Source organism: Miscanthus floridulus, chromosome 8 (genome assembly GCF_019320115.1).
Source record: "Miscanthus floridulus cultivar M001 chromosome 8, ASM1932011v1, whole genome shotgun sequence".
Classification (NCBI taxonomy): domain Eukaryota; kingdom Viridiplantae; phylum Streptophyta; class Magnoliopsida; order Poales; family Poaceae; genus Miscanthus; species Miscanthus floridulus.
The window spans coordinates 50,866,141-50,938,229 of NC_089587.1; the positions used below are offsets into that span (position 1 = coordinate 50,866,141).

A 72,089-nucleotide genomic window follows, 5' to 3' on the forward strand; every position below is an offset into this window, starting at 1 on the left:
AGCACGCCGCACTAACCTCACAAGGACTGAGGGGACAGCAGTCACCACGGTCCGGTCAAACGCCATCTATGTGCCACATCGCACCAACGAGACAGCACCACACAGCAGTGGCAACGGGTATGAAACCCACCGTCTGAATACAGACCGACAAAACGCGCGTACGATCCCACCCACTACGCGATGGGATCCATGACAAGGGTCTCGACTTAGAGACCTTCCTAGCTAGCGGAGTGCCCCGATCCCAACGATCGAGGTCGTGGCCCTCAGCCCCACGAAGCGACCAGGTGAACAACGACCTAGGGTGGCCGCTTACTACGGGTACGACGCCCTAGGAAACTTGGAGACAACGGCAAAGACCATGACGGATGTCGCGTCGCACAGGACAACTAACGAATCATCACCGTGGCTATAGTGCTGCCACGGCCAGCACAATAGCACCACATCAGCCCCTGCCACAACGTGGCCACAAGACCATGACGATAGCCACGCCCGGGTGAGCATCAGAAGACGACGTAGCTTGCAAGCCAAGTTAGCTAGGACTTCCCTCAGGCTCTCGACCCTTCGATCGGGGGAACCTCTTCTTTGTAACAAGCCCAGGCCCCAAACTCTATATAAGGGTAGCCAGGGCTCCAATCGACACATTCTTCATCCTCTACCATTCCATCCATGGCAGTAGGCCTCCTAGAGCTTCTCTTCGGGCTGCCCCTCGTCTAGCATAGGTTCACCACCTCTTTCACCATTCTTGCACCCCCCATTGTAAGAACATCAGAGCATTCAAGCGAGGAACACGCACTTGATCTCTCTGAGACTAGACGTAGGGCTCCAGCCTGAACCAGTACAAATCCTTATGTCTATTGAATGCTACCATCGTTTTACTATAGCAGCCTGGCAATCATATAAATTTACTAGTCTGGTTTACGAAACACCGATAGTTGGCGTACCAGGTAGGGGACAGTCGTGCACTCTCATTTAATTGAGGAAGGAAGCGATGGCTCCTCGCACTGCCGGTGGACTCGCTAGTGGAATGACCCACGGCGGTCACATTCACCGTGAAAACTATGGGTTCATCAGTGCTAAAGGGCTAGCGCCCGCATCCGCCTTCAGCCACAGTCTAGACTTCCACCTTGGGAATCTGGGTCCCACGGCTCGCGGTGGACACACTCCCGGAACTACTCTCGGGGGCTGCATCCTAGAGTTCACCTACCCAGAGGGGCTAGTACCCTCACTCGTCATAAGTTGTAGCCAAGTTTCTCATCCGATAAACCAAAGGACCATGGCTCATGATGAATTCGCTCGAGGAATGGCCTTGACTGACCACATCCTTCTAGGGAACCATGCGGTTAACCACACCAAAGGGCCAACGCCCGTGTCCACCCTTGGCCATGGCCCAGACCCCCACCTCAGGAATCTAGGTCCCGCGGCCTATGATGGGCGCACTCTCAGAACTGCCTAGGGCCCTCTCTCACCAAAGGGCTGCTGAAAGGTCATAATGGCTAGAGGGGGGTGAATAGCCTAATAAAAATTTCTACAACAACACTTAACCAAATGGTTAGACAATTATGAGGCGAAGCGAGTGTTGCACTAGCCTACTTAAAATGCAAGCCACCTACCATAATTCTAGTTTAGATAGTGTCTATTCACACAATAGCAAAGACACTATCCTATGTTAGTGTGCTCTCAAAGACTAACTAAAGAGCCACACCAACCAAGTAAGCAAGCTCTCACAACTAGCTACACTAAAGAGCTTGTCAACTAGTTTGCGGTAAAGTAAAGAGAGTGGCTAGGATAGTTATACCGCCGTGTAGATGAAGAACCAATCAATCACAAAGATGAATAACAATGAAGACCAATCACCTCGGAATCAATGATGAAGACAATGATTTTTTACCGAGGTTCACTTGCTTGCCGGCAAGCTAGTCCTCGTTGTGGCGATTCACTCACTTGGAGGTTCACGCGCTAATTGGCTTCACACGCCAAACCCTCAATAGGGTGCCGCACAACCAACACAAGATGAGGATCACACAAGCCACGAGCAATCCACTAGAGTACCTTTTGGCGCTCCGCCGGGGAAAGGTCAAGAACCCCTCACAATCACCACGATCGGAGTCGGAGACAATCACCACCTCCGCTCGACGATCCTCGCTGCTCTAAGCCGTCTAGGTGGCGGCAACCACCAAGAGTAACAAGCGAAATCCGCAGCGAAACACGATCACTAAGTGCCTCTAGATGCAATCACTCAAGCAATGCACTTGGATCACTCCCAATCTCACTATGATGATGAATCAATGATGTAGATGAGTGGGAGGGCTTTGGCTTAGCTCACAAGGTTGCTATGTCAATGAAAATAGCCAAAGATCTAAGCCACAGCCGGCCATGGGGCTATAAATAGAGCCCCAATCAAATAGAGCCGTTATACCCCTTCACTGGGCAAAACGCGCTCTGACCGGACGCTCCGGTCATACTGACCGGACGCTGGTCTTCAGCGTCCGGTCACCCGATGGACGCCGCGTGTCATCACCTTCAAACGCTGTTCGTCAGATTCCAACGGCTACGAAGCTGACCGGACGCTCCGGTCAAAACTGACCGGACGCTGAAGCCTCAGCGTCCGATCGTTTCCAGTAAGCTCCCCGAGGCATGTTTTTCCGACCGGACGCGTCCGGTCCACCTTGACCGGACGTAGCCAGCGTCCGGTGCTCAACCCTAGCCTACTGTGTCGTCTGACAGCTCGACCGGACACAGCCTTTCAGCGTCCGGTCGCTGAGTGACCCAGCGTCCAGTCAGTAGACCGACGCCAGCATCATTTCGATCAACTCCATTTCAACTCTAACTTCTTCACCCTTGCTCAAATGTGCCAATCACCAAGAATTTTGCATCCGGCGCAATAGAAAATAGACATTTCATTTTCCCGAAAGCGCCGAATCCCGCCTCGCAAGCTCGGCGGGAGGGAGAGAGGGACCCAAACCCATCTCAACCCTACAACCACCTTGTGCACATGTGTTAGCATATTTTCATAAATATTATCAAGGGTGTTAGCACTCCACTAGATCCTAAATGCATATGCAATAAGTTAGAGCATCTAGTGGCACTTTGATAACCGTATTCCGATACGAGTTTCACCCCTCTTAATAGTACGGCTATCAAACCTAAATGTGATCACACTCTCTAAGTGTCTTGATCACCAAAACAAAATAGCTCCTACAAGTTATACCTTTGCCTTGAGCTTTTTGTTTTTTTCTTTCTTCTCTTCAAGTTTAAGCCCTTGATCATCTCCATGCTATCACCATTGTCATGTTATGATCTTCATTAGCTTCTTCTACTTGAAGTGTGCTACCTATGTCATGATCACTTGATAAACTAGGTTAGCACTTAGGGTTTCATCAATTCACCAAAACCAAACTAGAGCTTTCAGCTGCATCCTAGAGTTCACCTACATAGGGGGCCTAGGGCCCTCTCTCACCACTGGCCATGGCCAGGCCTTCCACCCTAAAAACCAAACAGCCATGGCTCATGGCAATCTCACCCAAGGAATGGCCCGCGGTGGCCACATCCTTCTCGGGAACCACGAGATCGTCTGAACCGATGGGGCAATGCCCGTCTTCCGCTCATACCCTATCCATACTCATCGTGCGGCAAAACTGGACCCTACGATGGAATCATGCCCCGGGTAGCATCACTACCAGCGAAACACAATGAACTAGGGCATGCACGAATGATGGAATTACCCCCACCACATGGCATCGCCATCAGTAGTCAAGCGGCTAACCAGCATCGTGACACACAAGGTCAAGCCCAAAACTAGGATTCTATCCTACAAAAGCAGATACACCGCCCATCGCGCCTTAGTAAGCATCCAACTGTTACCTGGGGGCGTGCATCTGAGGAAGCGGGATCCCTAAGCGCGCATGCGCCGCAACGAGCGGACCAAACCACGCTGCGCTCAAAGCCAACTCCCGTAGTAACAGGTCGTGATAGCCCCCTGTTGGGAGCAACAACCACACACAAAGATAGAAATGCGGCGACCACAGTGTCGTCGCACTAGGAGGACTCAGACACCAGTATGCACGAGCCCACCCGGCCGAAAGCTACAACGAGCCAGACGCATAGAAGCCATCCTTGGGGGCTCATGGGCCTAGCAAGGATATCGAGCTGGCATGGAACAGCCCAAGGCTGCCTAAGGGGTCGACCCTCGCCAACTACGATTGCTCAGAACAGTGGAGAAGCGACCTCATCAGCTCGTGGCCCAAATGTCGCGGCAACTCCATCGCGAGTAGGCGCTCGGGGGCTCGCTGTACCCCGAGCAATGGCAATCAATCCCATGATAGTTTTTGGCTAGTTACATCCACTTTGACCTTAACCTCTCTGCCTAAACACGTCCACCTACACATGTAGGCTTGCCCCCAGCTCTAGAAACTTGCAACTAGCCCATGGAGCGAGCCACGGAATAGTGTGCTCGAGTGCCCCATCCTAGAGCTACTCAGATCCCTGAGTGACCTGATCTAGTTCGCGCCAATAGCCAAACATGAGTCACTCGTGGAGGCCACACACAAAGGGCACACACGCATGCCCCATGATGAAGCACTACTTGTCACCGTCCCAGTGACCCCTTTCCTGAGCATCTTCTGATCGCTCCCCATGTCATGATGAGCCGGTAACCCGTGTCCTGACCTCTCGCTCGGGACGCCCTGGCTGACCCAATGGAATAGTTCCAGGCAAGGCTAGGTTCCCACGCATGAGCTTGAGAAGAAATGGGAAACTCGTTCGCTTAGGACCAGGGGCGCGAAAGGAAGGACTCATGTCGTTTCCTCGCTTTCTTCCCGCATCGCACCAGATTAGCGATCATCCTTCGCCTTTCTGTCGCTCCAACGGATCACGCACATTTTAGTCCCGTGGGCCAACCCCAAGGTTAAGATACGCATCCATGGGCATAGATCTAAGGGGATGAAGCACATTCCAATTTGAATGGAAAGTAAGTGAAAGAACGATAGAATGACAAGCGAATACGCCAATCACACTTCATTCACATAAAACCCAAGCAAGTTCTTTACAAAAAGGACACACAAACAACTCAGGACCCTTACACAAGGGTCATCACATACCAAAGGCTCAGAACCAGCACCGTACGACAGGCACTTTGTTCTTGCTCCACAAGCGGCGGTACCACTCACATCAGAGATGTCGCCGCACAACCTCCCCAATGCGCGACCTGGGGCAACGTCGAGGATGGCGCCGCCTTAGCGCAGACACCTTGACATCACAATACACCACTAGGTCATGCGTGATAGGGGACTACATGAAGCTAAACTACCTTAACCAAAATAGGGCAAGGCTTTGCACGCACAGGAGCAAGAAAAAGAAGACGCCCGTACAACCCAAAGGAAAACGAAGAAGGGCGCGATGCCACTAAACCTATTTTACCAACATTTAGGTCACAAAAATAGGGTCACGCTAAACCAAACCTCATGGGTTGATCCCTGGGCAGGGCTACGCACCCACGACATTCGAACGACCAGACCAACGACTGTCACGGATAGACAACAACACACAGGAGAATCAAATTCTAGGACACGAATTGAAAGAAACATCTTCACTTAAAAAATCTCCAAGAACCCTGGGCACACCTTAGGGCTCTCTGCCATCACCACGGATGACCTCCTCTGCATGCACGGCAGCGACGATGGTGTTCATAGCGGTAGTGAAATCATTAACCAGCTCAGCCCGCTCTTCCGGCCGGACGCACTCCGGGAACCCAGGCACCACCCGATAGAGGTTCACCCTGGTCTATAGTTGCATGGCGGCGAGGGCGATGTTGGCCCCTTGTCATATCCCTGCCACCACCGCCCATTCATGATCCTCTGCCATGATGAACCCCCAGAGGTGAGCTGCCTCCTCCTCGTGGTGGGAAACCGCCAGTCGCTCCTCCAACGCTAGTAACAAGATAGCACAAAGATCAGCAGCTCCATATGTCCATCTAAGCATCGAGACGAAGGAAACCCTTACCTACAATGCAGGTCTAGGCGACGGCGGTCGCCGCCTATGTGGTGGCAAACTTGCCTTCTGAGGCGGCGACAGCGACCTTAGTGGCGTCAAGGTCGAGCTCCAGCCGCCTCGCCTCGTGGGCGGCCATGAAAAAGCACCGGTGAGCTTCGTTTGCCTCGCGGATGAGGTGGTGAAACTCTCGACGGATGCCTAGAGACGACAAAGATGAGCTCGATCCCATCCCCAGCGGGGCCCTAGCCGGAGCAACGCCAGCAGCACCGATGACCCTTCCCGACGTGGCATGAGAGATGGCCCTAAGGATCACTCGTGGTCAACTCAGGTTAACACCAAAACTCAAAACATTGCTTAAATGCTTATCCCTGTTCGCCCAGCAGACCTCGGAGACGCGGTGGTGGACCACTGGCCTCTGGCGACCCCTCCCACAGATGATTATCATGATCCATCAACCCAAAGAGGAAGGAAAACTACGAGCACCCGAAGGCAAAAAGAAAGAAGCAGCAGGCACGCACTGGAAAGCGAATGTTCCCCTCTGTCGTACCGGTCCTCCCGATTTATAGCTCCAGCAACCAGCCACAGGGGACACCTCAGGCGCATGCATACTCAACTTTATTTACTAACCACCTTCTCGTAGCATAGGGGAGGCAGAGGTGGCCGGGCGAAAGATTGAGCAGTGGGCGCCAGCACGGCAACATATCCCAAGTAAGCCTCGAACCTTTCGCCTTCACTATCTTTCGATTCACGCGCCCATGGTTTATGGCGCACGACCATTTACAAAAGGGCACCGCCAAGACGCGACATGGCCAGGGGAGGTTGACAACACCCCAGATTCATGCACCGAGCGACCCTCCGCATCCACAACCCCACATCGTGCTTAGGAAACCTTCTCTTGGGTTGGCCCTTAGAAGGGCTCGAGGCCACAAAAGGGATTGGGGCAGTGAGGGATGGGCGCCCGTGGCTCTAATTGGTGGTGCGGAGCCACATGACCATCTCTCCTTGTGTTCGAGTCATCCTCTTCGAAGTGTCCTGGGTTGACCCCCTCCGTGGGGGAGACATCTTGCCCTCTGGCCGCTGCGGAGGCGGTTGGGGACCAACAGTATTGATAGTCGACAATTTATGGGACATCTCATGTGAGGCACATCCGAACTCCACGTCGATTGGGGAGGATAGCAGGTCTCGCTCAGATTACCCATAGACCCCGACAAGGCGCACCACTCCGACCACGTGGTTACGGTGGACATGCCTCTTCTCGCGTGGGACGAAACCAGACCCGCCTGTTACAAGGCAACATGGCCTCTCAAGGTCGGCAAGGACGCTAGGGGAAAATGGAGTTGGGTCCCCGTGACCCCAAAAGAGGTCAGGGCCAAGCCTCGACCAACTCTGCCCTGCGTCCTAGGTCTCAGACCTAAGGCCTACTCTAGAGACTCACAAACCATCAAGGTTTCACGACCTCTCTGGGAGAGATCGATGAAGCAAAGAGGCCGGGGTGACATGCAATGTGAAGCCCGAAGCGTGATCGTGGCTCGGTCATGCAGAAAAAACAAAAAGGTCCAAGACCTATGAGCCGACGTGCGATGGCAAAAGGCCTCGTGGTCGTACAAAAAGGGGGTTGGGGACACGGTTCCTGGCATCAAATGATTTATCCGGCTACCTTGGACAAAGGCATAGCCCCAAGGGTGCGCATCAAGGGAAGCCCAAAACTTAGGGAAAACCTCTTCCCGCTTAGCACCCACCGATACAAGAACAGGCGCACTGCCCATAGGGTGCTAAGACCAAGTGTCACCATGGTGACACCATGACACAATCTGGAGGAAAGCGCCACAGGTGCTAGAGGTGGCGAGGAACTCCTCGACAACCTTCGGACAAGGACATGCGAGAGAGGTCAGTGTTGCCGAGGCTAGAGACCAACGCCGGTCCGCTTTGGGAAATAGGAGGGAAGCGACAAAGCACCCCCGAATTCCTAGAAACACTGATTGTGGCCGTGGGGACTAGTGTTTTAGTGACCCCAAACCTAGAGGGTCTGGAGGCTGCTGGAAACCACTGGGCCCAGAAAAGCGGTCTGGTTACCTCTCTCGTACCCTCTGACTCGCAAATTCCCTTCTAACACCAGGTGTTGGGGGGAGCGATCCCTGGGGGTTGAATGACCAGAACCACACGGTTCACCTCGAAAATCTCTCTCTTTTCTTTCCTTCAAACTCATGCCCCTCGAAGGGGCTGGGGAAGCAACTCACTAAAATGGCTACAAAATGACCAAACAAAAGGAAGGCCCCTATTTATAGGTCCGAAGGCGGACCCAACGGCCTTAAAATCTCCAAGCCGCGTGGCAAACCGTGGAGAGTCATAGCCAACGTCAGATACTCACGCGAGGTCAGGAAAAATCAAAAACTTCCCAAAGGCATGAACGACACAACGTCGATGAGAACGCTAGGCCCCGCCTGGATCACAAACCCTAGTACACAGCCCACTGACGCGACAAGGCACGACAGTCATGTACCACGATGATGGGATGTCCTGACAGGACAAATCATAACAGCCACCCATCGCATTGAATGCGTCAGCCCTCAAGGGGTCGAGCAACAAAGCTCGAGTGGGCCATGACCACGAGCCCATGTTCCATACAAGCACGCACATCAGCGCTTTCACGATCACTTCGTGATCACAAAAAGGCTCAGGGGCAACTATCGGGGTTATGACCCTAGGGTGTCTCAAGGCGCCGATTAGTTGGTAGGTTACGCGGCCCGCAACTCATCGGGTTAACAATGGCCCAAACGACCGAGGCCCAGCTAGGACGAGCACGCCAAGCCAACGCCTAGGCCAAGGTCGACCGCGACCCTTTCTCCTGCCTTAACCACACGGAAGACGTTTGACCTCTCCCCCGTCACAACCCCTGGGTAGGACGGGGAGAGATCGAGCATGGCTCAGTACCCTTGCTCTGACAAGAGCAAGCACGATGCACTGACCTCACAAAGGACCGAGGGGACGGCAGTCACCACGATCCGATTAGACGCCATCCATGTGCCACGCAGCACCAACGAGACAGCATCGCACAGCAGTGGCAACGAGTACGAAACCCACCGTCCGGATACGGACCAACAGAACGCGTGTACGATCCCACCCACAACAGAATGGGATCCATGACAATGGTCTCGACTTAGAGACCTTCCTGGCTGGCGCTGTGCCCCTATCCCAACGATCGGAGTCGTGGCCCTCCGCCCCACGAAGCGACCAGGTGAACAACGACCTAGGGCGGCCGCTTACTACGGGTACGACACCCCGGGAAACCTGGATACAACAGCAAAGACCATGACGGATGCCGCGTTGCACAGGACAGCTGACGAATCATCACCGTGGCTACAGTGTTGCCATGCCAGCACAGTAGCACCACGTCAGACCCTGCCGCGACGTGGCCACGAGACCATGACGATAGCCACGCTCGGGTGAGCATTAGAAGACGGTGTAGCTTACAAACCAAGTTAGCTAGGACCTCCCTCAGGCTCTCGACCCTTCGGTTGGGAGAACCTTCTCTTTGTAACGAGCCAGGCACCAAACTCTATATAAGGACAGCCAGGACTCCGATCGACATATTTTTCATCCTCTACCATTCCATCCATAGTAGTAGGGCTCTTGGAGCTTCTGTTCGGGCTGCTCCTCGTCTAGCATAGGTTCTACAACCTCTTTCACCATCCTTGCACCCCCATTGTAAGAACTTCAGAGCATTCAAGCGAGGAACACGCACTCGATCTTCTCTGAGACTGGACGTAGGGCTCCGGCCTGAACCAGTATAAATCCTTGTTTTTATTGGATGCTACCATCGTCTTTCTAGAGTAGCGCGACAATCGTATAAATTTACTAATCCGATTTACGAAACACCGACACTCGTGGACCGAGGAGGAGCAGGAGGAGGAGGGAGTAATAATACCCAAATGTCGGGCAATTATTTTTCCTTTCTTCTTGGTATCCATGTCATCTCAGACTGTGTGTGACGTGGGAAGTTAGGAACATAATGACGCCATCAATGGATCAAAGCAGGAGCAGTATAAAGAGGCGAGAGCGATGCAAGGTGGGGAACGAGAGATCGGCCTGGACGGAAGCGGAGAAAGAAAAAAAAAAGAACTTTATTTGCTAGTACTGTACTAGATTATTTCTCCTGATAATTATTAGTAGGACAATATAACACAAAAAGAATCCAAGAACTAAAACAAACTGATCAAACACGAGATGAATTCTAATCTAAGAATGATAAATAAAAGTACTAAACACATAAAGAGCAAAAGAGGGAGCACAAAAGACGAGTCCCGCACCGCACTAGATGAAGATTGCTACTCCGTATGCTGTACAAAACTAATAAAGATACAAGAAGCACAGCTTTGTGCCGCCTGCCATGGAGAGGCATAGTTGGACTCACCTTTTCGCGACCTTGAGCCGTCAATGAACTCACCGTCGTCACAGCTCCGACTCCTAGAGTAGTACGTCCGCCTACGGCCTGTCATGCTGTCCAGGGAAGACTTGAAAATTCCGAGTCTTCTTCGTCTTCCACTCTCGGGGCCCACTGGATTTGGACAACAGAATAATAGGGGGAGCAACGGGCCCACGTGATTGCACCCTGCTTGATGTATGATTATATGCACTGTTTTCCATTCATGGTCACATCATTGGTTTTTATGGTTTAATTTGGCCCTTTTCTTTTTTGGTAATATTTTATAGTTTGGCCTTGTATGCATGCTCGCGCTCCCAAACCAAAGGGAGCAAACTAGCAATTTGAAATATTTTGATGTCAACCTTTAAGTACCTTTTAACCTTTTTTTATACAAAATATGCTTTCGTAGCGAGAGAACTTTTTAGCTATTTTTATGAACCGTTAAAGTCTTGATATAAAATACCTCGATTCAAAACATGGAAGAGTTTTGTACCTTTTGTAGTAGTTTGTAACGTATTTTCCTCATAAATTATAAGATATTTTGGCTTTTCTTTCTAAATACATTGCTTTCATTATGTATCAAGGTATAACATATATTTAAATGCATAGCAAAAGCTATGAATCTAGAAAAGCCAAAACGTCTTACAATTTGGAATTGTGAGATTAACCTGCGAATCAAACACGTTGTAAACGTAGATGAAGATAAACAAGTGACTCAAATTCAATTCTTGGAGTAATCGATTTGTCTATCTAAGCAAAAAGAATACTTAAGCTATACTGTACGTGTCATTATACAAGCCTTAGCATTTCATCTATTTCTATTTTGTATATGGCATCATATATACTCAAAAAAAGACATGCAACATCGCGAAAAATGAGCTTCAAAAAAGACAGTACAACATTGTGAAAATGAGCTTCAAAACCTATCTGATGTGGTCTCGCGATCCATAGGTTATCTACTCTTTGTCTTCTATTTTTCATTGGATTTGTGATTTTTCGCTTCTTTGACTTGACTCGTGCCTCTAGTAGGGTTAATATTTTAGGCCAAAGTTAGGGATGAGTAGACTGTTACTGTCACATGACTATAACTCGTATTGGTCTACACTAAGCTCCATCCTGCTTGTAATAGTAGCTGAAAAACGTGAAACCGGAGCCCATTGTCCACCGAACTGGGGACCGGCAATCTAGAATCAGCCAGGATCTGGCCTAGGGCTACGTGCTGGTTCACAGCTCAGGCTCGCGGGTAAATAACCATTTCTTTAACCAACTTGCTCCTTGTTCTGTAACACCCGTGCCCGCCGGCGCCGTCGGCGTGAGCACTACAAATGGCACAGATCAGGAAGGAACGCCGGCGAGGTAAGCCCCTGCCTTAGCGTGTTCGTGTTTACTTTTTCTTCGATGCGTTTCTCTTACGGAGTTCTGGCATTTGTATGCCGGTAACAGGACACTGGCCTATGGCCCACATGACAGACACGGAGTATAAAGCAAACAATGAAAAATACGCCAAGCCTAATAAGAAGACGTCTTGTGCCTTACTGTGTCACCTGTGACACTTCCCCCCGCCGAAAATGAAGCTTGTCCCCAAGCTGGAGCACCAGGAAAGCGTTCCCTGAGAACATGATAATCTTCCCATGTTGCAGTAGATGGATGCAGACCAGTCCAACTAATCTTGACTTGAGGAATGGCTGCGTTCCCTTTCTTGACCAGCCGCCTGTCAATGATCTTGTCTGGCACAGCTGCTGCAGCTGCCAAGTCTGTAGTGACTGGTAGTGTGTCAAACACCGGAGTGCAGTCTGGCACAAAGGGCTTTAGCTGGGAAATGTGGAAGACTGGGTGAATCATATGGCCCTTTGGTAAGTCCAATTTATATGCAACTGAACCCATGCGTCCTAGAACTGTATAAGGACCAAAATATTTGTATGCCAGCTTGGGAAAAGGGCGGTTGGCCGCTGTAGATTGAGTGTAGGGCTGTAATTTCAACAATATCTGATCACCAATAGTGAAATGACAGTCAGTTCGTTTCCTATCAACCAGCAACTTCATTCTATTCTGAGCTCTTGCCAGATTTTTGCTTGATGGATTGCAAATGAAGTTCCCTGTTTTGAATGACCTCAGCTACTGATGGAGAAGTATTTTGTGGTAGCTGAGGTACTGCACCTACATTTGGTTCATACCCATAAAGGGCCTTGAAAGGGGAGCAACCTAGTGAACTGTGATAGGAGGAGTTATACCACAATTCAGCTAGGGACAACCAAGATTTCTAGGCCTTGGAAGAGTCTTTCACTGAACATCGGAGAAACATTTCCAAACATTGATTTACTCTCTCTGTTTGTCCATCCGTTTGAGGATGATAGGCTGTGCTCAAGGCTAAATTGACTTTGTACAACTTGAACAGTTGTGTCCAGAAGTGGCTGACAAACACTATGTCTCAATCACTGACAATAGAGTTTGGTAAGCCATGCAACTTGATTACATTATCCAGGAATACCTGAGCAATAGTGCTGGTAGTGTAGGGATGCTTAACTAGAATAAAATGGGCATACTTAGTCAGCCTATCCACCACCACTAAAATGACACTGTAGCCATCAGATTTGGGTAAACCTTCTATAAAATCCATAGAAACATCTCTCCAATCTCCTTCTAGCACAGGCAAAGGTTGCAACAGACCAGCTGGATGTTGTAAGGAATGTTTAGCATGCTGACAGACTAAACATTTCTTGATATAACTCTCGACATCCTGTCTCATACCCTTCCAAGCAAAATGCTTCTTTAATTTAAAGTAGGTAGGAGTAATACCTGAATGGCCTTCCAAAGGACTTGAATGAAAAGCAGCAATGATCTTTGTTTGTAAAGATGAATTCTGGCCAATCCAAATGTTGTCATTGTGTCTAATGAGACCCTGCTCTAGACTAAAACCATGACCATCAGGGCTGGACACAGCTAATTGCTTCATCAGTAGCTGAGCTTTGGGATCTGTGGTGTAGGAATTCAAGACCTCTTGAATCCAAACAGGCTGAACAATTGAGACTGCTTGAATAGCCAGGGGATGAGCTACCCTGTATAAAGCATCTGCAGCCACATTTTCTTTGCCTTTCTTAAACACAATCTTAAAGTGGAGACCCATGAGCCTAGTCATAGCTTTCCTCTGTAGTTCAGAGTGTAGGTTCTGTTCATTGAGAAAGCTTAAAGACTTGTGGTCTATGAGAATAGTGAATTCTTGTCTTTGTAAGTATGGTCTCCATTTCTCAACTGCCATAATTAAGGCCAAGAACTCCTTCTCATAAAAGGAAAGTGATTTGTGTTTCTCCCCAAGAGCCTTACTAAGATAAGCAATGGGCTGTCCCTGCTGCATCAAAACTGCTACAATACCATCATTACAAGTGTAGGATCTATAGGTAGATAAAAGAGGCCTAGAGGGGGGGTGAATAGGCCTATAAAAATTCAACTCAAAACTCTGTTAGAACTAAGGGTGGCACTGGCGCTCTACGAAAATAAATCTAACACAACTGAGATTTTACAGAGATGAACCTGACCCCACTAGCTGCTTAATCCTGCAATATAAAGACAAGATCTAGTTCGAAGACTGAATACTACAAAAACTCCACACGAGAGTAGATCGAGCAACTAAACCCTAACAACAGCTAGCAATGAGCTAAAACAGCAAGTAAACAAGATGGAGCATGCGAGACACAAGATTTATCCTGTAGTTCAGCTCACCACAAAGGTTTGCCTAAGTCCACGTTGTTGAGGAAGCCACAAAAGGCTTGAGCTTGCCATAAAGGCTTGCCTTACCCTCGTTCTCAAATCAAGAGAGCGAACTCTTGAGGTGAGAGGTGATTTCTTAGCTTTTGAATGAGGTTACAAACCTCCCAAGGCTGCCACACGGGTTGGCAAGCAAAAGGGCGATGTCTAGCCGGCTAGGAGCAAGCTCCAAGAGTAACAAAACCTAGAACCGCCGGCCAAACGTGAACCAAATGCTCTTAGACTTTGGGAATCAGTGGATCTACTCTCCAATCAAGTTTTGCTGCCTTTTCTCTTAAGTTTTGATGGTTAGAATCAATGATTTGCTTGAGGGATGGAGGAGCAACAATGGAGGAGAGAGGTGAGCTTTTGGTTCTGTCTTGTTTCGAGTAGAATGACTGAGTGAAGAAGATGACCGTTGTGGGCCGGGCCTAAAGGGTATAAGTACCCCTCGAGCCCAACGGTTAGTTAAGGGCGGCACTACCGCCCTAGCTAAAACAGGTAAGATGATATGAAATTTGGCTGGCTGTTTTGACTAGGTGAGAGGATGTAAATCTGTGAATTTGAGCATCTAGTTCAACAGTTGACCAACTGTCCTAAAATCCCTCTTAATAGTATGGCTTTCCCTAAACTCAATTTCAAAACATAAAAGAATTTAAACTTCCTTTGAGCTAGGTCTGGCCACCTTTTGTACTTAGGACACCTGTAACCTATACATCATCCTCATTTTTTGATTCCCTGCTTGTCATCTCGATAAATCTCATTAGTCCTCTAATTTAGTGGCCATCAATGCCAAAACCCACAATAGGGCTTGATTACACTTACAATCTCTTCCTTTTTTGGTAATTGATGACAACCCAATTAGAGCTTACACATGATATAAAATCTAAACTGAGATTTTCGAACCATGGGTATAGGAGCCTCCCCCTAAATATGTGAATAGAGATTTGAATTCTCAATTTGGCATGAAGGGCCACAATTCACATTTTAGATGTGATGAGAACCTCCCCCTACATCCATGCCTGCTATGGGGTGTTGAACAAGGTGTCACATGAATAAACGTGATTCATATGACAGGTTATATTAGTTCAAGCACACAAGACACTGGCTGATATAGCACAAGGCAGCACTGCTGGCCACAGAGGGTGGCACTGCCGTCCTGACTATATCAGTCAGGTAGCAATCAGATTCCTACAACAGATCATATGAATATAAAACAATCTAAACTCATAATATAACAAGCTAAAACAGTAACCATGAATACATGTCCATATCCGAAGCAAATTAAGTCACAAAGTAGGTTATTTCATAAAATAGAGTTTTGAGCGACTGTCAAACTCACAACCTAACAACTACTCTCATCGGATCTGAACATAAGGCGTGGCGGCAGATAACTCATGGCATCGAAAAACTGTTGACCCCTCTAATTTTCTCCCCCTTTGGCATCAAGTACCAAAAAGAAGAAGAAAAAGAAGAAAAGTCACTCATCATTGTCGGAGTCGACGCGGGCACGTCCAACGATGTGGGTGTGAGAAGTGAAGCGTGTAGAACATCACGGAGGTGCTACCCCAGCTAAAGTAGAAGGGCCTGGCTAATCTATCAAAGGACGTGGTCTCCTAGAATATGTGCAAAACAAGGCTGCTTGAACCTATGGATCAGCCTCTGTAGGGTGAATCTCTGCACCAAGGTCCTGCTGCCTTGGGAGCTCCTCAAAATGTTGCCCCTATGGATACCCATAGTACTGACTGAATGGCTCATGAGTGCCCATACTGCTGATCATCTAGTTGTTCATCATGGTGCTCATGTGGCTGATCCTGCTCCTCATCAGAAGAAGAAAGGCGAGGCAAGTTAGGAAACTGAGGTGGTGACTGCATTGATGGAAGTGGTGGTAGCCCTACCATCTCCCTAGTATGCCTCACTGTTTCCCTATTTCCATTCTATCCTCATAAACAGTCTGTGAGGCATATGCACAATGAGCAAAGATTGCCTTCATCCATGCACTCATCTTCCCCTACTTTGACTTCTTCTTTTGTTTCTTAGCCCTAGACGGCTCAGGAATATCTCTATGTGCAGCTCTAGAAGAGTGAAAGCCTGCTGCCCCACTATCTCCAAGTCCTCCAAAACTAGTGTGCTGAGTAGCTGAGCCAAGTTCCCCTAAGCCACCATGGGTCTTTTTGATCTTGTAAGCAGTGTGCTCATAGTCCTTAGGGAACCACATGCCAGTCACTCTCTCAATCATAAACATAAGGTAAGGAGCATAGGGAAAAGATCTCCTCCCATCATCCATGGCATATGCTAGCTCAACCCAAATGAACCTTGGAACATTAAACTTCTCACTCCTGGAAAACCTAGACAACACATTAGTGATATAGCCATTTAAATTTGTTGCATTATCTTTGGGTTAAGAGTGATCCTGAAAAGATTGTTCATGATGTAATAGAAGCTCTTGAGCTTGGTTCTTGACCAATCAGGAACTATAAGATTTTGATCCTCCCACATGAAGCTTACTTCCATTGGCTCAAGACGACGCTCATTATGAATCCTCTCATATCCCCTGTGGATGTGTCCAAAATCAAGAATACGACAGAAAGTGACAAAATCAATGCGATAATGTTGCCCATCAGTCATCCAATGAAGCTCATCCACCTCCATGTTCCAATAGTAAATGGCATGGAACTGTACAAGAATCTTCCTGTTCCAATCATACCTGAAACTCATGATATCTATCATCTCAAAGCAGTCACAGGTCTTGATGGCTACAACAAATCCATGATCATCTCTGCTCTCCAAGTCACCAAAATCAATATACTGCATCTTGCTGATCTTGCCCTTTGACTTGGATAGGATGGCTATGGCATAAAAATTAGATTGGAAAGCATTCCAAAATCTATAATCAATGTCATTAGATCTATTAGAGGAGTAAGGATCAATCTCTCTAGCTTCACCAGTCTTCTTCTAACTCATAGAATAATCAATGACCTTATGATTGTCACTATTTTGGGGAGGATTGAGGTTGAACACATCAGTGTTATCTCTCATGTAGCTACTATCAAACTCTGAAATGTGCAGAGGAGAATCAGGCCACACACGAATGGTCATTCCCATCTTCTGAATTCTTTCTTCTTCAGTAAGGTCTTCATCAAGATTTCTATCACTGGGAGTATAGGTTGCCCGTCCCCTGCCTCTCTTGACCTTTTGCTTAGTTGACATCACCTTTCTTTTTCCTTGGTCCATCTATGCAATTAAATGAGACTTGATGAGAAACTATAAAAGATGATGAGTTAGAAACAGCTGCAAGCAGGTTTTAATAAGAAAATGAATTTTAAAAATGACACAGGAAGCTTTGCTGGATTTGGAATTAGCATGGTAGGGTGGCACTGCCGCCCCCTGAGGCCGGCACTGTCGCCCTCAGTTGCTTCACTAGGTCTTTTTCACCTTTCTCATTCTGGATAAATCCTACTTCCAACAGTATCTATCCATCATCATAATTTCATAATCACAGTCTAAACGAAAAATATATGAAACCCTAGCTATGGATTTGAAAGATTGAATATGAAAAACATTAGAAACAATTTTGATAAATGAATCCAATCTACTCTAAACTTCATTGATTTTATGAGATTGAGTATAGCAGTTAGAATATGCTAGAGGTGCCATTAATGGTCCCATGAGCAACATTGCCGCTCTCCCCAAAATCATCCAACCGGTGAAATTCAAAATCAATCCGATTCAACCATCAAAAACCTTTCTAAACCCTTCATACTCCCCCTAGAAACAGGAATCTATGACCAAAAGCTTCACATTGCATAGATCAAATGGGGTTAGGGTTTCACCTTGCTTCCAAACATTGGAGTGGAGGGAGAAGAGGAGAAAGGGCTCGGCCAGGAGCTTCCTGCAGGGACCAGCGATGAGGAGTCTCGGCCAGCTGCAGGGGCGGCACTACCGGGGTGGCAGGTCGTAAGGAATGGCAGTGGCACGTGCTTGAGAGAGAGGAAGAGAGGAGCATGGGCGTCGGCGTCGGCTGGGAGAGAAGGGAAGAGTTGAGTCGGGGGCTAGAGGAATAAATAGATAGAAGAAAACGGGCCCCGCGACCCAGCCAAAATTGACAGAAAATGACCTAGTTTTCAGAGGGTGGCACTGCCGCCTTGTCAATTTTGTAGGGATTACTCTAAAACTCTATGACCTTCTTTACCTTAGATATGGATATATATTCTCTAAATATCATGACCAGTAAGCGATCAACAATACAGACAATGGTCATGATACTTAGTTGGCCTTTTGAAATGGTTTTGAAACACAATATAGTACCCTTTTAAATCATTTTCCTATGTTGCTAGATTATCAAACAGAGGTGTGCCATATTTCAAACCATATTACGAGAATCAAGTATATTTAGCTCACTACGCAAAGCACAAAACCTTGACTCATCGAGAGGCTTAGTGAAGATATCGGCTAGTTGTTTTTCGGTGCTCACATAACGAAATTCACTATCTCCTTTGATTTCGTGGTCTCTCAAGAAGTGATGTCGGATGTCTATATGCTTGGTTCTTGAGTGGCTTACGGGATTGATTGCAAGCTTTATGGCACTTTCATTATCACATAAGAGCATGCACCGGCTGCAACATACTTGGCCTCGGCAGTGGAAAGGGCTACATAATTTTGCTTCTTTGAGCTCCAAGACATTAGAGACCATCCAAGGAATTAACACGTCCCCGAAGTACTTTTTCTATCTACCTTGCAACCGGCATAATCGGAATCCAAATAGCCAAGTAGATTGAACTTAGAGCCCTTGGGATACCACAAGCCAAGGTTAGGAGTGTGTACTAAATATCTTAAGATTCTTTTAACAGCCACTAAATAGCACTCTTTCGGGTTGGCTTGAAATCTAGCACACATGCACACACTAAGCATTATGTTTGGCCTAGATGCACATAAGTAAAGTAGAGAGCCGATCATGGAGCGATATACCTTGATGTCCATGACTTTCCCTTCTTCATTTAGATCAAGATGTCCATTGGTTGGCATGTGAGTTTTGATAGGCTTGGCATTCACCATGTCTAACTTTTTAAGCATATCATGGGTGTACTTGGTTTGGCTAATGAATGTCCCTTTCTTTATTTGCTTGATTTGAAATCCAAGGAAGAACTTTAGCTCACCCATCATGGACATCTCAAATCTCTTAGTCATGATCCTACTAAACTCATCACAATACACATGGTTAGTACTACCAAATATTATGTCATCGACATATATTTGGCACACAAATATATCATTTCCAACTTTGTGAGTAAAGAGTGTAGGATCAGCTTTGCCTATTTCAAAGTCTTATTTGAGCAAGAATTCCTTAAGGCATTCATACCATACTCTTGGTGCTTGCTTAAGCCCATAGAGCGCCTTTTAGAGTTTATAGACGTGGTTGGGGAACTTGGGATCTTCAAACCCCGGTGGCTGCTCCACATATACCAACTCTTGTATTGGGCCATTGAGGAATGCACTCTTGACATCCATTTGGTACAACTTGAAGTCATGATGGGCAGCAAAGGCTAGAAGCATTCGAATAGCTTCAAGTCTTGCCACCGGTGCATATGTTTCTTCAAAGTCCAAGCCCTCTACTTGAGTGAAGCCTTGGGCCACCAATCTTGCATTGTTCCTTGTCACCACGCCATTTTCATCTTGCTTATTGCGGAAGACCCATTTGGTACCAATAACATTGGTATTGGGCCTTTCCACCAAGTTCCACACTTGATTTCTCTCAAAGTTGTTGAGCTCTTCTTGCATGGCCATGACCCAATCTGGATCTCCAAGTGCTTGTTCTACCTTGAGAGGTTCCAAAGAGGAAACAAACGAGTGATATTGGCAAAAATTTGCTAAATGTGAATGAGTTGTTACCCCCTTTCGAATGCTCCCAAGGATGTTGTCAACGGGGTGATCCCATTGTATAGTTTGACGTAGCCTTGGATGCTCAACACCTCCTTGTTCTTCTTCTGGACTTTTAGCTTCTTCTTGTTCAAAAATAGGCTCCAAGTTGAGTCCTTGAAGTGATGGAGTAGGAGTTGAAGGAGCTGCTGCTGAGGTGGATGGAGTGGCACTACCACCCTGCTAAAATTCAGTAGGTGAGCACTGCTCTTGTCGATGGAGTACGTCAGCGAAAATTTGTGCAGGAACATCCTGGGGATCCTCATCATCAGTGGCTCGATCTTCTTGTGGCCTAATGTCGCCTATAGCCATTTACTTGATTGCTTCACATGGTGGATCCTCCTTTCCTACAACACTTGAATTAACTTGCTCCACTTGAGAGCCATTAGATTCATCAAATGTCACATCTACCATGACTTCAACTCTACCCATGGTTTTGTTGAAGACACGATAGGCATGCCCATTTGATCTATAACCGAGAAGAATGCCTTCATTAACTTTAGGTGCAAATTTAGAGGTTTTGGGTCTTTTGTTAAGTATAAAACACGTACACCAAAACACTCTAAAGTATGACACATTTGGTTTGTTACCGGTTAGAAGCTCATATGAAGTCTTCTTGAATTTCTTATGTAAGTAGAGGTGGTTGATTGCATGGCAAGCGGTGTTGACAGCGTCACTCCAAAAGAGGTCCGACGTCTTGTACTCATCTAGCATTGTCCTTGCCATATCAAGAAGTGTACGGTTCTTCCTCTCTACTACACCATTTTGTTGAGGGGTGTAAGGAGTTAAAAACTCATGTTTGATGCCCTCATCATCAAGAAACTCTTCAACTAGAGTGTTCTTGAATTCGGTCCCATTGTCACTTCTTATCGTCTTGATAGGAAGACCGAACTTCCTTTGTGCCCTTCTCACAAATATCTTGGCTTTCTCTTGTAGCTGGGACTTATCATAAATAAAGAACACCCAAGTGAAACAGGAATAATCATCAATAATAACTAGACCATATTTGTTACCCCTGATGCTTAGGTAGGTGACCGGTCCAAAGAGATTTATGTGAATCAACTCCAACGGTTGTGTGGTGGTCATGATGCTCTTTGGTGGGTGAGATACACCTACTTGCTTTCTGGCTTGGCAAGCACTACAAATCCTGTCTTTCTCAAATTGAACATTGGTTAGTCCAAGGATGCGATTGTCTTTTAGGAGTTTGGCCAAGTTCCTCATCCCAACATGAGCTAGTCGGCGATGCCATAGCCAACCCATGCTAGATTTTGCCACTAAACAGGTCTCAAGCTTAGCTTTTCCTTTGCTGAAATCAACTAGGTAAAGCTTGTTCTTGAGGCGACCCATAAAGACAATGGAGGAATCCTCCCTCTTAGAGACTTCCACACCCTTATCAGTGAAGAGACAATTGTAACCCATCTCACACAATTGAGAGACGGACAACAGATTGTACTTCAAGGAATCAACATATAAGACATTTGTAATTGAATGATTAAGTGTAATAGCTACTTTACCAAGTCCAATCACACCCCCTTTTGAATTATCACCAAATATGATATTCTCATCTAAATTTGTAGTTGGGGAGTATGATAAGAACATACTCCTTTCTCCGGTCATATAATTTTGTACAGCCACTATCAAGCACCCAACTTGACCTACCGGAGGAGTATGCCTGCAACACAAGTTTAGTTCCTAGTTTTAGGTCCCCAAATATTATTGGGGCCTTGCATGTTAGTCACAAGAACTTCAGGAACCCAAATGAAAGCATTATGATAAACATTTTGACCATTGCCAACAAACTTGGCAAACACTTCCCCCTTGTTATTGTGCTGAAAGACAAAGTTAGAATTCAAACATTGTGAAGGTGCTTTTGCCTTTGGTTGATAGGCATATCTATTTGGAGTGACCCAGATAGATTTCTTTGGTTTCTGGATAACCTGCTCAGGATGAGACACCTTCTTCTTGGGCTTGACATGAGCAGAGGAGAAGAAGGTGGTCTTCCCTTTTTTGTGGGGGCGGCACTACCGCCCATAGGCTACGGTGCTGCTCTAGGCTGGCCTTGTGCCACCATCTGTATAGACCTATCTATACCTTCCTGCCCTTTGCTCATTAACTGAACACACTCATATCCATTGATTACCTTTCTCCCATTGGTTTTACCTCCATGAGTGTGCCTAAGCCCATCTTTGATGCATGGATTTCTTCCATCTTTGTATTGCGGCCTCTTTGGTTTTTGAACTTTGCCACCAGTAGGTTTCTTGCCTTCCATGTACCTTTTTTCTAACATATCATTGAGTCTAGCAATCTCCTTTTTCATAACCTCCAAGTTTGCAAGGTTAGTGGAATAAATATTTAAGTCAATATTATAACACTTTCCACATCCTTGACTAGTGGAGAGAATAGAAGTGTCATTTGTGTTAGAGGGGAGTGGGGTGCTCTCACATAGAAGATTATATTACTTCTCAAGTTTGTTGTGCTTTTCAACTAAGACACAATACTTATCATTGAGTGCAATATTTGCCTTCTTTGTGAGAGCATGTTCTCTTTGTTCTTCGGCCAAGGCCTTGTTCAAAGAGTTCACCTCACTTCTCTCTAACTCAAAAGCTTTCTTGCAGCCAATATACATCTTTTTGGTTTCCTCTAGATATTCATCTCTATCAGCTAGCTCGGCTTTGACATTTTCTAATTCCTCCATTAGATTTATGATGAAGAGCTTGGTCTTAGGATTCAACTTTTTAGTCAATTTAGCATATTTCTCAACATCACTAGTATTATCATCACTAGAATCACTAAGTTCACTACTAGAGATGTCACTAGGAGGTGGAGGAGATTTAGCTCTTCGTTTTACCTTCTCACCCTTTGCCATAAGACAAACGTGAGTGGAGCGGTGGTCATCATCATCGGACATGTTGTTGAAGAGCCTTGGTGTAGAGGATGGCTTTTGAATGGCCATGGTTGCAACCTTCACATCCTCATCACTTGACCCCTTAGTTGAGTCCCACTCATGCTCAATGTGTGCCTCTCCTATTTGCTTATATCTCTTTTTGTGTTCATGCTTGCCTTTATTGTTGTCCCTCTTGTATTTGTTTTCTTTCTTGTCATAGGGACACTTAGCAATGAAGTGCTCCGTGCTGCCACAATTGTAGCAAGTCCTATTCTTCTTGTTTGGGAACCTTCTTTGCACTATTTTATAACCATTCTTTTTCAACCCCTTATGATAGCACTTCATGAACAAAGCCATGTCATCAATCTTCATGTAATCAGCCCCATCATCTTCATCTTCACTTGAGGATGAACTTGGATCATCATTTTGTGGAGTTGACTTGATTTCCTTGGGTTGACTTGTTGATGCTTGCTTGTTGCCCTTTACCTTGTTGGAGGTGCCTTGATTGCTTGATTTATTGGCCTTGAGAGCTACTTCCTTGATTTTCATGCCTTCTAACTTGGCTTGCAACTCACCAAGTCTTCTCCTTTCATTGGCTTCTTCCTTTTGCATGTCAAATGTCAACAATCTTCCAAGCACATCATTTAGTGTGAAGTGCTCAAACTTCTTCTTATCTCTAATCAAGGTAACTACGGTCTCATTTCTTGGTGAGTAGGCTTCCAACATAACTTTCACCACTTTGTGATCATCAAGCTCATCACATCCATACCCTCTAATCTTGCCCACCAAGGTCATCAATCTATCAAACATCTCTTGTGGTCCCTCTCCATCAACAATCACGAACCTATTGAGCTTAGCCATCAACAAATCAATCTTTGCTTTCCTCACTTTATCAACACCTTCATGTGCTAGATGCAAAGTGTCCCAAATATGTTTTGCAACATTGACATTCATCACTCGGTTGTACTCATTTCCATCCAAGGCACTAAGAAGAATACTTGTGGCTTGGCCATTGAGATGGACAGCAGCTAGCTCCTCATTTATTGGCGCTTCGGGATCTTCCTATGGCTGCAATCCGTTCACCACAATCTCCCAAAGACTGGGGTGAAGTCCTACAAGATAGGCACTCATCAAGTGCTTCCACTTGGCAAAGTTTGTCCCATCAAAATGAGGCAACTTGCCCGCGGGTACATTGATGAAGGATATTTTGTTATGGTTAGACAAGTAAGAATAATTAAAGGATACGACGGCATATTTCTTCTTCTTGTTGTTGCTACCCTTGTCATCGCTATCCTTCTTCTTGTCCTTGCTCTTCACTTTCTTACTATCTTTTGAAGCATGGTATGACACATCATCATCTCCATCATCTGAGCTACTAGAGAGCTCACTAGAGGATGCATCATACTCATTTTTCTCTTGCTCTTGAGCTCTTGCTACCCTTCTCTTGGCTCTTGCCTCTCTTGTGATTCTTCTCTCTTCTTTTCTCTTCTTCTTATCGTTAAGTCGTTGCTCTTCCTTCTTCTTTTCTCTAGCTTCTCTTGTTGCGATCTTGGCGGCTTTTCTTTCTTTTCTTGCCTTTCTTCTTTTGGCATTGGTGGTCTTGGGTTCTTTGATGGTGGCATCACTTGCTATCGACATGGACAACTCGTTGCTGCTGCCGACATCTTTGATGTGCACACCACTTGCGTCCACATCGTGAATGGTCCTCGAACCTCCTCCTTCCATACTTCACGCGGTGAAGCATATACGAAGCAACCTTGCTCCGATACTACTTGTAGGATCTACAGGTAGATAAAGGAGGCCTAGAGGAGGGGTGAATAGGCCTATAAAAATTTAACTCAAAACTCTGTTAGAATAGAGGGTGGCACTGTCGGCCTTACAGGGTGGCACTACCGCTCTACAAAAATAAATTTAACACAGCTGAGATTTTACAGAGATGAACCTGACCCCACTAGCTGCTTAATCCTACAATATAAAGGCAAGATCCAGTTCGAAGACTAAATACTATAGAAACTCCACATGAGAGTGGATCGAGCAACTAAACCCTAACAACAGCTAGCAATGAGCTAAAACAGCAAGTAAACAAGATAGAGCATGCGAGACATAAGATTTATCCTGTGGTTCAGCTCACCATAAAGGTTTGCCTAAGTCCACGTTGTTGAGGAAGCCACAAAAGGCTTGAGCTTGCCACAAAGGCTTGCCTTACCCTCATTCTCAAATCAAGAGAGCAAACTCTTGAGGTGAGAGGTGATTTCTTAGCTTTTGAATGAGGTTACAAACCTACCAAAGCTGCCACATGGGTTGGCAAGCACAAGGGCGATGCCTAGCCGACTAGGAGCAAGCTCCAAGAGTAACAAACCCTAGAACCGCTGGCCAAATATGAACCAAATGCTCTTAGACTTTGGGAATCAGTGGATCTACTCTCTAATCGAGTTTTGCTGCCTTTTCTCTCAAGTTTTGATGGTTGGAATCAAGGATTTACTTGAGGGGTGGAGGAGCAACAATAGAGGAGAGAGGTGAGCTTTTGGTTCTATCTTGTTTCGAGTAGAATGACTGAGTAAAGAAGATGACTGTTGTAGGCCGAGCCTGAAGGGTATAAGTACCCCTCGAGCCCAACGGCCAGTTAAGGGCGGCACTACCACCCTAGCCAAAACAGGTAAGATGATATGAAATTTGGCTAGCTGTTTTGACTAGGTGAAAGGATGTAGATCTGTGAATTTGAGCATCTGGTTCAACAGTTGACCAACTATCCTAAAATCTCTCTTAATAGTACGACTTTCCCTAAACTCAATTTCAAAACATAAAAGAATTTAAACTTCCTTTGAGCTAGGTCTGGCCACCTTTTGTACTTAGGACACCTGCAACCTATACATCATCCTCATTTTTTGATTCCCTGCTTGTCATCTTGATAAATCTCATTAGTCCTCTAATTTGGTGTCCATCAATGCCAAAACCCACAATAGGGCTTGATTGCACTTACAACAAGCATCAGTTTCTAGAGTAAATGGTTGTGTGAAATCTAGAAGGCCCAAGACAGGAGTTCTGGTCATGGCCATTTTGACCTCATCAAAGGCCTACTGAGCTGTTTCAGACCAGGCAAACTGCTTACATTTGAGCAACTGTGTAAGAGGTTTAGTAAGCAGTCCATAATGTTTAACAAACCTCCTATAATATCCAGTGAGTCCTAGAAAAGCTCTCAGCTCAGTGACTGTAGTAGGTACTGGCCAATGTAGCATAGTAGTGATCTTGTTTTTATCAGTGGCCACACCTTGAGAAGAGATTATGTGACCCAAATATTCTAGACTATCTTGAGCAAAAGTACATTTAGAAGATTTCAAGTACAACTAATGCTGTCTAAGGGTGGCCAACACTTGCTCAAGATGACTAGCATGATCTTCTAAAGTGGTGCTATATATCAATATATCATCTAGAAAGACCAACACAAATTTTTTGAGAAAAGGCTAAAGGATTTGATTCATGATACACTGGAAAGTGGCAGGTGCATTAGTGAGTCCAAAAGGCATCACCTTAAACTAGTAGTGGCCGTGATGTGTCTTAAATGCTGTCTTGTGCTCATCCTCTGGAAGCATTCTGACCTAATGGTAACCAGACCTCATATCCAATTTTGTGAAGAATTTGGCACCACCCAACTCATCCAGTATCTCCTCTATTATAGGCATTGGAAACCTATTTTTTATAGTGAAGGCATTGAGTTTCCTATAATCTACACAAAACCTCCATGTTCCATCTTTCTTCTTAACAAGTAGGACGGGAGAAGCAAAGGGGCTGTGGCTGTGGCAAATTAATCTAGCTTGGAGTAACTGTTGAACCTGCCTTTCTATCTCTGATTTATGGTGGGGAGAGTAATGATATGGTTTTGAATTTACAGGAATGGAACCAGGAAGCAAAGGAATTGAGTGATCATAAGACCTTTGTGGTGGTAAGGTCTGTGGATCAGAGAAAACATCCTCATACTGTGTCAACACCTGTTGTATAGATGATGGAAGGATAGTGGAATTGGTAGGCTGGATCTGGTGTTGTGGGATCTAGTCCACTAAGACAAAGGCCCAAACATCATTGTCTTTGGTGGAATTATAGACTTTAGTTGCAAATATAGCTGTTAGCTGCAGAGGTGGTGGATTGATGCCTTGCAATTTCACTGGCCGTCCATTCACCTTGAATTCAAGAGTTTTAAGTTGCCAATCACACTGCATTGGACTATGGCGCTGCAACCAATCAAAACCCAGAATAGCGTCATAGGGGTGCATATCTAGTACTGTCATATCAGCAACCAATGTATGACCCTGACAATACCATTCCAATTGCTTGACCATTTGATCAGCCACTATCCACTCCCTATTTGCAAGTTTTACTTTGTGAGGGGACATTGGCACAGTTGGTAGGCCAGCTAGTTGGGTGAACTGGGCACTTACAAAGCTATGAGAATTGCCACTGTCTAATAGAGTAAGCATAATCTTGTTCTTGACCCTAGTTTTCAGTTTAATACTGCTGCTTGTATTAGTGCTGGTCAATGCATTGAGGGACAATTGATAAAATTGGTCTGGTAAAGCATCCTTGATTGCTAATTGATTGAGAACATCATCACTGAGTTCTCTATCTAAGTCATTGACCACTAGAGCATTGCTGTGTGGTTTGGCTCTCTTGGGATAGACCTCAATATGTCCTGGTTCAAATTTCTCCCCACAAGTGTAGCACAATCCATTAGCTTTTCTGTAGTCCCTCAGCTATCTATCCCTCCATAGAGTACCAGAAACTAGTTGTGGCTTGGTCTTAGTTCTATGGTGTGGGGTTGGCTTGGGAAGAATAGGAGCCTTCTGGTACTTGTTTTTTCCTCTATCAAGCACCTTTTGCTGAATCCTGGCTATAATAGCAGCTCTGTGTACAGTTGTTGGTACCTGAGGCTCAACCACTGCCCTAATGTCATCTTTGAGACCACTGACATAGTGGGAGGTGAAGAAAGATCATCATAATGATAGCTATGCATAGTAATATCAAACTGCAATTGCTCAAACTTAGTAGTATAGTCTTCCACAGTGCCTGACTGCTTGAGATCAATCAACTCAGTGAGGGCATTTCTATAATCATCAGCTCCAAATTGCTATTCCACAGCCAAGCAAAAGGTGACCCAAGAGATCTTAGTATGTGTATGTTTATAGGCTTGGTACCACTTGGCAGCATTGCCCTCTAGATGCATGGTGACAGAAGACACCCAAAGTCTCTCAGGCACATTATAGATAGAGAAGTAATTGCAGCAATTGTCAATCCAGATTTTGGGATGAAGGCCATCAAACTTGGGAAAAAGCATTTTAGGCAGAGCATGATGAGGTACCCCTTCTCCCTTGTCTTGCTCTAGTTTGGATCTGTGATACTTAGACTGCTCAGGTTTCTGAATGTTCTTGTCCTTGGCAAACATGTTCTGGAAGTGCTCTTCTTCATCATCGTACACCAGGGACGATGAACCATGACTGGTAGAGCTTTTCTCCTCCTCAAACTGCCGCAGGGTCAGTTGAGCTACTACCTGGCCATTAGCTCTAACTTGCTGAGCAATGAACTGTTGATCTGCAGAACACTTGTCAACCTTTGCGTTGTTTAACTCAATTTGAGTTTTCATCTCTTGTTGGACGATACCCATATCCGTCATACGATTGAACAAGAGATCGAAATGATCCATCACCTGGTCCCACTTGGATTGGTCATCATCAGCGCTCTTCGACATCTGATCCAACAGAATTTAGGTCTGCTTGGATGGTTTAGGATGGGAAGGCTTAGACGGAGCCGTGACTGAAACTAGTGGAACAACAGGTTTGGTTCACACCTCCCCTATTGACTGCTCCACACAACAACTAATCACCGCCGCCTGGAAGTGAGGCTCGACCGAGGAATTTTACACGGAAACAAGTGTCCCGCAACCCAAGTCGATGGACACTTCCCCTCCGAACGCCACCACACCGCAATTGAACCAGTTGGCTATGGAATTTTACACGAGAACAAGCGCCTCGCAACCCTCACCACTAATTCAAGCGTGCTAGAAGGAAATGGAGTGAGAAGTTGGAGAAAGTCTCACAAAGGGTTCACGCCACCGAACCAAGTTGTTGATGTAGTCCCCCAGTCGAGAATTGTGCCGTAGAGGATGGAACCGCCGACGAACGGGTGGTGATGGCGCCCGCTCGCAGTCGATTGTGGACGAAGAGAAACCTGTTGCAGTGCCGCGACACAGATGGAGGGCAGGAACTGCAGCGGATCCAGGTATCTATGGAGGAGGTGGGGTGGGTGGATGGAAAATTTGTGGATGGATTAGACGAACTCGACGCCGCTAGCTGACCCGATTCAACCAAAGGAGGGATTTACGGGACCTCTCGCCCACACCACAAGGATGCGGGGTGGAGATCAACCCACCGACCGGAATTACGAATCGAAGATCGAAGCTGAGCGGAATCGAGAGCGGAGGCCGAGGATAAACCGTCTCTGATACCGCTGTAACACCTGTGGCCGCCGGTGTCAAGCTGTCGACGTGAGCACTACAAATAGCACAGATCAGGGAGGAACGCCGGCGAGGTAAGCTCCTGCCTTAGCATGTTCGTGTTTACTTTTTTTCGATGTGTTTCTTTTACAGAGTTCTGGCATTTGTATACCGGTTACATGACACTGGCCTATGGCCCACGTGACAGAAAAGCAAACAATGAAAAATACGTCTAATAAGAAGACGTCTCGTGCCCTGCTGTGTCCCCTGTGACATGTTCTGACTTCAGAGTTCAACCGTTCAGTTTAGCGGGAGAGAGAATTTATAAACGGAAGGGAAAGTCAGATGGCTGGATGATTTGCCGACTTACCACACAAAGCTCATCTAGTACCTGTACCTCTGTTCTTCGTTTCTCTCTCTTTGTGTGGCCGACTGGCCGTGTCTCCCCAATCCTCACCGGCGAGGGAACGCGCCGCGGGTTCTTGGGCGCCGGCATTGAGGCCGGCAGAGCGCCAGTATCAGGTGAGTTGTCAGTTCTTGGTTCTTGGGGTCGGGTGCTGAGGATCTAAGCTTCTTTTCTTGGTTCTTGGGCTTCTAGGCTCCAAAGATCAAGCTGCTTTGCCCTCCCCCAATCCTCCCCGCAAACCCCCCCCCCCCCCCCCCCCCCCCCCCCCCTCTAGGCTCCAAAGATCAAGCTGCTTTGCCCTCCCCCCCTCCTTTTGGTGTTAAAAGACGCTCTTTTGTTGCGGCGCCGCCAACGAGACTGTAGCGATGTGCGTCGGCATTCGCCCTTTCGGGCGCTGCTGGGTTTGGCGACTTCCGTAAATGAGGTTTCAGGTGATCTATTGATCTGGATTGGTTGTCTCATTCGAGCGGATTGCTTGATGATCTTATTTATAAATTCTTGGGAATGTTTGAGGTGGAGTCCGTACGGTGGCTTGCCTCTGCAAAAATAAACGTCAGGGGGACATCTTTCTGAAATTTCTTCACTAACTTTTATTACATTGCCCTTGTGTGTGCAACCCTGTTGCACTGATTAGCTAAATTCTTGATTGGCGCCTCCGCGCCTAGTCTAGTTTAGGTGGGTTGGATCTGTGAATGCAGTTTGACATCGGTAGATTGGTTACTACTTTCACTTTCTTTGTTTATGTAATACTTCTTCCATTTTGCATCCCAAAGGAAGCGAAATGCATTGTCTTTGTATAAAGGAGGAAAGTACCGTGCGAATGGCTGGGTATCTACGGTGGGTGGATAGGAATGTTGTTACTTCACCGTTTTGACTAGGAATTGTCAAATATGGACTATCTAATTTAGTTTTATTTCGCAATCAAACACTAACATAAAGGAAGTGGAAATTTTTCATACTGTTTTTTTATGAGTTTAAGGGCCCATGCCCCGGCCTTTCAATTAACATCAAAAGACCAACAGAGTCGTTTACAGTGCAAGGATTGCCAAATTTGTCCACCTGGACTTTACAGTTCATCCAGAAAGAAGCAGGAAAAGCTACCAACGCTAAGATAGCACAGGACCAAAGAAACTAAGCGCCTAGAGCAAAGCTTCATCCACAGCCTTCCACCAGAATTTTTCATACTGTCATGAGAGGAACACAGAAAGTTCATGAAAATATCAACTTTTGGTGAAAATAAGAATGCACTATTTTGTTTTCTGTAAAATCAAGTCGACCTTATCCATTTTCTCAGTGTAAAACTGGTGGTGTGCGAAGAATATGTCTGCCAGTTGTGCCAATGCTTACTTTCGTTGTTATTAAAGCTCATGTCAACACAGGTTGTTCTCTGTTTTTTTTTTCAAGTTACATCAACCTTGTTCTGTTTTCATGTGATTTCAGGACTATATATTCCCTTACCCCACTAGACATGTTTTATATTAGCTTAGCAAGTTGACCGTTTAACTCCAGAATAAACACTAATTGATTTAACAGAGCTAATAATGTGATAGGTAGAGTCAAATCTGCACATGGGTGCATCAGGTCTCTTATTTATATACATAATTAAGTGTTTTTCACAGTGAACGTGTACCAGTAAGTGGGCCTATCTATGATTACACAATAATGATCACGAGGGACCATTGGGTTGTTACATTGAGACTGATTAATTGTATGCTATCATCTCTGTTACTTTTCTTATGCCCCTCTGTCTATTTCTCAGGAGTTTTTTTTTTCTCGAACACGCAGGAGAGCTGCGTATCATTATATTAAGAAGAATAAAGGAGTGGGTTTAGAAACCCCATACAGCCACACACATACACACACCCTTTTACATCTAATGTTGTACCTCTCTCTCAAATTTCAAACTTGACCCAAGACCACTTATTTCTCAGGAGCTCAGAGGTCATTCAATTCTGGGGGCATCAACTATATTCAATTTTCAAAAAAAATGGCCTCCTGTTTTATGTGTGGGACAGGCATGAAACAAAATACTGAAAATGAAGGTGAGCATTTTTGTATAATACATCTGAATTATAAAATCTTCTGTCTAGAAAAGAAAAACTCCTGATACATTTACATTTATGTTCTGGCTGTGCCAGGAGGAAGCAAGGTGAATATTTTTTCCTATCGTGAGATGAGGAAAGCTACACATGATTTTAGTGGGGCAAATAAGATCGGTGAGGGCGGTTTTGGCTCCGTTTTCAGGGTAATTTTCATAGTTGGCCACTTCAATCAGGTTTAATGTCTATTGTATCGAATTGTCTTATTTAAGCTTTACCCTATTTGATCAGGGAAAGCTTAAAGATGGAACAATTGTCGTGGTGAAGGTCCTTTCTGCTAGTTCAAGGCAGGGTATCCGAGAGTTTGTAACTGAACTTACAGCAATTTCAGATATCGTACATGAAAACCTAATTACCTTGGTTGGTTGCTGTGCCGAAGGGTCTCATAGGATTCTTGTGTACAATTATCTTGAGAACAATAGTCTTTCATATACACTTCTAGGTGACATGCTTACCAACTTTATTCCTTTAACAAGTCAATTTTCTAGTAGATATGTGATATGTGTACTCATATGGTATTGCAGGTTCAGGCCGGAGCAACATCTGATTCAATTGGAGAGCCCGTGTCAAAATTGCTGTAGGTGTTGCTCGTGGGCTTGCTTATCTTCACGAGGAAATTCGCCCCCCTATAATTCATCGAGATATAAAGGCAAAGCAATATTCTTCTTGACAAGGATCTTACCCCAAAGATTTCTGATTTTGGGTTGGCAAGGCTCCTCCCGCCCAATGCAACTCATGTGAGCACTAAGGTTGCAGGAACAATGTAAGCATAACCTTGCTTTGGATGTTTGAATGAATTATTGTGTACAATATATTTAGTTCTTATCTGCATTGTTTTTTTTTGTTCCTTTTCAGAGGATACCTGGCTCCTGAATATGCTGTCAGGGGACAAGTGACAAAGAAATCAGATATCTATAGTTTTGGTGTTGTGCTACTGGAAATTGTTACTGGTAGATGTAACCACAATAGTAGATTGCCTCATGGAGATCAATTTCTGCTTGAGAGGGTAAGCGCTGTCATACTTTGTAAGCCTACGCTTCAGTTTGAGGTTCTCAGTTTAGTTAGCTTTCCAATGCTGAAGTTATCATTTAGGGCCTGCTTGGAACACAGGGATTTTATGACTTCCACAGGATATAGATTAACCAGACCTAATATTGTTTAGTATTTGGTATTTGATGAATTAACTGTAACTATTGTATTTATAGTCTGTCATTTATATTCGGTCAGCTACCAAACGTCTTTTGTAGCTAAACCTAAAGAGTCATATGGTTGTAGCTCGCCTTGTCATGTATCCAAATAAAGTAAAATATACCTTAAAAATGAATGACGTTCCAAGTACAAACACTCAAGATATATTTTTTTTCTCTGTGGTCAAGCTCACTTAGCTGGGTGTTCCTGAATTTGAAAGTTTTGTGGGTGCTCTTGCAGACATGGGCATACTATGAGCAAAGAAAACTTGAGGAGATCATAGATGCTGAAGTAGGGGAGGACATGAACGTTGAAGAGGCATGTCGTTTCTTGAAGGTTGGTCTACTATGCACCCAAGACGCGATGAAACTGCGTCCAAACATGGCCAACATTGTCCTAATGCTGACAGGAGAGAAGGAAGTCTCCATGGACAGGGTCACCAAACCAGCCCTGATCGGCGACCCATACCTCAATGGAAACAACGATCAGAGACCAAGCAATGCAGACTCTACCACATTGAGATCCTTTGCCACGACTGAACCTTTAACATCATCAGAAGCAAACACAGAGAGGTCTCTGTGATAAAAAAAAAAACTTGTATACAAAAAATATCGTAGATTAAAGGGGGAGAGAGAGATGGAGAATTATTTTTGCGGATGCTGCGATGCTAAAAAATACTGCATCGCTTCTGTTGATTATGTTTGTTTGTTATTTCATTTTTTTTTTGTATATACTTGAAATGAAACCATTGGAGTGAAACGAGGATTGAATATGCTTTACTCATCTGTGTTAGTAGTACATATATTGAATCATTAGGGTTTCTACCATATTCAGTTTTTCCAGAATCTGTCTTTTATCTTTTCAGTCTGATCACCTTGAATTCTTGCAAAAATGCTAGCAGTGCCAGTTTATCAAAGTGATCTGGACTAAGTTTACCGCTTTGGATAGTACGGAGTACTACCTTTGCGCCTGGATTCGCATGTCTTGTGCCTTCCAGCAAGTGCCATTCAGAAGACGAAATTTACCTATGAAACACGTATGGATTCATAGAAAAGTTTGAACTGAACGTGAGAACATCTCAATGCAAAGAATGAAAGGAAGGTGAGAGTGCATCAGAACTTAGAGCCTGAAAATTTAGCAACTCCCTGAGTTTCTTCACACTTCATTACAATGTAAATATTTGTCTTTCACCGATTATCTGAAGTTTATGAGGTGCATATCCATCCCTTAAACCTGATTGTGGTAAGAATAAGAATAAGAAACCTGAAATTTATCTCAGCAAAAACCCATACAAGACTATTCATAGCGTTTTTTTGGGGGAAAGGGGCTATTAAGTGTGTGTACTTGGAGAATCCATACCTTGCAGCGACTTGGTAGCAAAATATCATTTATTCACGTTCATCTGCACATAGAAACATATTTGGAGAATAGAGAAATAGGAACAACCGAACAAGAAATAAGGACACGGTTCCTTCATTAGCAATCCTATGTACAAATACTACGCCAAGCCATTAGTCCAATAATGAATAATCTAATCTGTAATCTGCATACTAGTCAAATTTAGGGGGTGTTTGGTTCGAGCTACTAAACGGTTTAGTCACTTTTAGTAACTCCAAAGTTACTAGAGAGGACTAAAGCCCTTTTAGTAGCTTTTAGTCATAGCGTTTGGTTAAAAAGTTACTAAAGTGACTAAAAGCTACTAAATTTAGTAGCTACTAGACGAACCAAACAGGCCCTTAATCTGCATGTACACTCAGTACTAACACTCCAGACCTCCAGTAGGACAGCATTTCACAACCACTATCCAGCAAACAACACAGATCTATCTCATATCCCAAGGGGGTGCCACATCTGTAACATGCCATTTTCCTGGTTCCAGTTGCAATTTGGAGTCAGCTCCAGTACTGAACTAGTACTGTTGTTTGAGACACTGCTCATCACTGTCCTGATGGATTCCTTCTCGGAGGTGTCGAACGCCAAAAGGTCCTCAAGGCTCACTGGTCTCTTGAACGGCAGTGCCGGCAGACCGGAGAAGCAGGACACCTGCTCTGAAACCTTTGGTGCAGCACCGTAGTTGGTGTAGGTGTCAGCGAGGGGTGCAAGCGGCAGGGCAGCCAGCAGTTCTGGCCAAGCCGATGGGGTGCCGTCCTGGGCATCTTCAGAAGCTGGCCTTGGGGTGGTTGTTCTGCTCTTGTAGAACACCCTGCATAGCACCCAGTCCTCCTGTATTTTGCAGAGATATGTTATGTTATAGTCCATATAGAAATTGCAAGTGATATATGGCTGGAAATATGAGGCCTGTTGAAATTGAACATATATCTTGGCTGGATCCAGTAAAATCCTTATCCTAGGTAGGGCAAGAATATTCTGAATTCTGATAGGCTGATTCAGTAGACTGATGTCATACATAATGTTGATGCAATGCAACTAACATAACCACCCTATGTAACAAGTTGCGTTGAATAGTTTCATTTTCTGGAGTTGGTTACTTGTTGAGGAATAAACAATCATACAAATGTTTGGCAATTTGAAGTAAAGAATTAGTGAACTGGAGAGTCATCACATCCTTTTCAAGGGAATGTTCAGTACAATAATTTACTCTACTATGTGATGTTGATGGAACTGACATAACATCAGTTACAACAAGCTACTTGAAGGACTTTGTCTTGGAAGTTTGTAACTTGAGGACATTAGCAAAACTACAGACCTGACTGTTTAATTGGCACCATGAGTAAAAGAAGAATTAGTCATACAGAGAGTCAAATAAATCGTTTTCAAGGGAATGTTCAGTACATTAATTTACTCCATTCACTGTGGCTCATCTGATGGAATCAGTTGAACAACTTTGGATTGGACCATTGCAGTGACGTAGGCATGAATCGACAGAAAGATAGTAATGGATAGGGAGACTAGACCATGAATAATGGCACCGTGCATATACAATAATTGGGGTGGGCAACTTGCAGGTAGTTTTGTCATGGGAGAATGTTGAATGAGACCTACTACATGCTTGGATAGAGCCAAAGAGTAAGAGCTTGCCCAAAACAACTTCGGAGACCATTTTCTAAAAATCCACAAACAGCAAACGCTCTCACTGCTATTTTTTTGTACTAAATTAAAAAAAAACACCACTACTCGACTTTAAGGTTTGTGACAGCCTTATGGTACAGTCCTTGGAAAAAAGAAAGCACGGCAGTCGGTTCGTTTCGGCTGATTGACTCATAAGTCATGATCTGAAAGTACGGTTGACTGGTTTAGCGTGAGAGAAAAATACTATTCATTGCCTGATAGCCAAATACAGGCTTCCAAGAATATATGCAGATCTAGGTTACCTTCGTTGCCGCAGCTGGTAGGCACGGCGCGGTGTGTGGGTGGAGGCGGAACTCGTGCATGACCCACTCCGTCTTCCTCCCCTTGGGCGCTCGGCCCCGGTAGAACACCAGCGTCTTGCGCATCCCCACCACTGCCGCCGACGCATCGTTGCCACCGCCGGCGACGATGGCGCGGTCCTTGCCGGTGGCCTTCCAGTAGCCGGAGGGCGTGGCGCGGTTGGTGCGCTGCCCCGTCGCGTACTTGCGATCGCGCAGGTTGAAGAAGTACCACTCCTTCGCACCCACGCACGCAGATTCTGTATATAATCAATAGGAGAAAAAGATGTGAAGCTCCACAGATGGTTTCGTGGTGTAGTTGGCTATCACGTCAGTTTAGCACACTAAAGGTCTCCGGTTCGAACCCGGGCGAAGCAAATTTTTTGCTCGTTTTTTTCCTTTTGCACAACTACTGAATTAGTTTTTTGTTGTTTTTTTCCTTTTGCAGAACTACTGGTATTGTTACTGAATTAGTTTTTTGTTCTTTTTTTTCCTTTTGCAGAACTACTGGTATTGTTAATTTCTGCAATCAATTAGATTTAATTTGCTGATACTGGATGTACGGAGCATGAGAAGAGAAGAAAAAAAAAATCACTGGATCGTTGAGTAGCTCAGTATAACTAGCTAGTGTAAGTACGTACAGACCTGGAAGGTCCCATGGCTCGCACTTGTTGAGGTCGACGTCGACGATGGCAGCGCCGCCGCGATGGCCATGGCCGGAGAGCTTGTGGAGGAGGTAGTCCAGCACGAGCTCGTCGTCCCTGGGGTGGAACCTGAACCCCGGAGGCATTCTTGCCTCCATCATGCTGATCGACGAGCTCATCTTCTCCTACCTATCTTTCAGAGAGAGACAAACTGAGAGGTTTTGAAGGCCAGCTGCAGGGCAATAATGGGAATGAAGCACCTCATGATTCATGAAGCAGTGGGATGTGGTATAAATAGGGGTGCACAAGTCATCCATGCAACTTGCCAGTTTCTACTCCCATATGCTCGAGTATATTGATCATTCTTATATATACATATATAGGTCCTATGGGGTGCAAGAGGCTAGCTAAGCTTGTGGTTTCAAAATGGTGCTAACCAGCTAGAGTAGTAATAGGTCAATTCAAGCGCCACATACATGCCCACATCAATCCAGGTACTCCCAACTCTCTCCTTCCATTTTGTTCTGCTATTTTTTTTTTCTTGCAGCTGATTTAACTAAACTGCTACAGTACAACCTAACTGTCCACTAAACAACAACAGCAACATTATTAAATAAGTCTATCTCTTTCTCTTTTTTCTTTTATGAAATACAAGAGACCTAGACACTGACTCCTATATATAAACGAACGCCCGTAATAACCCTAAACGAATAGGGCCGTTTGTTATGAAAATAAATTTAGAAAAAAATGGGAGTACACATGTTAGGTCTAGGACTTACGTCCTAGATATATATAGATACTCTTTCTATCCTAAAAAATGTAATCACATATAAAGATAAAATTAGCATATAACAAAAAAGACACATGTATCCTACTCGTTTTATTCTCCACATGCATGTGTTGATGAGACAAAAGCAAATGATTAAAACTATAAACTTTATTCCATCATCCATCTATAGAGCACACTTTTTTTTAGGATATATCACACCTACTCACAAGACTAGAGTTGCATTCTATGGACAACACATAAGTCCTAGAATTGCATTTTTTTTTCGATGGAGGGAGTACGTTCTCCCATAAACGATCAACTAAATAAGCTACACTTATTTAGCAAATAAAGCCTCTCCTTATTATTGTTACCTTGGTCCTATCACAGATGGTCCTATCACATGTGGTTAGCTTTATGGTAGGAAATTGTACTCTCTTTTTATTTTTACCTTTGTCAAGATTAGGTAATTGTACATGTACCGAGTATATAGTTATATGCTCACACCTGCATGAAAAAAAGTTGTGAAATAATAAATTATCACAGTCACTAAGGCCCATGTTTGGTTTCTAGGAATTCAAAAGTAATCTAATAATAGATATGGTTTCAATTCATCTTCGTCCTATATTTTAGTGTTTGGATTATGTTCTGAAATCCACATTTGGAAAAGGCAGCTGTGGTGTGTATATATCCGTAAGGGCATAGGAGTAATAACTGACGAAAAGTGTTTTTTTTAAAGATGGCCGTAGGGGCGTCGTATTGTAGAATTGATGAAGTTATCATATATAGGTACTTCCTCCGTCCCAAATTATAAGTTATTTCAACTTTCTTGAAGAGTCAAAACATCTCGAGTTTGACCAAAATTATAGAGATAATTATAAAAATTTATGACATCAAATAGGTATAATATGAAAATATAATTAATAAAGAATCTATTGACACTTATTTGGTATCATAAATGTTATTATTTTATTATATAAATTTGGTCAAAGTTGAGATGCTTTGATTCTTCAAGAAAGTTAGAAAGACTTTATAATTTCGGATGGAGGGAGTAGTATATAAGACTTTTTAACTACTGTCATCAAGTCACACAAATAACAAATATACAAAGACAGAGGAATGTGACTGTCGGTAGATTATACATGCGCAGAGGATTCCTCACGACATGTCCACGTGCAAACAAATGGGCAAAATTTCATTGTGCCCAAAGTGATGAAGATGCCAAGTCTTTTCTAGTAACTAGTAGTCGAAACACAACCGTTTGATGGTCCTTTTGCCGACAGCCCGACACAGAAACAACAAAGTTGGAGAGTTATATACCCAAAAAGTGAAGATGCTCGACTTTTTCAGTCATAAGGATATTTTGCAACATTAAGAGAATTCCAATTCTTGGCACTAGCTAGCATCAATTGAAGCTAGCTGGTTAAATACACCATGAACAAAATGGCGTACTAATACACATTCCTCCTAAAATAAATGGCTAATTAGGTTACATGCATATTTATACCCTGTAGAGAAAAAGAAGATAGGCACACATGGTTATTGTGGGAAGCATGCTGTGGTGAACAGTAAGATGATATTTAGTTTCTTCCTCTTGGCTGTACAATTATCGGGTCAGTTTTGTTCACATAAAAATTCAGATGGTCGCGGGACCAACAGAAGGATATATATGGCAAATAATCAACGGTAATAATTGGCATAGGGTTCGGACGTCACAGTTGTGCAAAAGATAGTGAAAGGGACTCTTCTGCTTTAATGAATGGTAGAGCTTTGCTTGCTAGGTTTATTTTTGAAGGTTAAAGCTTTAATTTGCAATGTTCTCTCTTTTTCTTTCTTTTTTTGTAATGGTGAAAATGACACAAATACTGAATTATGTAGATGAAGAAGCAGCTTCTTTATTTTTGCGATAAGATGTCTCAGTTAGATTTAACCTAGCTATAGCTAGTGAAACTGATTAATCCATTGTTGATCATACTGCCACATATATCACACAATTGGCGGATTGGCATGTGTTGACAATGGATAGATGTAATACAGAAAAAAAAAACATAACAAAGCAATTGAAACTTTCCATATATTGATATATGTGCCAATATGCCTGCTGAAAGAGAGGCATCACTAGCTGACAAGTCACAACATGCATGCACATCACATATAAAATATTTATTTATTTCCTAGCTTTCAAGATAGAGAGTGTGCTCTGAAATCTTATCTGCACAGGCTTGACGACGATATGATTGGCCATCCGAAACTGACCGCCGGCATAGTCACAAGCGACGTTAACCCGGTGGGGGTAGCTTCACGTGGCCTCTCACGTGCCACCGCCCACGTGTCCACGGCCATGGCCGTGCGATCCGAGATGAACGGTCTGGAAATCGCAAGGGAGTCACCGTCTAGGGGCCATTGAATGCTGCCTGCCCTTATGGACAGAATGCCCAGCTTTTATCCGAAGCAACTTATGAGCCCGTTCCACTGGTATTAAAGAAAAAAATACTGTAGATTCTAGCTGATAACCGTATGATAAGTTCAAGCGACGAGTAAGATAAAGATGCTATTGGCTCGTCTATTATTGGCTGCACTTACACATGAGATGAGATGCTATATATGTACAGTGTATGATAGAGATGTACAGGATGCTACGCTACTGTGATATTGCGGCGCTCATCTTTCACAAGTGGAAATGACTGGTCATATTCTAGGGCATTTATATAAAGTAAATTATGACCTACCTCATGTAGATTTATCTGGATGGGACAATGTCTTGGTGGCGGGGCATTTGTCCACTACCAGTACTCTTATAGCAACCTCAGCAAAGCCTCCAAATAAATTCCTATTTTTTTTTATTTCAGGGCTTTTCTATGTTTATTAAGGGTCCTACTTTTCAGATCCAACTCCAATAATATCCTTCAATTTTGAATCCCTACTTTTTTATGACCCATTTGTACATGATTCACATAACTCGCGCGCCATCCTTGAGTCCATGTGTGTAACACCCTAAAATTTGCACTTTTGAAAATATGATTAAAATGATTTATTTATGAATTTTTGTGCACATGAAATATAGGACAAATAATATTTTTATTATATTAAAATTCATCATAAGGAGTAGCAACATGGATGTGCATACATGCCGGTGCATTTGATTTTATTGCAATGAGTGGTTGAATCCAAAATTCAAAATGAATTCAAATCGCTTTTGAAAATAAGTTTGAAAAGAGCTCTGAAATAAAAGAAAAGAAAAGAAAAAGAAAATTTGAAAATAAAAGAATTTAAAAAGTTGTAAAATTTATTTTGGAAAATTTACCAAAATTGCTCATTTTATTTGAGTTGAAAAGTATATTTGAAACTCTATTCGAATTTGATTTGGTTCATAATTGAATTTGGTTTTGAAAACAAAATAGAAAAGAATTTGAAAAATGGAAAATCCTCTCTCTTCTCTTCTGGCCCGCGGCCCAGCGTCTTCTTCCCGCTTGGCCCAAGCCACGCACCGGCCCAATCCCTCAACTGGCCTGCTTAGCCCGACTCTCTCCCTTACCCCTCTCTCCCTCGCGGCCCAGCTCACTCGGCTCACACCGGCACGTAGGCCCGCGCGTGAAGCCACGCACCTGAAACAACCCCAATTTTCGCGAAGGGAAATCCACAGAGTTGAAGTGTAATAAGACCGTAGTAGATCATATTACCCAAATCCCAGTTGAATATCACATCCATACAACGATAATATCAGAGTACAAATAGTGCAGAATTACATAAATTATTACATCGCCGTATTGGTGGAAAAAGTAGCATTCATTCAGAACAGCTTGAAGATAAGATCACCAAACTCGAGCGTAAGAACGAACCCCTCAACCGTCAAACTCCTCGAAGCTATACTCCTCAGCAGAACCTGTATGCCAAAATTTATTAGTACGATTTGTACTGGCCACTTCCAACCTTATGAGCATTGCTTTGTGGAAATTGGATGCAAGTTGGATATAATCAAAAGGAACCTATAAGGCTAGGGTTTCCTATGTATTAGCATATCAGTATTTATTAACAGTTGGTCAAGTTTTAACACCATTCACACACCCATCCCACCCCATCTTCATTCTAGAACTAGGTTTCGATCCTGGGATCGACATACCACCATCTCCACACCATCACCATACCATAACCATACCATCACTCAGTCGACATGTCAACTCCCTCTCAGCACTGTCTCAAGGACCGTAGCCCCTGGCTACGACCGAACACTCACTTCCAGGGGGGAAAAGAAGGATTCATCTCTCTATCTAGTTTAAGCGAAACCCAGGAAAGGTCCATAGCCGACAAGTCGGCACATGTATCGATCGATCAACCATACACTCTGTAGAGGTTTTACATAACCACAAGATCTGCCTTCCTCGCTGACCGTCGTCAACTGGGCTGATTCCGGCCGCTTGCTAGCATAGGATAATGCCACTCTACCATTCAGCTCTGGTACACCCCAAGTCTAGTCTGGGGTGGCTGAAACTGTGAGTCATGAGCCGGGTCCACAAGGTCTCCATAAAGTCTCGGAAGGGTGTGGGGGAAATCCTCCGTGCTCCGTACCTCCTTACACTGTCCGCTATCAACCTAGCAGTAGTGGCAATATCCTACCAAGTAGTCCGGCCGTCCCGCACCATTTAGGGCGAGTGGTACGTAAGGCTTCCCGGTGAATCTGAGTACTAGTAAGTTCTTAGGGATGATCAAGCCAGAATGTCTTCATCAGGGTTTCCATTTATCGTGTCACCACAGCACCTCCATCCTAGGCTCCTCCCATCACAGGTTCACACCCGGGACCACCTCATATACCATTTACCCACCACAGGTATCCATTCCAGGGGTGCCCAGGTAGTACCACACGGCAAGACTTGCCCCAGGCTCGTCGTATACTCCAACTTGGTCAACACAACCCTCACCCTCCATGCACCCAAGTCACACACGCAGCACTCTCCCTATAGTCCAGATAACACTAATTTCCACCACGCATCAATATAGTGCAAGCGTAGTAGAAGTAATAAGCAATGAAGTATAGTAGCAAGCGTGTGACTAGCCTAACAGCTGGGTGAGCAGGGGTAAGGTTGCGTCAAGGTAGAGGCCATCAAGTAAGCATACTACCATGCAAGTCCTATCACAGTGTGATTACATCAATGAAGTAAAGCCATAGCAGTTCTATATTAGCCATGCATAATAGGTGCTATGAGATTGGGTGGGATGTGGCACCTTCAGTGCAGTCGTCTCTGTACTCCTTGCAGTACTCATGATCCTCGTCCATCCGGTTCTCCTCCGAGTCTACAAACGATCGCATTATAATCGCGTTAGCGACGTCCATAGAATAGCACAAAGAAGCAATGAAAATTTAAAAGAGCCAAATGCACTCAAACATGGGTTCATTGCGTAGAGCTTGATTTTAGATGAATTTTGGTCCTAGTTTCGTATTTTTCTGAGGTCGTATGAATTAGTTATGAATTTCTGAAGTTTAAATCATTTCCGAAAATGGAAAAAGGCTGAATTAATCCTGGGCTGACACGTGTCACGCTGTGGTTGGTCCACATGGCTTGCTGATGTCAGCATGACATTAGCATCACGGTTCTGAGCTGATAGGTGGGGCCCAGCTGATGTCAGCATGACGTCATCAGCGTCATATACACCGACAGGTGGGGCTAGAGGCCATTAGGTCACTGACAGGTGGGCCCAGTCAAAGTCAACGGTGAGTCAATGGTCATTGGTCAGGGTCAACGGTCAGGGTCACTGACGTGTGGGTCCAGGGCTGCTGACGTCATCGTGACATCAGCATGACGTCACCTTGGCCGTGTTATCACTGACATGTGGGTCCCGCGTGACGTCATTACGACGCTATCATGACGTCACCGTCTGACATGTGGGTCCAGAGTGTCCGTGTCACTGACATGTGGGGCCAGGTCAACGGTCAACATTGACCAGTCAATGGTCAATACGGGCCAGGTTCGACTAGGCTGGTTAGGCTTCGGGTTGGGCCAGTCTGGGCTGGGCCGGGCCGGACACGTGGCACGCCGTGACGCTGCCACGTCACGCCCGTGGGCTCTTATTGGGCTTCGTCCATAGTGCGGCTCACACCGTGTGGCTCACGGTGGACCAGCGCTCATGGTCCATGGGCCTACGGCAGGGCGCATGGTGGACCAAATCCACCGTCTCTTCTCCTTGGCTCGGCTCATGTGCACCGAGCTCACGCAGGGTGTCAGCGAGGAGGGGGGGTGTTTCCCCTGTCTTTCTCCCACGGCGGCGCTCCTGTCGGCAGCGAGCTTCGCTGGTGAGCCTCCGTGGTGAGGCTGGTGCCCAATTGGGGAGGGGAAAGGCTACCCTAGGCCACGGCGATCATGATCCTGGGGCCCTAGTGGTGGCTGGGGTCTTCCAAGGCGTTGGCCACGGTGGCTGGCGGCTCGGCGGTGCCCGCCGATGGCAAGGTCGCGCATGTCGGCTCTCCAGTAACTAGGCTGGGTAGACGATGGCTCCGGTGGTTTCGTGGGTGCATGACGAAGGCGTCCAGGGCTCAAGCGGGGCTTCGGGCTCCCAGGTGGCTGTTAGGGGCTCCAGCGGCCATGGCGACACGGTGTCGATGGCGATGCACACGTTGGTGCGCTACGAGCTCCGGTGGGGTGGTCACGGTGTGTTACTGACATGTGCGAGGGTGCGTGTGTTCCTAGTGGCCGAAGGCAAGGCACTGGCCTACGCGCTCTAGGTGTGGAGCGCCATGGCCGACGGTGAGGTCCAGCGGCAGAGAGAGACCAGAAGGGGGGAAAAGCTCACCGTGGGTGGCGTGGAAGAGTGGGTGGTGATGCCGTGTCGATTCGAGGCCGTGCAGCGCCGCATTGCCCACGCTAGTGATGAAGACAATGGCGTCACCTTCGGCTCCGGTGATCTCCTTTTTCCGCAGTGGCTTCGGTGCTTTCCTCCTCTCCTTCCTTCCCCTTCTCCCTCCTCTCTCTTGGTTCCAGTGCGCAGTGTATGGCCACCAAATGGCGGCGGGTGATGGATGATCGCTAGGGCTCCGGGGCTAGGGCTCTTATAGCCAGAGCTTCGAGCTCCACGACGGACGGCTGAGGATTACGCCGAGCGCATCGAGCGGCATCGCGGGGCGTGGGTGGTTGGCACGGAGTTGGCGTGGGCGCGGCGCCAAGTGGGGGGGGGCAAGGCCATGGCCCGAGCATGACCCCCTGGCCCGCTCTACCCTCACTGTCGGCCTCCGGTCGGCTGACGGTTGGGCGCGACACGGGGAAGATGAGCAGGGGATGGCTGACAGGCAGGGTCCGCTGGCAGCGACTGCGGCGAAGGAAAGAGGGGCGCGTGGGTGAACAGCGTGCGGCTGACGTGCGGGCCCAAGTGGCAGCGGCAGCTAGCAGGGCTGGGCACGCGGGTGGCTGTGGTAACCTAGGCCTGCTTGCTGGGCCTACGTGCGCGCAGTGGGCTGGCTAGGCCGAGCGGCTGGCTGCGAGGCCCACTTCTTCTTTTCCTTTCTTTATTTTTCATTTCTCTTCCATTTGTTTGAATTCAAATTTGGTTTTAGTTTTTGAATTCAAAAATTGGTGCACCAAATTCATTAGAGTTTTAGATATGTGACCCACAACATTTTTATATATATTAGGAATTTATTTAGCCATTTCGTATAACAAAAGTAAGTGTAGTTTTGTTATACAAAATATAAATAGTTTCTTCTTTTTTTACTAAAAATCCTTATTCTTGATTTGATTTGATGGTTTATTACTTTTAAAGAAGTTGTTAGGCATTACATAAAACAAATGAAGATCCAACTCACAATTTGGGTTAACAATGTATGCAACTCTTTATTTGTTTAGAAATTAAATAACATAATCAACAAATGTCATGCTATGCTTATGTGATGACTTGGGTTGGGGTTATGCCTAATGCAACCCTGAGGTTGGGTTCCATACATGACACTCATCATCACATGGGATTTTTTAGAAAAATTTTGTAGTTGTGATTTTTGGTGTATGGATTTTTGGGTTGTTACAGCACCCGCTCCCTCTCTCGCTGACCGATGGACCCGCTCTGTCGGCACCATCTTCTTCGTCGCGCATGTCCGCCCTGGACTCCGCCGTGCCCCCGTTTGCTCCACGCCGCTCACGGCTCCTCCTATTGCCTTGCGTCCCAAGTCACTTCCGGCCATAAATACCGAAGCCATGTCACCTCATATTCTGAGCCTCGGAGCCGTAGCCGCCTCGCTGAGTCGCCAAATTGCCGTGCCGAGCCACAACCCTAGCATCGCCGTTCGCCGTCGCCTCGCCAAGCATAGCGCCGCCTCCGTCCGCTCCACGTCTCGGTAAGATGCTTGGTTGGATTCGCCGTTTCCTTCTCTATCTTCCGGTGCCTTTCTTTAGCGCAGCAGAGGCCCATAGTTTTTTCCCCGTTTTCCCCCGCGAGCTCCTCACTGCCGGGCATGGACCACTACGCCGAGCTCTCTGCTCTGGGCGACAATCTTGCCCAAACCACCGTAGCCGCCCCTGTTTCGATCAACGCTCAATATTAGATCGTGTTAATTCATGCCCCTTCGGTCCACCGCGAACCATGGACGGAGTCCACCGCTGCTAGTCCATGCCATAGTGCACGCGGACCACCGCCACCAGTCAGTCGCTGCGTGCCATGCAGCCGCTGACTTGGTCAGCGCCGGCAGCCCCATGTCATTTTGCAAAGAGGTCCTCCGGTTATTGGAAAATCAACCCTCCATTCTTTTGTATTAAAAATAAATCAGTTTTAGCAGTTTTTCTTTTGGAAAACCCCCTGAGCTTTCAACTAATAGGAGCCGCTGTCCAGATCTCGTTTAAAACCATATTTCATTTATTTTATTTTGAAAATAAGGTCCAGAAATTTACATCAATGCCATTGAACCTTATTTAACTCATATCTTTCCTATTTTAGCTCTGATTTGACCCATTCAAGTTGTGTTAGATTCGCAATGACATAATCTACGCATTAGTATCAATGTTTTCCATGTCAAGAGATATAGAATTTCATGGTTTAAATCCTAACTTGAATAATGATTATGTGATTGGATTTTTCTAATTAAAAGTAACTTAGGCTTTTCGCCTTGGTCAATTATACGATTAGTTTTACCTTGTTTTTCTAAATCAAGTATAATTTGTCTTAACTCAATTAAGGTATTTCTCTGAAGTATCTTATACATGTTTTATATAGCTAAAATAAATAAAGTCTATAGTTTCTTTTCGAAGTAAATCTATCGGTCGATGTATCTTTTTCATCCTAGCTCCGATTAGCGTGCTTTTCATGTCTGTGTGATCATAGTAATACGTAGATTTGATTTCAAATTCTTTTTCACTGATTGATGTATTGTTCTAATATAGTTATGTTTGAATGCTATGCATGTTTGTTTGGATGCTAGTGTGGTGCTTAATGATCTTGTCCAATCGATGAGTTTTACGTGGTGATCAAGAGGAAGTCCTTTGAAGGTTACAATTCAATAGAAGAAGGATCTAAGTTTAAGGCAAGTATAGCATGTGATCTTCCTTATTGTCCTATACATCTTTAATCATTTAATTCATGCTGCATGTGTTTACCTTGATTACCACTAAGGATTCCCTAGTACTTTGTACCTTATTCCTTGACACCTTTGGGTTATTGCATTGGGTAGTATGATGCTAGTGCTCAACTACAACCATGATCTTGTAACTTGACTAATAGAATATGCAATAAACATTAAAAGATGCTTTTTAGCAACATAGAACAAGGGGGCTAGAGCATTGGGCCGTTTTATGGAGCTCTAGATTCCTCTCCCTAAAGACTTATCTGTAAGTGATCATCCGGAACTTACAGTACAGCTATGAGGGCTACATGGCTCTGACTTTAGCTTAGTATGAGGATCTTTTCTAGCTTATTAGTGGTTACCTTTATTGGCATAAGAATGGCTTGCCGAATCGGGTATAGTGCGGCCTCTGTCCCCTTTGTGTATAGGCTGTGCGTCATTATGCCATCGGAAAGGGGGCTCTACATCTGTTTGCCGAATAAATCTAATGGTCCTAACTTATTAGACGAACCTTTGAAAGGCTTTAAAGTGAACCCTACCTACTCACCTTGGAAGTGTTTTGGGAGTAATTAACCTGGGCATATGGGTATCACGACTCACAGTGAAAGTGTACAACCTCTGCAGAGTGTAAAACTGGTATATCAGTCGTGCTCATAGTCACGAGCGGCCTTGGAACATTTACATAATAGATGATCATAATGGCTAATGATGATGATACTGATGATGAAGACACATCATAAAAGCACAAGTTCTTTCTATAGTTTAGCAAAGTCAAATGTTTTGGAACGCGATATAACCCAAACAAACGCAGAAGACACATAACAAATGCATAAATTATTTCTGTAGTTAAGCAAAGCCAAATATTTTGTTATGTGATGTGTAACACATACAAATGCACAATTATTTCTATAATTAAGGAAAGCCAAATATTTTGTTATGTGATGTGTAACACATACAAATGTAGAAGACACATCACAAATGCACCAATTATTTCTATAGTTAGGCAAATCCAAATATTTGAGTATCTAATGTAATCGAAACAAAACGCAGAAGACACATCACAAATGTATAAATTATTTGTATAGTTAAGCAAAGTTAACTGTTTTGGTACATGATGTAAGACAAATGCAGAAAAGACATCACAAATAAACAAATTGTTTCTATACTTAAGCAAACCAAATGTTTTAGCAATTGATATAACCGTGACAAATGCAAAAGACGCATCATGTATGCATAAATTATTCATATCCTTAAGCAAAGCCAAATGCTTTGGTACACGTGTAACATAGACAAATGCAGAAGACATATTACAAGTGCACAAATATTTATGTAGTTTAGCAAAGCCAAATATTTTGACATATGGTATAACCCAAACAAATGTAGAAGACACATATGAAATCCACAAATTATTTCTATAGTTACGAAAAGCCAAATGTTTTTATATGTGATGTAAGTATGCAACCCAAACAAATGCAGAAAGACACACCTCAAATGTAGAAATTATTTCTATATTTGAACGAAGCTAAATGTTTTTGGTACGTGATTAACTGAGACAAATGTAGAAGACACATCACAAATGCACAAATTATTTCTATAGCTAAGTAAAGCCAAATGTTTTTGTATATGATGTACGACACATAAGAAATGCATAAATTATTTCTATAATGAAACGAAGTCAAATATTTTTGATATATGATATATCCCACACAAATACAATCATATCTCATGGAATAAAAAAATAAAATAAAATATTAGAGTAAAATGAAAAGGAGGATTTTTTTTAAAAATAAAATAAAAATGAAAAATAAGAAAATCCACAGAAAACATAAAAGAAAGAGAGAGAGAGGAAAATAGAAGAAAAGATAGAAAAACGAAAAAGAATAAACATGAAAACAAAGAAAATGATTAATTATTTTCTTTATGCCTCCCAAAAACACCGTTTATTTGAGCTGCTCCTAATCCATATTGGTTCACGTCAGATGTGCCTTCGCGGATGACAACCATCTCGTCACCTACAACCTGTAATGTCTATCCATTGGATCAGGAGAAGAGAACAAAAGTAATAATAAATAAAGGCCCAAACCATCACCTGCAGCCAAAGCCCATATCATCGGACGCGGAAGAAGTGGTCGGCGCCGTTGTCGGACTGGAAGACTTGCACGCAAAACTTGCGTTTGCATGAGGTGTCCCATCCATGCGACCATGCCCCTTCTCCCCTCAAACCCTCACAATCCTACCAGTCCGCTAGCCATGCCTTCCCGCGGCCTCGGCGGGCGCGCGCGCACCCGCCAGAGAGAGGCAGCGACGACGACGGACTGGGCGGGTGGCCTGAGAACGGACGTGCTCCTGGCGATCTTCCACCGCCTTGACCACATCGACATCCTGATGTCCGCGGACCACGTGTGCCACTCCTGGCGCCGCGCCGCGCGGGAGGAGCCCTCGCTGTGGCGCCGCATCACCATGCGCGGGCACGATCGGGCATCGCGCGCAGGCTCAACCGCGGCGGCATGGCCTGCGAGGCCCTGCGGCGCAGCGCGGAGGCGTTCTGCGGGCAGTACGCCGGGGTCGACGGCTTCCTTATGTACCTCGTTGAGCAGTGAGAATGAGAATCGTCCCCCTGTTGAGAAATTTTATTTACTGCTTGATCGATATTGCACTTCTTCGTTTGATTCGGTTGCTAGCTATCTCGTTGCTTGCCGACTAGCTGCATGTTGTTTTGATTGTAATTTTTGATGATCTGGTTGTCCAAATTAGCCAGCTTTCTATCTTTTCAGATTTGTGACTTAGGCCAATAATGTTATTGTATCAGCTAGGAATGGTTCTAAATTTAAAAATCTACAAAGAATGTCTGTTGCAGGTCTATTTCAGAGTATGTCAGACTTTGTGCTGTGGTCGCAAATTTTGCAGGGCGGATTCATACAGATCCAGTGCCATACACACTGATCATGTGTCTGTATTCTGTAATATGTTTGTAGTTTTCGTCCAGCCTTTCCACCTTTTTTTCATTAATTGTCATCAGAGATGCCAACTATCAAATGCCGTTTCTACCTATCCCTAGTATATACACTTTCAAGGTTGAACGGGCAAGAAAAAGATGTACCTCATGACATACCACCCTAGAGTATAGCAATATTCAACTTCATTATATGATTTATTTATGTGCTACAAAGCACAATAGCTTCAGAAGAGAAGGTGGATTGTGGGAACATATCCAAAAATTAGACATATCTGTATGTTTGTTAAACTCTTACAGTAATCCTGGAGACTTTGTTACATTCACATGTTAGTTATGTTTACGGCTTGAGTGGTATACTAAGTCTAGTTATTTTTACTGCTTGAGTGGTTTACTAAGTCTGTCCTCAGCAGTAACAACTGCAAAGTTTATTGTCATAATCTTATGACAGTCCCTGAAACTTTTGAAGCAAAAATGCACCGCTATAGCAAGATTTGAAAAAGTATCTTTGAATTCTGGAATGGGTACATGCTTCACAGTTATGTTTGTAATTAATTTCTACACTGAAGCTAACTGAAAATTTGTTTATCTTGTATCCTGACATGTAAATTCTGAGTTAGGCTTATAGTTCATCCATTACCACAAAATCACTGGCTCGATGAAACTGCTGTAGGCTTATAGCACATATTGGCATAGTCCCAAAATATAGTCAAGTGTCATCACTGCAATGTTTTCTCATACCAGGACACTATATGATTGTTTATATTATAGGAAAAAGGTCATCCTATTCCTATATATAGAATATACCATGTGTTCATCGAAAAGAATACATGCATATCTAAACTTATTTTCGTTTTGACAGAAGTTTAGTAGTGCTGAACAACTTTTCTCTGAATACTTTGTGGTGCCATTGGATCGTTGATTCTTAATCTTAAGGCATTGTGCTAATTTTGCAGGGCCCCTTGTCTGAAGAGCCTTCGCCTTATTTCCTGCAACCTTGTCTCAAATGAAGGACTTACGGAGGCTGTGAAAGGGCTCCCTCTGCTTGAGGAGCTCGAGCTCTCGCTATGGCCTAACGTTGGTGGTTTTTTTTGTGAGCGATGACGTTTGTGGTTATGAGGTGTACAAGTTTGTTAGCGAAGTATGCCCACAGCTGAAGCACTTCAGACTGAGCAATGAAGATTTCAACGTTACTAGAGATTGGAACAAGAACAAGGACGTTGGAGGGATTGCAGGTATGCATGGGCTACGCGCCTAGCAGCTCTTTGGCAATGGTATCAACAATGAGGGCCTAGAAAACCATCTTGGACAGCTGTCCCCATCTGGAGTCCCTTGACATACGCCATTGCTTCAGCGTCGACATGGATGAGACTCTGCTCCTCAAGTGTGCCAAGCTCAAGACGCTGAGGCTTCCTGATGACCCCACTGATGAATATGACCTTGAGGTTAAAACACCTATCAGGATGTGTGTGATTGACGATAGCCCTTGGTATTCTGATGAGTATGATTCCTATAGAAACCGGCTCCGCTCTCAAGAGTACCTCAACGACTCCGACTCCGGGGATGACACAGATTTCTTTGGTGAGCTATCCCGCTACGAGTGTGACCTTGACAAGTATGACAGGATGCTTCCAATGAGCATGCGCACGTTCCTGAAATAAAAGGCGATCTGCATGCTGAATTTAATTTCATGGAAGCACTCAGACGTTAGTATATCGTCTCTGCTTGCATTGCACGCCCGTGTGCTTTATTATTTTTGTTGTTTCTGCATGACGATGAAATTTGTCTCCGCTTGAATCTTTAGTCTCTGCTTTCATGTTGGTCTATTGATTGATCTTGTGTACGTTAGGTTCACAACAGGGTGGTGAAAAGTTCTCCTGTAAACTTTAGTTTGTCCGTCGTGAAAACTGAAAAGTGAACTCAGTCTGAATGCTGTGGAACTGAAATAAGTGCCAAGTTGCTAGCTTATCTTTCGAAAGCACCTGTTCCTGTGTACTGTGGTTTAAAATCAACGGATTCCAAGAAGCTCCCATCTCTGCCGACGTGGACATCCAAGGTAAAACCAAGGGATTCCTTGCTCCCATCTCTGCCGACGTGGGCACCAAGGTTCATTCCAGCCGTCCCACGTGCACCAGACTCGCACCCTAGCTCTTCCATGTGGACAACTAATCAAAATGGTTTTCAGCAACGGGGTCATTTTTGGACAAAGACGCTCAACCAGGCCTTTACAAATAGTTCTTTAGAGGCGATTGGATTTACTGGTTACCACTGAAAATGATTATATTTTAGGCGGCTTGTGACGCTAGTCACCTCTAAAGAAACTTTCGTATAGGCTGGCTTTGGAGCCGCCTCTGGTACAAATAATTGTATAATATACCTTGGCCCTCGTCGCTCACTCTGTCTCCACTCCCAAACCGCATTGTCTCCCTCTTCCAAACCCCATCGCCTCCCCTCTCCCAAACCTTATCGCCGCAGCCCGCGCGGCATTGTCTAGTGGCAGGTGTGACTGCAACACCAAGACCCAGCCGCGCAATGAGCGCGTCCGGGTCACCTCCTTGGGCGGCGGTGGGGGCTAGATCCTGGTGCGAGGTGACCTCATTTACCTCGTCGACTCCGACGATGAAGTAAAGCCTTCCGTCATGCGGTTCTTGTTGCAGAGCGTCAGGGCCGCCGCGGGGCAGGGCGGGGCGGGGCCAGGCAAAGGCAAGGGCCCAGGGCCGTCGACCGCTGCCACGGGGTGGGGCAAAGCCGCCAACACGAAGGATTTGTTGCCGTCCGTGTGCATGTGTTGTCGACGTCTACGTTGTACTGTGTAATCTAAAAAAGAGTTACCGGTAGCTTCTTTGATGGATATATATTTCAGAGATTATTATATTGTAACATGCCACACTCGGTTAGTTGCCAACAGCTTCAATGGATATTTCACAGATTATTATATTATCAAATGCCACACCTTAACAGTATGCATAAAAAAATTGGAGCTATGAATTATGCATTTATGCATTGCGAGCATACTGAACCTGGCGCAGTTTTCACAATGGTGCGAAAACAAATATACTTCGTGACCAACACATTGTTTAAGCACTCTCAAAACGTAGCATAAATAATCTATTATACAAATTGATTCTGTTAATATGCTGTCCATATGTAAGATGGTAAAGTTGTACAACAAAAGGTACATAACATGGTAGTATATATGCAGAGTGAACCTCATAACTCAAGACCACTCCTTTAACATGATTTCATTTACATTGACCAGACACCGCGAAATCATTGCAGAAAAAGAAGATCGGACATTGCACACTGATTGGATATCATTCAAGAAACCCATAATTTCTAGTCTCAGTTTGTCAAATTAAGATGGTGATGACGATGATGAGGCAACTGTAGTAATTCCACCACATTACTACCCTTTGGAGATTTCTAAAGCAATGCTACTGCTTTCAATCATTTAGCCATGGATTGAGTATTTTGGAATACTCAAGTTCTTCACTCTATCACATTTTTTCTGTAGCACGTCATCCATGTTGTAGTACTCAAAAGAGCCAGTAATGTGTAGAGATTGTAGTATAGGGCAGTTGTCAAGGATGGCCGTCAGTCCCTTTGTAGTAAGATCACATTCAAACAATTCTAGTGACTGTAAATTTAACATCATTGGAATTCCTCCGTCAATAATATATCTCCAATACCAACTCCTCATCGATACCATAGTTATCATTACAGGATGCGCTGAAACTAATTAAGTTTGAGTTTCATGAGATGGGGACAAGCTTAACAAACAGATTTTAACATATCCTCACTGTGGGTATTAACATAGACAAGTTCAAGATCCTCAAGGAGAGGGTGCTTCTTCTTGAATGCCACATTCAATACTTCATTGGGTATATCTAGGCATAACAGATGGAGCCTCTCCAAAGAGTTTGCTCTGCAGGAATGTTTTAAAATCAATTAGAATGCATATATGAGTTCATAAATGATAATGCATGATATTAGTGGTATGTAACAAATCTGAAAGAGGAATATCGATCAACCCCCTTGGCTTGTATTGATCTCATGAGCTCATACATATACAGTACAGACTCGGCAACCTCCGCTATCAAAACTGCTACGCATGAGCTAGGAGACGTGGCGTAGCGACTGAGCGGAGGCGCGGCGTGCGCGGCGTGGGCGGAGCGGGCGCCGTGCGTGCGCGTGTGTGTTTGACCGATGCCGGTCTACATGACATGTTTAACCGTGTACATGACTCTGGTATCAAACCCCCCCCCCCCCCCCCCCCCCCCGCAGTGGCAGCGTCGGGAGCACCGACAGTGAGACTGGAACGGAACCCTTGGAACATAGTCGTTGGCAGCCCCTTCATCATCCCGTCGGCGAACTGCTGGTCCGTGGGCACGTGGATGGCGCGCAGCACGCCAAGCGCCACATGTTCCCGAACGAAGTGGATGTCCAGCTCGATGTGCTTCGTTCGTCGGTGGTGGACGGGGTTCTTGCTCATGTAGACGGCGGAGACGTTGTCGCAGTAGGCCACCGTGGCGCTTGGAACGTCGCAGTGAAGCTCGCGAAGAAGCTGCTGAAGCCAAATGCACCCGGCCACGGCGTTCGCCACAGCCCTGTACTCGGCCTCCGCGCTTGATCTCAACACGGTGGCTTGGCGCTTCGACGACTAGGACACTATCGCATCGCCAAGGTAAATGCAGTAGCCGGTTGCCGATCGGCGCGTGTCCGGGCACCCGACCCAGTCGGCATCCGAGTAAGCGGTGGTCTTGTGAACGCCTGTGCCCTGCAAGTGAAGCCCGTACGCCATCGTGCCGCGCACATAACGCAGGATGCGTTTGACGACGGCGAGGTGACACTCCCACGGATCATGCATGTGTAGGCACGCTTGCTGCACCGCGTAGGTGATGTCGGGACGAGTGATTGTGAGGTACTGCAGTGCGCCGGCGATGTTGCGGTACTCGTCGGGATCACGGACAGCCGCGCCTATCGTCGCCGGTAGCTTGGCCTTGGTGTCGATCGGCGTGAGCGCCGGCTTGCAGTTCGTCATGCCCACCCGGTCCAGGAGGTCTTCGGCGTATTTCGCCTGAGACAGGAATAAGCCACGGTCGTGTCGTTGTACGTCGACGCCGAGGAAGTACCGCAGGGGCCCCATGTCTTTCCTGGAGGAGGCCCTTGGTGGATGCACTGAGGACCTTATCGTCGACATAGAGGAAGGGAAACGCCAGGTCTGTCCCACGGCGAAGCACAAACAAGGACGTGTCGGAGCGCGTCGCGACGAAGCCGATGGCGCGGAGGAAGCCGGTGATCCGCATGAACCAGGCCCGCGGTTCCTGCCGAAGACCGTACAGGGACTTGGAGAGGAGGCAGACCGCGTCTGGCTGTGTCGCGCGACGAAGCCGATAGGCTGCTGACACAGTACCCGCTCGTTGAGATGCCCATGAAGGAAGGCGTTGGAGACGTCAAGCTGTCGCGTCGGCCATCGGCGCCCTGCAACCAGGGCGAGCACAGTGCGAATCATCACGGGCTTGACCACAGGTGTGAACGTCTCGCCGAAGTCGACACCTGGTCGTTGAGTGAATCCGCGGACGACCAACCATGCTTTGTAGCGCTCGAGGCTGCCGTCGGGATGGAGCTTATGCTTGAACACCCACTTGCCGGTGACGATGTTCGCACGCGGTGGCCGGAGAACAAGGGGCCACGTGTGGTTCGACTGAAGCGCATCGAACTCACGTTGCATCGCCTCGTGACAGTTGGGATCACGCAGAGCCACGCGCACGGAGCTTGGAATTGGCGAGATGTCGACGGTGGCGCCTACAGACGTGGGCATTGCATACCTCGGGTTGGGCTTGAAGACACCGACACGAGATCGTGTCACCATGGGGTGACGCTGCGGTGATGGCAATTGTTGCGGCGCCAGCGAGCTGGTTTCAGGAGAGCCCTACGTCGACATCCTGGTCGCGGAGGGCGGGGAAGAGGACCCCGGCGTGGTGTCGTAGTCACCGTGCGACGCGGCGGAGGCTGGTGGTGTCATGGCGGGCGACGCCGTAGGTGGCATGACCGCCTACGTCGTCGGTGATGCAACTTGCGGCATTGGCGACGTCGTGAAAGGAGGTGTCGTAGGCGTTGCTGGAACGCCCGACGCAGCGCCTAGGTGCTCGTGTGAGGCAGGTTGTTCAGCCGGACGTCCAGGCATGATCACCACGGTGTCCACGTCAGGGACGGCACCTGTGGTAGTAAGAGAAGGAGGCGCCGAGAGGAGTGCGCGCTGCTGGAAAGGGAACTGTAGCTCGTCAAACACGACGTGCCGAGAAGTGATCACGCGGTGAGTTTCTGGATCATAGCAGCGGTAGCCCTTGTGGTCCGCCGGGTAACCCAAGAACATGCACGCGACGGAGCGTGGGCTGAGCTTATTGGCTACTGTTGCAGACTGGTTGGGATAGCACAAGCTGCCGAACACGCGAAGATGATCGTAGGTGGGAGGCATGCCGAGGAGGAGCTGGTGGGGCGCGTGACCATGCCAGTTGCCCGGCAGGGTCACTGGTTTAGCAGATAGGTGGCCGTGGCGAGAGCCTCCGCCCAGAACGCGGCCAGCGCGTGTGTGTGGAGAAGCATGGCGTGAACACTGTCATTCAGTTTACGCAGTGTGCGTTCCGCTTTGCCATTTTGAGAAGATGTATACGGGCAAGAGAGGCGGAAGGCAATGCCATTATCGTGGAAGAACTTGCGGAGAGCAAAATTATCGAACTCTCGGCCATTGTCAATCTAAAAGGAGAGAATGGGCAAACGAAATTGACGCTGAACATAAGAAACAGAAGGGCAGAAGGTAGGAACCACATCAGACTTGTTCATCAAGGGAAATGTCCAGACATAATGAGAATAGTCATCGATGATCACCAAATAGTATTTGTATCCTGATATGCCTAGGCACAGGAGACGTCCAGACGTCTGAATGAACTAACTAAAATGGGAAATAACTAACTGACGAAGAAGAAGTAAAAGGGAGCCGCACATGCTTCCCAAGCTGACAGGCGTGGCAAGTGTGGGCGGCGGACTTTGTACAGCTGAAGGGAAAGGATCGCAGAGCTGTAGCAAGCTGATCGCGTCCGGATGTCCCAGTCGTTGGAGCCAAAGCTCGACCGAGGCAGCGGTGGCGTGAAGAGCTTGATGCGTCGGTGGATGCAGCGGATAGAGATCGCCATAGCTGTTACATCGGAGCTTTACCTGGTGGGTATGAAGGTCCATTATGGAGAAACCATAAGGACCGAATTTGACTGACACAACATTATCACAGGTTAGCGATTGAACAGACACTAAGTTTTTTGATCAAAGAGGGAGTAACAAGAACATTACGAAGAGCGCGAGGAGAGGTGGAGGTGGGGATAGATGAATTGGTGAGGTGGGTGATGGGCAGGGATGCGCCGTTGCCCACCGTGACAGAAGTAGGAGAAGAGAGGGTTTGGATGTAGAGGAGGTTACCCAGGCGCTGAGCCATGTGCGACGTCGCGCTAGTGTCCAAGAACCAGTCGGAGGTATTGGTGCCAGCGGGTGGAACACCGGCGATAGAACCAGTCGGATCGTAGGTGGTCGGCACCCTAGGGTAAGCCTGCGTGCGGGTCGAGATGCGATCCACCAGTGACAAACGCCTGCTGGTTAGGCATGCCGAGACGGGGGCCGAGGACGCGGCCGCTGAGGCACGGAAGGGCATTGGCCAAACCTGGACCATGCCTTGCCACGGGTTGAAGCCGACGGCCCATTGCGCGTTGGGGAAGTTGGGCCGCGGTCTAGTGGACTGTTAGCTAATCTACTGTTACCTTGTGTGAACACAGCAAGGGAAGGCGGCGCCGAACTAGCCCCCTGCTGTGATACTGTAGCCGCTGCAGGTGCAGGCGCCGCACAGCTCACCCGCAACACTGTAGCCATGTAGTGGCCGGCGCAGAGTCAGCCCTGTATGTTATCTAGTTACTATTACAGCATGTGGGCTATACTAGAACTAGATAGATAGAGTTGTATAAATAGACTACCACGGCAACTCTGTAAAGAGAGTTTAGATTTGCCATCACACAGACAGGGCTTCGGCCAACGCTGGTGTCTTGTATTGTGCATGCTTGCTCTGTTCTCCCTTCTTCTTCTAGCTCTGGTCGTAGTGCGTGGCACGGACAATGCCTACTCGTGGTCGGCACGGCTAGTGGGTGCTCGGCAACACTAGTGGGTGCTCAGCAAGATCGGCTGAGTGGTTCACTCGCCTGAGCCGGTGATCCTGTGGGCCAACAAGTGGTATCGGAGCCGTATGAGTGCCGTCGCCATTCTAACCGATGGCGATGACGGGTAGTTCGGAGTTGGGCGACAGCAATGGCACTACTGTGGCTGCCCAGCCACGAGAGGAGGTCGTTGTTCGCACGGTGCTGGAGGTCAGCGGCACCAGTTGGCCGACGCTGACTCGCACCAACTATGGAGAGTGGTCGGTGACCATGAAGGTCAAGCTCAGAGCCCGACGGCTCTGGAATGCTGTTGATAAGGGCACCGACAATGAGGAAGATGAAATGTCAGCATTGGAGGCTATCATCGCTGCTATACCAACAGAGTACAAGGAGTCATTGGGGGCGAAGAGCTTGGCTAAGGAGGCGTGGGAGGCTATTGCGGCGATGCGCGTCGGTTCCGACCGCGCAAAGAAGGCGACGGCCCAGCTTCTGAAGCAGGAGTACGCCCTCCTCAAGTTCAAGGATGGTGAAATGGTGGAGGACTTCTCCCTCTGCCTACAGACGCTCATCAACAAGCTAAAGAGCCATGGTGTCACCATCGACAAAGAGGAGGCGGTCTCCAAGTACCTCCACTCCGTTCCGGCAAAGTACATCCAGATCACTCTCTCCATAGAGACGATGCTGGACTTGTCCATCCTCACCATTGAGGATGTGATAGGCTGTCTGCAGGCGATGGACGAGCGCCTAGAGCAGGCGACAACAACGAAGGACAGCGGGAAACTTCTGCTGATGGAAGAGGAGTGGGCTGCTCGAAGGAACTCCAGGAAGGCAGCCTCCTCCAGTAGCGGTGGCAAGGGCAAGCACCATGACAGGGCTTCTTCGGAGAAGAAGCAGGTCGACCCCAACGCCTGCCGGCGTTACGGGAAGATGGGCCATTGGGCACAAGAGTGCCCAAATCGCAAGCAGGAGAAGAAGGCTCAGGCTCATCTGGCGCGAGCCGATGATGAGGATGAGGCCACTATCCTGATGGTGACGTTCTATGCACTGCACGACATCGAGGCTGAGGAGAAGGAAGAGGCGACGATGGTGGAAGGACCTAGGAGGGCCCTGAAGACCATCAACCTCGACAAACCACGTGCCCAAGTTCACATGGGCGCCGACTAGGAGCAGCGATGGTATCTGGACTCTGGTGCCAGCAACCACATGACGGGCTCCAAGGAATCCTTCTCTGAGCTCGATGGCGATGTTACTGGTACGGTGAAGTTTGGTGATGGCTCAAGGGTGGCTATCCAAGGGCACGACACCATTATCTTCAGATGCTAGAATGGGGAGCACCGCGCGCTAACGGATATATACTACATCCCGCAGTTGCGTTCTAGCATCATCAGCATTGGTCAGCTGGATGAGCGCGGTAGCGAGGTATTGATCAAGGACAGAGTCCTTAGGATGAGGGATCAGGAGCGACGACTTCTTGCCAAGGTGAAGAGGTCCCTGAACCAGTTGTACCTGCTCGACCTGAAGGTAGAGCAGCCAGTGTGCCTGGTGGCAAGGGCACTCCGAGGAACCGTGGATGTGGCATCCTAGTTCGGACATCTCAGCTTTGACGCGCTTGGTCGGCTGAGAAGATGGTCCGAGGACTACCCCACATCAAGCATGGAGGTGAACTGTGTGACAGCTACCTAGCTGGGAAGCAGAGGAGGCTACCTTTCCCAAAGGCAGCCAAGTATCACGCGGAGAAGCTCTCGAGCTCGTTCACGGCGACCTCTGCGGGCCGATCACGCCTGCTACATGTGGTGGTCGTTGGTACTTCCCTCCGACTTGTGGATGATTGCAGTCGCTACATGTGGCTACAACTCCTGATGAGCAAGGATGAAGCGGCAGCGGCGATCAAGAAGTTCAAGAACGTGCGCGGAGGCCAAGAGCGGCAAGATGCTCCGCGTGCTGAGGACTGATCGTGGTGGTGAATTCACTTCGGTGGAGTTCGCTGCGTACTGCGTGGATCAGGGTGTGGGGCAACACCACACCGCTGCCGTACTCACCACAACAGAATGGCGTGGTGGAAAGGCGGAACCAGACGGTGGTCGGCATGGCCTAATCCACGATGAAGGCCAAAGGCATGTCAGCAAAGTTCTGGGGAGAGGCGGTGACCACGCAGTGTTCATCCTCAAACCACGCTCCGACCAAGGCCCTGACGGGCAAGACGTCGTTCGAAGCTTGGTACGGGTGCAAGCTGAACGTGTCATTCCTCCCGGACATTCGGTTGCAATCGGCCACGTCAGGAAGACGAAGCCGAACCTCACCAAGCTGGAGGACAGGAGCACACTAATGGTGTTCCTGGGCTACGCAGAGGGTACCAAGGCATACCGGCTCTATGACCCACGCGGAGACAAAGTGCTTGTCTCGCGCGATGGTTGTGTTCGATGAGGAGGCAGCTTGGGACTAGAGCAGTCCGAGCATGGGGGAAGCTAGCAGCTTCACCAACACCTTCGTTGTCGAGCACTTGGTCATCCACGGTGGTGGAGATGCCGTGGAACAGGTGCCGAGCACACTCCGGGAGGAGGGCCGAGCACGTCCGGCGGTAGAGTTGAGCACTCCTAGGGCAGTGCCGAGCACTTTGGGAGGGATGCCGAGCACTCTGGGAGGACTATCGTGCACTTCTGGAGGGATGTCGAGCACGCCAGGAGTAGTGCCAGGAGGTTCTGCAGTGGTGGCGACCACTCCAGGACGGGTGCTGAGCACTCCCGTGACGGATCCAAGACGTCTTGCAGTGGTGCCGACCACTCCAAGACTGAGGCTGGACACTCCTACAGTGTGCCAAACACTGCAGGAGTTATGACGATCTGTCCAGAAGCAGTGCCGAGCACTTCAGGTGCTATGCCGGGCACTCCGACGGAACAGGGAGCTCCATCGACGCCAATCGAGTTCGCCTCACCTCCAAGTGACATCACTGAGTTCGTGGATGCCTACCACGAAGGTGAGGAGGTGTGGTTCCATAGGCTGGATGACATCGTTGGTGGCACAGGTCCCTCAGGTCTGGCGGGCAGGCTACTCAACGACGCAGAGCTGCTACTCGTCAGCGTAGAGGAACCACCCACGTTCGCGCTAGCCGAGCGTGATGGAAACTGGCGACGGGCGATGCTGGAGGAGATGAATGCGATCAAAGAAAACAAGACTTGGCAACTCGTTGATCCACCTCCAGGATGCCGTCCGATCAGCCTGAAGTGGGTGTACAAGGTCAAAAGGGACGAGCTCGACGCCATTGTCAAGCACAAGGCATGCCTCATCGCCCGAGGCTTTGTTCAGCGCGAGGGCATCGACTTCGAGGAGGGCTTTGCACCAGTAGCGCACATGGAGTCGGTTCGTTTGCTACTAGCCTTGGTAGCAGCAAAGGACTGGCGCGTCCATCATTTGGACGTTAAATCGGCCTTCCTCAACGGCGAGCTGGCAGAAACGGTCTTCGTCAGGCAACCTCCAGGGTTCACCGTCAAGGGAGAGGAGCACAGGGTGCTCCGACTGCGCAAGGCGCTCTCAAGGCTGCGGTAAGCCCCTCGAGCATGGAACGCCAAGCTTGACGCCACGCTGGGTGAGCTTGGGTTTCAAAGGTGCGCAACCGAGCACGCGCTCTACATGCGACGACGGGGGAAGGAGGAACTCGTGGTTGGCATGTATGTGGATGACTTAATCATCACCGGCGCACGCACGGAGGACATCAACAGCTTCAAGCGCGAGATGGCAGCTCGTTTTCGAATGAGCGATCTCGGCGCACTCTCCTACTACCTCGGCATTGAGGTGAGACAGGGGAAGGAGGAACTCACGCTCGGGCAGAGCGCGTATGCCTCCAAGCTGTTGGAGAGGAGCGGCATGGTGGAGTAGAAGCCATGCGTGACTCTGATGGAGGAGTGGCTGAAGCTGACGAAGGCCAGTACCACGGTGAAGGTGGATGCAACACTCTACCAGAGCATCGTCGGCAGTCTGGGCTACCTAGTCCACATGAGGCCGAACATTGCGTTCGCCGTGGGCTATGTCAGTCGCTTCATGGAGGATCCCAGAGAGGATCACTGGGCTGCGGTGAAGCGGCCTACTGCGCTATGTCAAGGGGATGATGAACCATGGGATCATCTTCCCGAAGACCGGCGGGAGTAGGCTGCAGCTCATGGTGTTCAGCGATGCAGACATAGCGGGGGACATCGATGGACGATGGAGCACCTCTAGCGTGCTTGTCTTCCTTGGGTCGGCCCTAATTTCATGGCTGTCGATGAAACAGAAGGTGGTGGCGCTATCTACGTGCGAGGCAGAGTACGTAGCGGCAGCCACAGTGGCGTGCCAAGTTGTGTGGCTACGCCGGCTGCTGGGCGAGCTGACCGGTGTGGAAGCTCACCCACCAGGCACTGATGGTGGACAACCAGTCCGCCATCGCCCTCACGAAGAATCTGGTTCTGCATGACTGGAGTAAACACATCGACGTGAAGTCCCACTTCCTCAGGGACTGTGTTGATGGAGGGCAGATCGTCATCGAGTTCGTCGAATCTGGTCGGCAACTCGCGGACGTCCTCACCAAGCCGCTCGAACGACTTCGACTCACTAAGCTAAAGGAGATGATCGGCATGGAGGGGGTACAAGGGGTTAGCAGTAGGATTAGGGAAGATTGTTAGCTAATCTACTGTTACCTTGTGTGAACACAGCAGGGGAAGGCGGCGCCGACTAGCCCCCTACTGTGATACTATAGTTGCTGCAGGTGCAGGTGCCGCATGGCTCACCTGCAGCACTGTAGCCATGCAGTGGCTGGCACAGAGTCAGCCCTGTATGTTATCTAGTTACTATTATAGCTTGTGGGCTATACTAGAAACTAGATATATAGAGTTGTATAAATAGACTACCACGATAACTTAGTACAGAGAGTTCAGATTTGCCATCAACACAGACAGGCTTCGGCCAACGCTGGTGTCTTGTATTGTGCATGCTTGCTCTATTCTCCTCTTTCTTCTAGCTCTGGTCATAGTGCATGGGCACGGACAATGCCTACTCGTGGTCGGCACGGCTAGTGGGTGCTCGGGCAACACTAGCGGGTGCTCGGCAAGATCGGCTGAGTGGTTCACTCGCCTGAGCCGGTGATCCTGTGGGCCAACATGGACGAGGATCCAGCGGGGTTGGGGAAGAAGGGTGTGCCGCCGCTCTGGCTGCCGCCACGGCCGTGACGTCGCCTGGAGCAGTTGTTGCCCGAGTATGCACCATGGCTGGCGTTGTTGCTGAAACTGCCATCGTGGCTGAAGGTGTTGCCAAAACCGCCAGTGGTGGCCGAAGGAGCCCCCCTTGGTTGCTGGATCTAGACCCTCCGGGGGTAGAACTACCGGTCGATGGTGTGCCAGGGGCAGAAGGAGGGCGGTGACCACCTTGGGCGACCATGGTGTGATGCGCAGCCAGCTTGCCGTATTGAGTCTCGTAGAGCTCCTCCAGCAGCAAGAAGGAACAGGCGGAGAGCAAGGTGTGCGGAGGCTGCTTGGAGGTGATGGTGGAGATGGTGTGGCGGTACTTGCCGTTGAGCCCATGAAGCATGTTCAGGACGTAGGATGGCTCGAGCACTGGCTGGCCAAGGTCGCGCAGGGCATCAGCGAGCTCCTTTAGCTTGGCAGTGTAGTCGGTGATGCTGAGGTCTCCCTGGTACAGGCTGCGGTACTCTGCCTCTAGGTACATGGCATGGTGCAGTTGGTGGTCGTGGAAGATGTCGATGACGGTGGCCCAGATGGTGTAGGCGGTGGCGCTGGGAATGCGGATGATGCGCATGACATCGCGCATCATGGTGTTGTAGATCCAATTAACCAGGCACTGATCAACCATGATCCAGTCCGAGTCGGCGCGTTGGGCAGCGGTTGGTGCGGCGGTGATGTGGGAGGTCAGACCGAACTTGCCGATCACCGAATCATAGAAGCACCGCCACTCCTGGTAATTAGGGTTCACGATGTCGAGGACCACCAAGACATGGGACTTTGTTGATGGTTTGAAGGGAGGTTGTGGTTGGAGGAGGAGCAGGCGGCGCCAGCATTCGCCATCGTCGAACGGAGAGGTGAAGGAGGCGACAGAGGAAGAAGGAGAGGAACCGCATGGATGGAGTTCTCAAACGCAAAGAGCGGATTGGTGTCCATGGCAAGCAGTGGAGGAGAAGGTGGGCGCTGGCGACAGGGGATCAAGCCGCGTTTCTTGATACCTTGGCTTGTATTGATCTCATGAGCTCATACATATACTGTACAGACTCGGCTACCTCCGCTATCAAAATTTCTAGGTGCAAGCTAGGAGACACGGCGTAGCGACTGAGCGGAGGCACGGCATGCACGTCGTGGGCAGAGCGGGCGCCATGCATGCATGTGTGTGTTTGACCGATGCCGGTCTACATGACGTGTTTAACCATGTACATGTGTACATGACTCCGTTATCAAAAATCATCTATGCAATTGAATATTACTGTGCTGTGCTCCGTGAGAATGAGAAGAAACCAAAAATAGATAAACAAATAAAAGATATTGGAAGTGATGGTCTTTATTTATTGAAATATGAATATAAAGAAAAGGCTTTACCATAACATCAATAACCCAATGGTGGAAAATGTTGAGACAAAAAAATATACACAAATGGGTTTGAGAGTAGGTTTATCCCATGAGTTCGAGTGACACAAAACACATCAAAAGAAGTTATGCCTGCCAGAGGTGTCTCAAAAGCGAAGATGGTTCAGTTTTCTACATAGATTTTTAGCAAATTGCAGTGAACATATGGATATTTTGTGATTTATCAAGCTATCTTTGATGGTAACCTAACAGCCACTGATCTTATATGATCATTCTGAAGAAAATGAAAACTAAATGATTGTGCACCACCAACTTTCGAATGCATTTATCTCATCCACTACTTTGTGAAGTTGCAGCAACCAGTTTACTTGAAAAATGCTTTAGAAATAAATGTTTTCATAGCATTCAGTGACTAAAATGTTGTTGAAACTCGAAACAAATTGAAATTATCAACAACTTATGTATGCACAGCAGTAGACTGTAGACCTAAACAAACCAGTGGCATATGTGGAATAATAAGAACAATTCAGGTTAGATTTCCACATCATGTGCTAGAGGTAGGGATGAAAACGGATCGGATACAGACGAATATCACCGATATTACATTTGTTTTCATATTTCTGTCCGGATTCGGATTCGAATACGAATAGTGTCAACTATGTCGGATAGGATACGATTGGATATCGACATCATAAATATGTGATTTGAGTATTCGGATACGGATACGGTATCAGATGTTGGATATCGGACTCGGATACGGACAGATCTCAACCCCTCTAAATGGATTCGGTTTCGAATACGGTCGGAAAATATCCGTACCATTTTCATATCCCTAGCTAGGCCAGAGGCCGAGCTACCTCATCCAGTTAATGACTATGTAGCATCACAAATTCAGTACTTCTAACGCACAGTAATTCAGTGCTTGGGGCGCACTACGTGTGCTTAGTATCGAACTGGGTGACACGATGAGAAGATAGTTCTGTTTGGTTAATTTGTTCGACGAACGAAGAAACTGAAAATACTACTTGGTTGGCAATCGGATAGAGCAGCAACCCCTTGTCGCAGGGTCCGAAGAACGCCTCGCGGCGTCCCACGCCGCGGTCCACGGCGGCGTGCACCATGGCACCCCACCGTACCCCTTGCGTAGGCCTGTAGACACTAGTGCGCCAACGTCGATGTCGACGCGGTTGCCATAGGCCGGGCTCCTCCAGCCGCGGTGCACTGCCACGCGCGCACACGAGCTCTACGCCCTGCATGATCTCGCGGCAGGGACCCAGCTTGAGGATGATGGTGGATAGGATGTCGCGGGGCAGCGCTGCCCAGTCCCTCGGCGTCGCGGTGGGTTTCGAGTGGCAATGGCGTGGGGAGGAAGGTGGCATCACTGGCTGGTGGTGGCTAGGGCAAGAGACGAAGGGTTGTCTCGGCCCTGTTCATTTGAACTTATCAGCCTGGCTTATCAGCCATATTACAGTGTTTTTCTCTCACAATAAATTAGCGAACAGTACTGCCCAACAGGAAGATTTTGAGTGTATAACTCTCCAAATAGTAAACACTCTTTGACAAAAGCAACCGCCACGATTCGGCAGTTCCTGATGATGATACCTAATGCCCAATACTATGCCATACTATTCGGCTGATGGTTTTTACGGCTGATAAGCCAGTTGATATTGTTTTGTCGTGAGAGAAAAACACTATATCATGGCTAATAAGTCAGGCAGATAAGTTCAAGCGAACAGGGATACATTGGTACCACGGTTAGGCCCCTATCCTATATAGGACTTGCTAGTCTGATCCGGGTGCTAGCATCGGGCGGTGCTCCTGTGCCCGCGCCTAACGCACCCAGCTCCCTCGACTCGCACTCATCGCGCTCCAGGGGCCGCGTGGGCCCACGCATGCACGGGGACCACCTTGAGCCCACTCCTTTTACATGCCCGCATGCGTGCACCACCACCACCACCACCAGGCGCACGCAGTGTCCCATGGCACACTCACAGCAGCATGTGCTTCCCCCAGATCTACTTTTAAAACATGTAAATAAAACACTTGCAACATATATCTGAAACATATGAAACACTTGAAACATGCACTTAAATGCATGCGTGTATAACCATAGCAACATGTGCAACACCCAATCTACTTTTGAAACATCCAGATGCAACACTTGTAACATATAAAAGAAGACAGATGAAACAATTCAAACATAAGTCTAAACACTTGCAAAACATACGCAACATCTAGATAAAACACTTGCAACATATGTGTGAACTTATACAACATCCAGATAAACACACTTGCAACATATGTATAAAAAACAGACACAACATCAGGAACAGACGCTCACAACATACATGTACAAACCATTACAACATATGCAACATTCTGATCTACTTTTGCAACATCCGTATGAAATACTTGCAATATACCTCTGAAACACTTAAAACATACGCTTGCAACATGCGCTTTCGCGGCGCCCCCCAGCGTGCGGCACCCAGAGTGAGGCGGCAACGGTGGTCTGGTAGGTGCGGCCTCGCGTGGCGAGGCGCCCCCATGCTAGAGAAGGTCATGGTGGGCGGGTGTCGTGCTCGTGGCTAGGCGCCTTTGTAATGACCCGACAGTCGTTCCAAGGAGAACCTAGAACCGAGGCAATTGAAGTGTAACACCCTCGGTGTTACATTGTATAGTTTTTGCTAAAACACCGCATGAGTATCATACTTGTGTGTAATATAGGGTATAAATCAATATACGACACTTGAAACGTTCATCTAAAACAAGAAACAAATGCAACTTTTCATGTCGCTTTATATCGTTTAGGGTTCTAAGTGAATTTTTATCGAACAAAGATGCTATAGAACGCTTATGCGAAACTTTGATAAAGTTCATGGTACAAACTTCGTAGGCGATGATAAAATACATGCGGTCGAGGATGGGGTTCGCTAGCTAGTGTATCAAGTAGTTTGGAAAAGGAATTCGACGCAAAACCGTTTTAAAGCTTAGTCATTTCGCGTAAGTCTAAAAATGGGTCGACGAAGCCATGTTCGATAATTTTTGTAGAATGATCGGGTTAAGCAGTGGCATGATGTTTTGGCTTAGTTTGATAGCCCTATGTACCTTCTTGAGGATAGAATAACTGGTTTGGCTTTTGGATCATCGAATTGGTTTTTGTAGCAACTTTAAAAAGCGTGCACGACACGGTTTCTACCTCTGGGCGCGGTCACCGCCTCGGTTTGGCCTGGCACCGCTGCACTGGCCAGCCCAGTGCGCGCTGCCGTGCCAGCCGTGTTGCCACTGCCGTGTCTATGCACGCCCACACACATGGACGCTCGGGCACGCAGCTCGCACACGCCGCACGCGTCCAGTCGCGCTGCCCGCCCGTCATCGCTGCGCGCTGGTCGTTCGGCCATCACTACCGCCCGGACCACACCGCTGTTGCTGCGTGCCTGCGCCTGGCTCGCGACTCATGCACACACGTGTGCTGGGTCCAGAGGGCCTGGCTGCTCTGCCTCCTCCATCATGTCCGCCTGCGCCCACTGCCGCCGTCGTGTCTGCCTGCGTTTTTGGCTCGTCCAAACCGATGTCGCCTCTCGCCCAAGCACGCTCACGCACACTGCCAGCACAGCTACTGCCCCCGTTGACATTTCAGCTGCACGCGCATGGGTTGGACTCGCCGGCCCTTGCCTTCACGTTTGTGCGCGAGGACACGCCATGTTCCGTCGCATTGCCTGGAGGATCGCCGGTCGGCCGCGCCATGCTAAGGCCTAACTCACTGAGTCGGTTAACTCTTGCAATTGCCCACGTTTGGAGGATGAGTGGGGGTACAGCTTCATGCCTAACTTGTCCTAGGTGGTAGTACGATGTCGGGCGCCAATTTAAGTTTTTGTCGTCGCCATCGTCAAAGCCGAACGCCGTCGCCCCTCAAATTGGCTGAGTGTAGTCCATCTCTTTCCAATTCACCATGCACCCAAATAGCTAGGGTAGTTAGCTTCCGATTGGAGTCATCCCGATGAGCTTCCTTCCTACGGTCAGGTAATGGGGAGAGTTTTCCCCTCGGTGGTCCGCCATGGCCGGCGAGACGAGTTCTCAACCTAGGGTGATGCTCCTTGCTCCTTTGTCTCAATCGAGCAGGGCTGTCGCCTCTCCTTGACTCGTTTCCCTCACCCATGCAGTGGCTCCACCGACGGAGCAGCAGGGCGCTGGGAACGCCTTCACCATGGCTGGCATGAACTGGAGCAACCTCGCGCACGTGGCCAACCCATTGCCGAGCCTGCGTGATGCGCCATTCTTGCCGTTTGTTACCTCAATCTGTTGCGCGTTGCACGTAGAGGCTCATGGGGGTGCTGGTTAGTGCCGGAGAGGTCTGTGCTCGCCGACGTTTGGCCGGTGAGGCCGTGGCCTCTGTTAGTCCAGCTAGGGACTTTGTAAAGCATGAATTCGAATAGAAGTAGGGTTCTAGATGCGAAGCCAGTGACTAATTTAAATAGTGCTCGGGTTAGCTTCGCGAATAGCAGAAAGAACGGGGACTCATTTGCAAAAGCGCCAGCCATGCGTGGGTCTTCCCATGCTGGGCCGTTGTTGCGGGCACGGGCCGCCACGTGGGCCACGCTGGTGTGCGCGCGCGGGTCACTGTGGTGGGCTGAGCTGCGTCGCGAGTTGGGCTGCGTAGTAGAATACGTTTTCAAACTTCCAGTGAAGTATAAATGTTTATTCAATTAAGTTTTGAGCTGGACTTTGATATATTATAGTATATTCGATAGATGCCCAAAAATAGTGAAACCAAGTTGGTTAGATTCACAAAAATGCCATCTATCTGTTAGTGTAGTTAGTTTACAGATAGCTATGATAGTGATAGGTCATAAATCCAAACTAGAGAGCTTAGTATTATGTAGGTTAATATTTGTAGAAATTTTTGTGGTAAATTGGTGTTAGCTATAGCTATAAAAATTTTACAGTAGGCTCACTAGATTATTATGTACTTGCTGTAAATTTTGTAGTCCTAGAGTAAGTTGATAAATAGAGTAGCTATTATCCTTGTTTATCGTATATAGATTAAAGCGGTATTAGGAGTAAGAATACCTTAGTTGCTGTAATAATGTATGTCATGCTTCGTACTTGTTAGGGTGAAACAATAGGTAACTTAGTACCTTAGCAGGTAGCACTAGCTAGTAGTTAGAAAGATGCATTTTATTTTAAGAGTTGCGTGTTGCCATATTACTAAGTATTTCATCATCATTTCATGCATGTAGATCACGAGTTGGTTGAGTTCGTGCCCATGGACGAAAAGGGGTATGAGAAAGTCATTGAGGAGTACGAGGAGGAGATCCTCGTGCAAGAGGAGCTCAGAGCCTTTTCGTACTAACTTTGCTGACCCATCATCTGCCCAAGGCAAGCCCAGTGCATAACCCCTATTTTATGATCACTGAATATATATATATATATATATATATATATATATGATGTGCATTCAAGTTACAGGCATTTTGTGGAAACTACATGCATAAATATATCTACCCATGAGTCCTACTAGTATAGGTCGAGTAGTTGCTATTCTCAGGATATCGGTAGCGTGAGTAACCTGCTGTTACTCGCAAATATGTGATAAATATGATCACTCATGATAAAAAGGAGGAAAGGAAATGGTGACCCGGACAGGGATATGGTTTGGGTACTGGTGGGTGTAAAGGGTTGTGTCCTGCGGCCAATAGGGCATAGCTCAGTTACACTTTTTCCCTGTCTGTTTCAATTAAGGACCGGTCATTGCATATGGCCAACAGGGTTGTGTACCCAGCTGGGGGCATTGATTCATGAATCGCCGGCGTTCCGGTACGGCTTGTCTACGGTTTAGAACCGTAGTAAGAACTGAAAGATGAAAGATGATGAAATGAAACTGATTGCTCAACTCTTGCTTGAAAGTAGAACATGTGCTTATATAGACTGGATAGATAATAACTTAATACGGCTGATAATAATAACATAAATAAGGACTCACTATTACTATTGCTTTTCTACCGAAAGAAAACCAGCAAACCATAAAGCTTATCATATTCTTTGGAGTCGGGAAATTATTCCCACTAGTCGGATAAGTTCTTGCGAGTACATTGGGTACTCAGGGTTTATTCACCCCTGTTGCAGGTAATGCATGAGAAGTACCATTGTGTGGAGGATTCTTCTGGTGGGCTCAGACGGATCCTCTTTCCTTATCGCTAGATGTTTATTTTTAAATTTTGTTGTTTATTATTCCGCACTCTAACATTGGTAATGTAATAATGTAAAATTTTAAGAACTTCTGGTGTATGAAATGGACAAGTATTGTAACCCATTCTCATTATTAGATCCTTGGGGAAAAGTGGATGTTTCGGGTTCTCCCTTGGGGTGTGCTCGACGGATACCGCCCGCTGTAGCTTGCTTTCGGGGTGCTTAGTGTCTGGTGGAAGACGAGCACCTCCGTAACCGTGTTATTTCGGGTGGTTCTGCCATAGTTGGTACCAGAGCCAATAATGGTTACGAGTTTCATCATTTTTTTTCAAACATAAAAATTTGACCAACAATTTTTTGCGAAAAGTAGGATGCGATTAAATTATGTAAATAAGTATTAGCCCTAGCAATATGGTTTATCTAGGATAGCGGCACTGGTTCTATCTAATCAATTTTCTGCAGGTACACTGACTTACGTTGCGTAAGAAATCCTCTAGCATACAGAAAGTGAGTGTGCGATGTGCCGAAATTTTTTTTACGAATGCCGCTATATTCCGGCTTGAGTGAACGTATAGGACGATACATGCATCATGATAATAGCATTTTGCTTAAACTAAAATCCTCCCTACACGTATAATTGGATTAGTAAAGTGATAGGATTAATTAGAATGCTTTAATTAAATGTGCTATCATTTCTCTAATCCCTTGCTTCTGATCGGGAAGGTTGTTCTAAATGGATGGTTATATCTCTTACAAATGAAT

At 46.8% G+C, this 72,089-nt stretch overlaps 2 protein-coding genes, 1 long non-coding RNA gene and 2 pseudogenes across 3 annotated transcripts; 3 read left to right on the forward strand and 2 right to left on the reverse strand.

The window, feature by feature from the left end:
- Positions 1-29,724: 29,724 nt before the first annotated feature.
- Positions 29,725-33,899, forward strand: LOC136471974 (cold-responsive protein kinase 1-like; annotated as a pseudogene).
- Positions 33,900-34,577: 678 nt separating this feature from the next.
- On the reverse strand, positions 34,578-37,498 carry LOC136471975 (NAC domain-containing protein 21/22-like). The gene is made up of 3 exons (XM_066469723.1): positions 37,140-37,498; positions 36,459-36,754; positions 34,578-35,349 (listed from the first exon to the last, which is right to left on the reverse strand). Exons 1-3 carry the CDS (start codon positions 37,315-37,317, stop codon positions 34,954-34,956), a joined length of 870 nt encoding a protein of 289 aa, XP_066325820.1. The 5' UTR covers positions 37,318-37,498; the 3' UTR covers positions 34,578-34,953.
- On the forward strand, positions 37,306-40,813 carry LOC136471976 (uncharacterized). Its single transcript, XR_010762185.1, has 3 exons — positions 37,306-37,426; positions 37,522-37,632; positions 40,125-40,813. It is a non-coding gene; the product is annotated as an uncharacterized lncRNA (long non-coding RNA).
- Positions 40,814-49,686: 8,873 nt separating this feature from the next.
- Positions 49,687-52,200, forward strand: LOC136471977 (putative F-box/LRR-repeat protein 9; annotated as a pseudogene).
- An 11,090-nt stretch (positions 52,201-63,290) lies between these two features.
- LOC136469043 (uncharacterized) lies at positions 63,291-64,416 on the reverse strand. The gene is made up of 2 exons (XM_066467385.1): positions 63,972-64,416; positions 63,291-63,346 (listed from the first exon to the last, which is right to left on the reverse strand). The coding sequence occupies exons 1-2, from the start codon at positions 64,414-64,416 to the stop codon at positions 63,291-63,293; spliced, it is 501 nt and encodes a 166-aa protein (XP_066323482.1).
- Between the last annotated feature and the right edge of the window lie 7,673 nt (positions 64,417-72,089).

What these genes read in the sequence shown, in the direction of transcription:
- LOC136469043 (XM_066467385.1), bottom strand. Translation starts at nt 64,416, where the DNA reads ATGGTTGATCAGTGCCTGGTTAATTGGATCTACAACACCATGATGCGC. An exon ending in TCACACCATGGTCGCCCAAG is followed by an intron (nt 63,347 to 63,971) that starts GTGGTCACCGCC and finishes GCATGGCTACAG; the next exon opens with TGCTGCAGGTGAGCCATGCG.
- LOC136471975 (XM_066469723.1), bottom strand. Translation starts at nt 37,317, where the DNA reads ATGAGCTCGTCGATCAGCATGATGGAGGCAAGAATGCCTCCGGGGTTC. An exon ending in CGAGCCATGGGACCTTCCAG is followed by an intron (nt 36,755 to 37,139) that starts GTCTGTACGTAC and finishes GATTATATACAG; the next exon opens with AATCTGCGTGCGTGGGTGCG. An exon ending in TACCAGCTGCGGCAACGAAG is followed by an intron (nt 35,350 to 36,458) that starts GTAACCTAGATC and finishes TGCAAAATACAG; the next exon opens with GAGGACTGGGTGCTATGCAG.